This window comes from Rhinolophus hipposideros, assembly GCF_964194185.1.
Source record: "Rhinolophus hipposideros genome assembly, chromosome: 13".
NCBI lineage: Eukaryota > Metazoa > Chordata > Mammalia > Chiroptera > Rhinolophidae > Rhinolophus > Rhinolophus hipposideros.
Genome location: NC_138059.1, coordinates 36,632,692 through 36,704,780, shown reverse-complemented (window position 1 = coordinate 36,704,780; position 72,089 = coordinate 36,632,692).

The following is a 72,089-nucleotide window of genomic DNA, read 5'->3' as shown; positions in this document are numbered from 1 at the left end:
AGTTCGTCCTGCACCCAGGGCTCCCTCTCCTTCGCCAGAATTAGTTGGGCTGTGAGTCTGTAGCTGCAGGCCACAGTTTTCAGAACTGGAAATATTCTGTTGTCTTTATCTGACACTGCTACCGTTCTGCTTCTAGCACTGGGCAGATGTGGGTGGGGTGACCTCTGGCATGGTGGTGAGGGGTAGGTTAGGCTCTTTGCCTAAGCTTTCAGTTCTCTGCTTGGCAGTGAGGGCTTAAAACCCATTTTCATCCTTCTTCCCTCAGTCTTTGCTCTGACTGAGGGCCAAAAAGGGAGTACTAGCAGTCCAAATTCTTCCCTCTTTCACAGATGGGGTATCTCCTGAATACAGGGTGTTTGGAGCTCTGAGCTTCAGTCTGCCTCCTGCACCCATGCGGCCTACATCTCTGCACTTCCCACTTCCCTCCTCCCCCACTTGCCCAATTTGCCCACCTTTAGATGATTTCAGTTGCACATCTCTTTGTCTTGCCTGTCTGCTATGCAGGGAGTCCTTTGTGGAATTATAGTTGTTCAATTTGTTGTAAACTCCAGGAAAGATTTCAAGAGGCTCGCCTCACACTGCCATTTCTATGAAGTCATTCCCAGGGTATTATTTTGCATATACATATCATTATTGATTTCTAGAGTTGCAGTTTTCACTCACAAGCATAAATAAAACAAATTAAAAACATGTACATAGATGCGGAATTAGTACTAACCGTGAAGAATGGGCATCCTTATTTTTCCCTCACAAATTTGGGCAAAAAAGTGTGCATTATACACAGCAAAATACAGGAACACCAGTGGAGCCCTCAACCAATGACTCTCAGTTTGGTTTACTCCTCCTTCCCCTCCTTATGGAATGATTCTGTGGTTTGAGTTTTACACTAGTGCCCAATATTTCTCTGCAGGATTACATCCAAGCCATTTACTCTGGTATCAGCTTAACGTGCTACTTTTTATTGGCTTCACTTCCCTTTTTATATCATGTCCCTATTCTTCAATTTGTGTTAATTTCACCCTTTAAATAAACTGCTTGCACCTGAATCTCAGGGTCAGTTTCTGGAAAACCAAACCAAGGCACTGAGTCACTTCTGGAAGCAGTTCATTCAACTTTTGCTTCTAGCCTCTGTACCCACAGGGCTGATTAGAAAAACTTCCAATATGGTGTTTTCCACTGACCCTGTCTCCCAACCCATCTTTCCAGGATTAAATCACCTTTCTATGGACTCTTTCACCTACATAAATTGCAAGGAGGATGGTTGGTATAGACTCGCCAGACAAACTTGCCCAAGTTAATGCCTGGATGCAGCCATGTACAAAACTCTGGTTCAAATGGACAAATCCACCATTGCCCATTAACATTCATCACATTCTATATTTCTTGAATCACTTGTACGTGCCAAGAACTGTAATAGGTTTTAGGAACACCAAGTCATATAAAAAATAGTCTGTAACTGTAAAAAAAGTGTGATCTGATGGAAGAGTTCTTCTCAATGAGGCAAATGAACCACTCTGTGCACTTTCTTTTTACCCTTCCCTTGATATTTTGAGAAGAGAATATATTAAGTTCTGTAAGTAAAATAAAAAAAAACAAACTATTAAATTATGGTTAACTTAGTTGGTTGAGAAAATGCTTATAAGACAACGCAGGCCATAGAATAGTTGTTTCCCCCTATTTGCCTGGGACCAGAATTGGGACTTGCACAAGGTAGGCTCACCATGAATGTTCATTCCATAGATAACTGCTCACCCAGGACTCTGTGCAGCCCAGGACTCTGCTGGGAAGATCATTTCACTTCTTAGGGGCCACTGTGGCACTGCAAAATTAGAGCACTAATGTGATGAACTCTAAGATTCAAATATACCATATATTCAGACTATGCATTCTTAAAGAGAGGTTTTATGATACCACGTCTAGTATATTTTCTTGGGCCAAAGAGGGAAACTGCTAAATGGTGCTAACAGTGGAAAAGTCCCGTGGGACAAAGGTAGAACTTTGCTGTTAGATTTTTCTTACTAAATTTGTCTCAAACTCTGATCGTTGGTCAGAATGATGACGAGGAAGAAACCCATACTCATCTTACTGAATATTTATGCAGTGCCTATTATTAGCCTCAAGCTGTGACAGGCACTGAGGCTATCACATTAAACAAATAGACAAATTCTCTGACCTCATGGAGGTCACTATCCTCTTATCTCACAGTTTGCCTGAGCCAGGTTCACTTAGTCACACATCAATCCCAATTATGTCTTTCCCAAGTTGTTCGGAATAAATTTATTACATGCATACCTTTCTGTAATTTACCATTTTATCCAATGACCTGTTTGGGTTTTAATGCTAAGTTCTTAACATTGCCCAAACATTACCTGAGAACAAGAGAAGGAGAGGCACACCCACAAATTACATCCTGAAGGAGTTCATAGGCCTGTTCTGGTGTGAACAGCAGTTGTTCAAAGCAGATCATAGAAGTGTAGACACTGCAATGTCCATCTACCTGATTGGCAATTTCCTGTAAGGATGTAAAGAAATATTTAATAAGAAAAATGGATCTAGAGTCCTCACAGATGCTTGAAAAATTCTGAAGACAAGGCAAATCAGTGGGGAAGGGAATGAGGAGGAGATAGAAAAATCATTGCAATATCAAAACGCAAATCAGTTAATTTGAAACCCCAGACCTGGAAACAATCAGAGGTCAGATGGCAAATGTCAAGAATCAATATAAGAAAGATGTAATTTTTAATAACTTGGAAATAAAGTATGCAGTTAGCATGTTAGGAATTGGGGTAGGTGTGAAAAAGAAGTGAGAAATGTTGTCTGTTAGCAATTCTGCGGACACCAGGACCAGCATAGAAGACTCTTACCTTCTCAATGCACCGCTTTGTGTCTGAACCTTAGTGCAGTGACCAGTCTGGCAACACCAAGGCACAATCAGCGCTTCTACTGCTCAGCTAGTTCAAAATGCAAAGTACCCAGAATTAGTCTACATGTCATCAATTTAACAAAGAATGTTTCTGCCACCCACTTCTACAAAAAGTGTGGCTTATAGGACACTTATTGTTAAAGAGCCTTTTAAAATAAATATGTGTTTTTCTGTCTGCTTATTTTTGTGCTAAATTGATCCATTTAAATATTAAAATTTCCAAAGTAGTTTCAGCAAGGATTTCCACGTATGGCAAGTTTGATAGATCTCTCCAAGATAGTAATGTGTAGCCAAATTGGGAAACATCTTTTCTTAAGACTTGAGGATGAGCATAACTTGAAGATTACTTCAGAGATGAACACTCCTCCAAAGGAAGAAACAGCAGAAACTGCCTAAAGACCATGACACGTAAGCAGAAAGGAGGATCCCTGGAAAGTTTAGAAGGGCATTTTCCCAAATATGTTCTGTAGAATATTGGTTCTGAGTGATTTGAATAGGTATTGCACTAAGAAATAAAAAGAAAAGAAAAGAAAAAAATACAAGCAAACAAAATGGGTCCCAATATCAAATAAGTGTGCAAAATGCTGGCTTACACAAAGGTAACCAAATGCCTGCATTGTATGACTTTTGAGATCCTGGAGGAGATCTGAATGGGATTATGAATCTCAGAATTTGTGCATGGGTCAGGACTTACTATTGTAAAATTAAAAAGTTATTCCAGCACAGGACCATTTTCTTTTTGATCACATTGCCCAATTTGAGTATAAGTTGGGTTAAGTTTTTCTCTAACTCAGCAGGTGTCAATATCTTAAGTGCATTGAAATTCAAATGTATCCTTAAAAGGATAAGGATTACAGAGAACACCTCTAGCACCTTTTTCAAATGTTACCTCTTCTAATAAAGCTTCTGAGATAAAAGAGAACTCTCATGTTTCTTGCTTCTGAATTACTCTGGTCTTCAAAAGTGGATCAATTTCATTGTAGCCCTATTAGTTTGACCGAATTCAGGATCCTGACTGAGCATCAGGCCAGTTTTAATGCCAGTCCCATTTGACCTTGGAGTACAAGTAATTGTTCCCTGCTTTGTTTCCCTGTAATTGAAAGTTATTAGAGCTGAAAGGAATCTTAGAGATTGCCTCTCCCATCTACTTAACTTTACAGCTGAAGAAACTGAGGCCCAGAGATGGGGAAGAACTGTCTTTAAACCACACAGTCACTTTTTCTAGCACCGAAGCCTTGCAAAGCCCACCCAGATGACTAAGTCATGCTCCCCCTCCCTGCGCCTCTCTGGCCTAAAGAACCTCAAGTTTCCTTCAACTTTACATCCCATTTGACTCTTTAGGAGTCTGAAGTAATTCAAATGAGCCTCCCTGTGCCCTGTCACAGACTGGAGCACATTAAGGGCAGGAAATTAGGCAGGGCATGTTTGTAGATCCGGTGCCGATTACTCTTCCACTCAGATTGTACATCCACCAATACGGAATGGATTTATCTCTAATTTATTAAAGGTCAGTCAGCATGAATTGATAAAGGGGAGGCCATGTCTGATAAATTCACCTAAATTGAATTCTTGGGCCACATTACCAAATCAGCAGACATAATTTATCTGGGTTTCAGGAAAGCATTTAGTTCTGTACCATATAACAGATGCATTTATTAAGGCAAAGCATTGTGTGACGGTTAAGTGTCAGGTGGCAATTCTGGAAACAGGTTTAAAATGGCCCAGAACCCAACACTGGGTGAACTGACAGGAGACATTTAAGAGTACAGACAGAGAGGTCAGTCTGGGGGTCATTGTTTCAAAGTCCTTGACCCTAATTATAATTTAATTTCCATAATGGTCATATCTCTTGAGAGCAAAATTGGGATGAAGGGAAGTTTTAAAAAGAACAGACTGAAAACAAGTTCTGAATTTCTTTTTTCAATCAGACTGGCTCAGTAAGGGATGAATGAGTTATTCTTCCACCAAATGAACACAAATAAACACAAGAACAAAGGAAGCCACAGACCACTGTCCAACAAAGAAATAAAATGAAGAACTCTAACCAGGACAGTGATGGGAGGCAGTGGGTTTCACTAATTCTTCAAACTTGGAGTGTCTGAGTTGATAACATGAGAGCCTAAGAAATGGAATATAGGGCTCTTGAGATATAAATAGACAAATAATTATATAACTCTGAGTCACTAATATCCTTACTATGGGCTCAAAAGGCATGAGCTCCAAACTCTGGTTTGAATTTACCTCTTCTTAAAGTCAAGATTTATGCATCAGCTTCACATCTTTATCCAGGCAATGTGGAATGGATTTCTTTCTAATTCATTAAAGGGCAGTCAGCATGGATTGATAAAGGGAAATCCATGTCTGATACATTTGCTTAAATTGAATATTTCCTTTGGGCTACTGCAAAGGTGACCTGAGGTGATCGTCATCAAGAATTCACTCAGGCAATCTTAAACTGAAATCTCTGCCTAACATCATCACCAACTCCTTGGCAATCCAAGAAGAGAGCAGTAGCTGAATGCAGACTCATTCTGTTACTCAGGATCAAACTGTAATGTTTGAGCTTGGTCTCAGTAACTAGTTTCCAGGTCAGCCCCAAGGTTGAAGCTGAGGGTGTCCAAAATGCTGAGCACCTCATAGTGACATTGAGCATGTGCACAAATGCACACATTTGTCTCCCCACTTCCCTTTCCTACTTCACCTAAGGTACTTATCAAAGTCAACTGGGCACCAGAGACATCTCTAACTGACACTTACTGCTCTCTGGGGGCTTTATTCTTGTTTGGGACCATGTGGTGTTTGATGGTTAGTTGTATCTGTCAACTGGGTGGGTGTTTTGGGACAAGGTCAACATTTAAATTAGTGAGCTTTGAGTGAGCAGATTGCCCTCTATAATGTATATGAGGCTTATCCAATCAGTTGAAGGCCTCAATAGAACAAAATGTCTGGCCTCCCCTAGCAAGAGGACATTCTCCAGCAGACTCACTTAGGAGAACTTCATCTGCTCCTTTGTCTCTCCTAGATCTCCAGGCTGCTGACCCACATTGCAGATTTGGACTTGCCAGTCTCTACTCATGTGTGCCAATTGCTTATAATAAATCATATTTATACACACACACACACACACACACACACACACACACACACACTTCCTGTTAGTTCTGTTTCTCTGGAGAACCCTAATATACAGTGATATCAACAATTATACTTCCATCTAGATTTCTGGAGCCTCCAACTACAGGTACCATCTCAGTTTCCACTTGAATTCTCTGCTACTAGGAAACTCTATACGAAAAAAGAAATGAAGGCATGGAAGAATAATGACCCAGGCTTGCATAGATTATACATCTATTCCAAAAATTATGGGAAAATTTGGGATCTTGGAGCAGGAGATTTCATGAACTGTTATGAAAAAAACACTACAAAATCAAAAGGCAATTTAGAAAAAAGATACATACAATCATGATGCTGTTATTGTATCAGTTTTCACGGACTCTGCTATCATATCTTTATCTCATGGAATTTGGCAGTTGAAATGAGGCACAAGAAAGAATTAAGGTAATTAACTCCAACACATTTTTCTCTTTTTAATTTGAGCCCCTAAATGAGTCAGAATGGTACTGATACAAGTTTTCATGGCTTCTCAAAGAAAAAATCCATTGTGTTCAAAAGGAACTTTTAACCACAGGCTCACAAACATTATGTATGTGGTTCATTCTTTTACATATCTATGCAATAACTAGTATATATTAAATATCCAAAGCCGTATACTAGGTGATAGGGAAATTAGAGAATGCCTTACTTAGCTATGCTCAAGGCACTTTACAATCTAGTTGACTATACTGTAATCAAGATGTGTGAAAGTTTACAAAGTATTTTTCTCAATTTAGAAAAATACTTTAGAGTATCACAAAGTCCACAGAATAATATAACAGCACCCACCTATGCATCAAAAATCGATGACTTGCCTAGGTGCATGCAGTGTTGGCCAAGCCAGCCATAGTCCTCATCGAGCCTCTGAACTATGAAAATCAGTTGGGAGAAAAAAGACGGGTTGGCTTTTGGGGTGGTGCTAAGATGGAGCTGGGTTGAGCACACGGAGAGGAGAGTAACTGGGTCCATCAGTATTTATGACAACCCCACTACCAAATATAGTGGGTAGCCTTTAGTAGGTGCTCAATAGATACATATGGAATGAATGAATGAAATCATTGAGATGAGGAAGAACAAGTGCATGTGAGGTTTATTATAAACTAAAGGTAGAGTGAGGTACAGTCTTTAACGGGTGAGCAGCCCGGCAGTATGTAATTCCTTTCATCACACACCAGACTGTGGTATTGTTGAGGGTCCTCAAATAGAAGTAATAAATAGAATCAAAATTGTCAATTGCCATTAAGTATTGGGTTTAATCAAACAGTGAACCACAAACTGATCGATCTCCATTACGTGCAGGAAGTTCGTGCAGGAAGTTGGATGAGATTACTCTAGGTAAACTTCCTGAAGTAGATCAGTTTTGGACTGATTTTGTACTGTTTTACCCTGCTCTTTGGAATTTAAAAAAAAATAAATTTTACTAATAATGTTTGATATATTCATTTATATGAATATATGTAGTATATACATATACTATATGTATACAGATACACATATATGCAAATCTATAAATGTAGCACCTGAACGTCTCAAAGTGTCTTCTCAGATATTAAATCAAATAATTCTGTCTTTGTGTGATTCTTATTTTTCTGCCAGTCAACTTTGGGGGAAATCACAATAGAGTAGGATTCCAATTTGGATTTCCAAAATACTCAGTCCTGTTTCCTTCCTTGGGTACAAGGTGGCTCACATGCTTTTCTGCTTCTTGAAAGCTGCCTGCATTTTCCGTAGTTGCTTTTCCTAGTGAGCTTCTCCTGCTCTATTCAAGAGACCTCACCCTGTATCGTAGAATCAGAAACCATTGCTCTTCCAGCATTGAAATAACATAAACTTTTTACATGTTCTACCCAGCTTTTTAAAGATTAGCTTTTACTGGGAATCTGTGGAGTTTCCCAGAGAGTGGCCTAGAAGGATTTAAGTGCCAGCACCCTGAATTTTCCTCTTAACAATTTCCTCGGACATCACCATACCCTTTTTGGAGCACCATCACTCCATTCTGAGGGGTCTGAGGCAGTTCACATCTCCCTTCTTTGGCCAAAAGGCTTAATTCAATTGCCCCAGAGTCCTTCATCATTTCTCCCATGTCAAGGGTTGTCCTGGGGAGAAGGTCCTAAACCGAAGTCTAGGAGTGGACCAAATCAATCCAGTTCCAGGGAAGTCATTGAGAACCAAGGGGGACATCTAGATCAGTGAAGAGGAGATAGGATACAATTCTGAATGAACATATTGGAGTTGTTATCAGTGTCGGTTACCCTGCTGGTCCATTCCCAAAACAAGTCAAAGAAAAGAACAAGCTCAGTGAGGATAAAGACAAGAATGCATCCCTAATCTGCCCAGTGGCATAGAAACCACAGGGACCCCAAGAGACCCATATGGAAGCAGAGAAGGCAGAGTTAGTGCCCTATGTCAAGGATATGAACAGTGGGGAAATTGTGGCGTGTCTATCCTTAATGCTAAACTCCTATGGTGTGTGGGTTGAGGACTTATAAGGTATATCCTTTCATTGAGAAATAAAATGGACTGCCTCAGGAAAGTAGATGCTTTTTCCTGAAGATAAATGGAGTTACAATAGGACCAATTCATGGGCTTTGATGAAAGTGGGATTTCTGGGCATCTGTATTAATAATCTCCAAGTGATACGTTCAGAAAAAAAATTGATGAAGACTCTTCTTCCTGTCATATCTTCAAAGTTATAAGTAGATATTTTCTTTTATTTTTGGTTATGTTGTTTGTTTTATAAATCTGTGAGTAAAAGATATGGAGTTCTAAGTATAGACATAAATCTAAAGAATTTTTCAGTCAAATCATCCCTATTTCTTGCCTTTTAGTTTTTAAAAAATCACAGTAACATTGAGTAATAAAGTATTTGTACTTCCAATGGTACTCTGAAATTTTTCCAAGCTCTGAACTGTGATTTGAGAACTGCTTCCCTGACCCCACACACATCCCTTCAAGACTTAGACTGTACAGACAGAAAGAGCTTTGTCCATAAATGTGCTCTGGTCATTCCTTATTCCTTCTCCCATTCTAATGGCCTGCCTCTATCTTTTATACTCAATGTGATTGACTGTGATGAAGTCCAATTACAGTGTTTCCTTTCAAATGCATTTGGAGCACCGAGAAACAGGTCTCTTCAGTTTTCTAATAGAGATGTTACAAAAAGTGGGCTTGCCAGAATGTGTTTTGACAAAATACAGGACATAAAGACTGCAAACCATCTTGTGCTCTATTCATTCCCTCATCACAAATACATAAATTATCTCCAGGGGCTGGAAACACCCACATGTAGACAGATGAAGGAAATATTGTTAGGGAACTAGCCAGGAGAATCATCAATGCACATCGGTAGGGCTGTCCAGGGCCCCTGGCTCATGTAGATATACACTGGCACTGGCACTGCACTCACACATCTCAGTTAAATGGGCCATTGAATGCCCTGCTGCCTACTGCACTGTCTGTGAAACTGAGCGCCCAGAAGGTTAGTTCACTTATCTAACTTCATACAAGCTATTTAGAAATGAAGATGAGGGGACTAAGTCCTGGGCTATATCCTCATTAGCCAAGTAGACCTAGGATACGATCATTGCCTGGCTTTTCTCTAGAAGAATGTTACCACTAAGAAATATTCAACTTGATTTAGAATAGAGCCTCCCACACCCTATCAAGTCTACCACCCTGTACCTTATGCTGCTATTCTACTGTAGAAAAAAAAAAAGCAGGGAGAAAAGGAAAAATTTTATGTTCTCTTGTCTTCTGGTCATTCTTGATTTAGTCACACACAATCTTCAAGCTTTATATGTGATGCTTGTTTTGACCTGGTAGATGTATGACTTCTTTAGATGCTAATGCAATTATTATTGTTGTTGTTGTTGTTGTTGTTGTTGTTTTCATTTTGCATGGGATGCAAGGAAGAGAGAATATTTATTGTGATGATCCAATGAAGAAGTTTGGGGAAGACCACATCTGTAGTACCATAAACTATCTTCCCAGTGCCTTTGAAACACCACCAACTCACTTATCACTAAACATTTTCCTCAAGAACAGAGCTTCTCTTCTGTCCTTCTCCCATCATCTTGCCAAAAAGCATTATATTGCCACAGCTAGCTGTATATGGGATGGGATAGAAGTGTGCATTAATTATACTCTGAAGCCTGTCTTAAATTCACTGCAGTAAATCTGGATGGGGAGATTAAACAGTATTTAAGAACATTTTCCAAAAAAATAATAGCTAGAGTATAAAATAATGGTTTGTGTAGGACAGAAATAAGGCAATATAGATTGACTCTGATTTATATATGTTTCTTGTTGAGTCACCACTCCTCAAGGGAAGGAATGGATCTTCATTTATATAACTGTCCTCAGAAACTGCTCACAGTGTGTATCTGCTGAATAACACCATTGCCTGGTGGACCACATCATGAACTAGAATATTTTAGGGGTACCCTGGGAGAATAGCAATTATGAGAGTTTGAAGAAAGAAGTAACAAGTAGTTGACAAGGAAGAGACTGAGAATGTGAGAGAAAATTACAAATATTGGAGCCAAGAGTTGAACAAATTTTGGGTGACCATGCAATTTATTGTCAAAACGGAGATTCTTTTGACAGATGAAGGGGGCACTATAAATATTATGCCAGGATAGCAGGCATAAACTCGAACTATCCTGGTAAATTAGCACGTGTGGTCACCCTAAGTTCTTTGTCAAGGAAACTTAATATTATAAAGAAAGTATATCTATTAGTGTCATGAATTAATGACAAGGTCAGGAAGAGTTACTGCATTATTTTGCTAGGGCTGCTATAACAAAGTACAACAAACTGAGAAGCTTTAACAACAAAAACTTATTTTCTCACAGTTCTGGAGGTTAGAAGTATGAGATCAAGGTGTCAGCAGGGTTAGTTCCTTCTGTAGCCTCTTCCTTGAATTGTAGATGGCTGTCTTCTCTGTGTGTTTTTACATGGCCTTCCCTTTGTACATGTCTGTGTCTAAATTTCCTATTCCTACAGGGACACCAGTCTTATGGTCTAGGGCTTAACCTAATGAACTCATTTTAACTTAATTACCTCTTTAAAGACCCTACCCACAAATACATCACATTCTGACTATTTAGAGGTTAGGACTTCAACATATGAATTCTTGGGGTTGGAGGGGGGACACAATTCAGCCTATAACAGGTACTAATTCCTAAACAAAGACCAAAGTGTATAAAAGCATTTTGCGCTATCACAAATGGCAAGATTTTATTCTTTTGATGGCCAAGTAATATTCTATTGCACATCGTTTTTATCCAATCATCTACTGATGGGCACTTTCGTTGTTTCCATATTTTGGCTATTGTAAGTAGTGCTGCAATGAATATAGGGGTGCGTATATCTTTTTGAATTAGTATTTTGGATTTCTTGCAACAACACGGATGAGCCTAGAGGGTATTATACTAAGTGAAATAAATCAGACTGAGAAAGACAAATTCCATATGATCTCATTTATATGTGAAATCTAAAGAACAAAATAAACAAACAAACAAAACAGAAACACACTCATGAATACAGAGAGCAAACTGATGGTTGCCAAAGGGGAGGAGGGTTGGAAGGCTAGGTAAGAAAGGTGAAGGGATTAAGAAGTATAAATTGGTAGTAACAAAAGCGTCATGGGGATGAAAAGTACAGTATGGGAAATATTGTCAATAATATTGTAAAATATATGTATAGTGTCAAATGGGTACTAGACTTATCAGGTGAATCACTTCATAAGTTATACAAATGTCTAATCACTATGCTGTACACCTGAAACTTATATAAAATGATATTGAATGCTACAGCATAGGGAATATAGTCAACAATATTATAAAAATCACATACAGTGTCAGGTGGGCAATAGATTTATTGGGGTTATCACTATTTATTGGGTTATATAAATGTCTGATCACTGTGCTGTTTTGTATATCTGAAATAATTGTTTAAAAAAATACAAATTGGTAGTTACAAAAGAGTCATGGGGATGTAAAGTACAGCATAGAGAATATAGTCAATAATGTTGCAACAACTATATACAATGACAGGTGGGTCTTAGACTAATGAGGGGGCAGGCAGTGCAGAAATTATATAAATGTGATTATATAAGTAAGTTATATGTATTTCTAACCACTATGATGTACACCTGAAACTAATATAAAATCATATTGATTATCAACTGTAATAAATAAATAAATAAATAAATAAATAAATAAATAAATAAATAAATGTAGTTCATGCGTCTGGGTTCTTCAAAAGGTCAAGAATGCCAAGACCTCATAAAAATAGACACATAGATCAATGGAACAGAAGAGAGAGTCCAGAAATCAATCCAATGATTTTGCCAATGATATATCTGATAAAGGATTAATATCACAAATCTATACAAAAACTCACTCAACTCAACTCCAAAAAAACAAACAACCCAATTAAAAAATGGGCAGAGGACATGAAGAGACATTTTTCTAAAAAGAACATATAGATGGCAAACAGACATATGAAGAAATGCTCAACCTCACTAACCATCAGAGAAATGCAAATAAAAACCACAATGAGATACCACCTCAGCCCAGTCAAAATGGCTATCATCAATAAATGAACAAACAACAAGTGCTGGTGCAGATGTGGAGAAAAGGGAACGCTTGTGCACTGTTGGTGGGATTGCAGATTGGTGCAGCCTCTATGGAAAACAGTATGGAGGTATCTCAAAAATCTGAAAATGAAACTACCCTATGATACAGTAATTCTACTCCTAGGCATCTATCTGGAGAAATCCAAAACTCCAATTCAAAAATCAGTATGCACTCCTATGTTTATTGCAGCACTATACACAATAGCCAAGACATGGAAACAACCGAAATGGCCATCGGTAGATGACTGGATTAAGAAACTGTGGTACATTTATACAATGGAGTATTATGCAGCCATAAAGAAAAAAGAAATCTTACCATTTGCAACAACATGGATGGATCTAGAGAACATTATGTTAAGCGAAATAAGTCAGAAAGAGAAAGACAAGTACCATGTGATCTAACTTATATGCGGAATCTAAAGAAAAGAATAAGTGAATGAACTAATCAGAAACAGGTTTGGGGACAAAGAGGAAAAGCTGAGGGTTGTTAGATGGGTGGGGGGGGGTGGGGATAAGGGGAAGGTGAGGGGATTAGAAAACAGTCGGTAACCACAAAATGACCTCAGGGTTTTTGAAAAATAATTTGGGGAACATAATCAATAATGTTGTAAAGATTTTGTTGGGTATCTGATGGACACGTGTCCCATTTGGGAGACCACCTCAGGGAAGATGTAGATGCTTGATCAATGTACTGTACACCTGAAGCTGAACAATAAAGAATGCCAACTCTAATTTTATATATATAATGTGATGGCTCGGTGCAATGTTGGAGGGATAGTGGGGGGGGTCCACAGTGTGAGGGATATAAATGATGAACGTCTAAGTATTACCTTGTCTTGTGCACCTGAAACTAATAATAATAATAATAAAAAGAATGCCAAGACCTGAGATTCTTAGACTCACCAGCCTCCTGTGGTCACATGCCAGCATAGCAGATAAAGAAATGTTTCGTAATTAAGAGCAAGAATGATATTTAAAATATTTACCTGATATGCTACAGGCATTGATAAATCAGTCTGAAAATCAGCCACCACAAAGCTGCAGCAAGCAGCTGTGTCTGGGGCTAACATTTAGTTGAAGAATTATGAGGAAGGCTTGCTGACAGAGTTAGTCCCAGGGCAAAGGTTGGAGGCATTAGAGCAGCAGGAGTACTCTGGTGCTGAAGGAAACAGCTATTTACTAACTATATAAATATCCCCATATTTTAATAACCAGTGCCACTAGCTGTTAAAATATGAGTGGCTGTATATATCGGCTATTGTTAAGGGAAAGGAAATTTGAGTCTTACCACTCATGGGCTATATAATTTTGTCTAATTATGTCACCTCTCTAGGCTTTAGTTTACTAATCTCTGTGAAACTGCCTGTCCACTAGGCTAAGGTACTTGAAGGTTTCAGGCATTGTCATTATCATATTGGCTGTTTTTCTTTCAGTTTACTAGAACTAAAGTTTCACTTTCCAAGGATCAGAATGGTATCAATTTCTTTTCTTTTTTTTTTTTTTTCCTTTTCCCTTCCATTCTTGTTGCTCTGAAATTATCTGGGAGAGTAATGGAGGTCTCCCTCACATAATCAGAGTCATTTCCTTTAGCTTGACACTATGAATTTAGCTTTTGAAAGTTACCTGTTGATGCCTTGAAAATTTATTTGAGAATGAAAACTCAGAAAGATTTTAATGGACCAGGGGTTGGGGAAGTTAATCTCATTCAAGACCCAATTACATGGCCATTTAAAATCTCTTCAACAACAATTATGTACTAACAATTTTGCATATGTCTAGCTTGAACTGTGCTCACTTCCTTGGGTTCCTTCTTTTTGTGATCTGGGTATTAGATTTTCCAAATATGAAAAGAAGAAATAAGTGATAGGCAGCGTCAGGGGCATTGTATTAAAGGCTAGCTATATTGGCTGGGCTATGGTGAAATTCAGTAACTCCCCAGCTTGGAAGCAGCTCATCTAGAAAATATTTTCACCACTACAAGTTATGTCTCTCAGAAAATGATAATTTATTCACTAATTCTACCATAATCCAAAAAAGAAATATAAGGAAGTATTCCTGAAGTACCAGTGCTCCTGAGTGAAATAGCAGAATTTTGTGGTTTCACAGTGTTTAGAATCAAAGCTGAGTCTCTTCCCTGGAAACAGAAGAATGAACTGATAACTTTTAAAAGTTCCAGCTAGCTTTAGATGATGAAGATTAAAATGAATGAAGACAGTAAAAACCAAGAATTCTGTGTGAGCAAGGAATGAGTGTCAATCCTTAAAACAAAACAAAACAAGAAAACCCTCCTGTTTTCCTTCCTAGATTTATTGTAAAGCCATTTGCAGGAAATTTGGGGAAAACCCAAGAATGAGAGATCATTTATGTAGTAAATAACTCTAACCATAGGCCAGACATGTATCTCACCCCAGCCTGACAGAGGGATTGAGAAACCCAACAAGCAAAGAGGAGATTATGTTGTATTGGAGCTGAATCTCAGAATAAAATACGGCTGGGAGCATCTTCATATGTTGTCTCTAACATGGAGGGTGGAAAGTGGAAAAGATAATGACCACCAACAGTGTACAAGAAAAATGTAACTAAATATGGCAACTCCAAGAAGATAGATGGGATGTAGAGTCCCAAAGCACTCAGATTCACTTTAGAGTTTACAGGTGATGATTCCCTTTGATTCATAGCTGCAGTTCTTAAGTGCAAAAAAAGTTAGTTAGCTAGAGATGGGATGCAAACAGAAAGAAAGGCTTCTCCAGCTGGGAAAACAAAAGATGTTTGGGATGATGTTGATGAAAGCTTTTTTAAAGTGAGAGGTACAGAGAGAGTGTAAAGGGAAGGCAGCTGGAGCCTTTCCAGGTCGGTTAATGATGCATGGCGCTGCTGACACAGCAGTTTATCCAGCCAGTGAGAGAGAGAGAGCTGCCTTGGGAACCTGCCCTTTTTCTTAGGTTTGGACCCTAAGAGTCCAGGTCAGGGGAGGCTTTACCATTTTGTGTATAAGGCTTTCTTGCGCTCTAATTTAAATGCTTACTACTGAGACATACTTAACTAAAACTTAGCTTAGTTTTTTCCACTTTAGACTTCATCCCCCTCAGCAGGTTTTTGTTTCTAAGATCAGAAATCAACAGAGAAGAGGATGCTAGTCTGGGTTATAAAATGAAATTAAACACCTCCACTTTTTCATCCCCTTTCATGGGTGCTTTGCTCATGAGGCTGAGAAAAACCCAAACTGGATGTAAAATAATTACCCACTTGGTGATTATTTACCCATCTCAGGGAACTGTGGGTTTTGGTAATTATGTCTACCAGATTGTAAGGTTGTACCTGTGTGATGTGAAATGTAAAATATTGTGCCTGGTAACATACCTCATTTTAATCTCCCTTTTTTTTCATGTTTTTTTCTCCAACTGAGGCAAGATGACATGTATCACAAAGTCAGCATCTGTGATAATTTATAAATTCAAGTTGCAGACCCCATATCACCTTCTCTCTATTATTACTAAGTGATCTCTAACCCCTGATTACATAATTCTAGCTTGGGAAACTCACTATCTTAGGAAGTGGTTCATTCCATCATCAGATATTAGTATAAAATGGACCCCAGGGGCCGGCCCCGTGGCTCAGGCGGTTAGAGCTCCTTGCTCCTAACTCTGAAGGCTGCTGGTTCGATTCCCACATGGGCCAGTGGACTCTCAACGACAAGGTTGCCGGTTCAACTCCTCAAGTCCCGCAAGGGATGGTGGGCTCCGCCCTCTGCAACTAAGATTGAACACGGCACCTTGAGCTGAGCTGCCTCCCAGATGGCTCAGTTGGTTGGAGCACGGGTTCTCAACCACAAGTTTGCCAGTTCAATTCCTCGAGTCCCTCAAGGGATGATGGGCAGTGCTTCCTGCAACTAAGATTGAACACAGCACCTTGAGCTGAACTGCCGCTGAGCTCCCGGATGGCTCAGTTGGTTGGAGCGCATCATCTCAACCACAAGGTTGCCGGTTCGACTCCTGCAAGGGATGGTGGGCTGTGCCCCCTGCAACTAGAAACGGCAAATGGGCCTGGAACTGATCTGTACCCTCCACAACTAAGACTGAAAGGACAAACAATTGAAGCTGAACGGCACCCTCCACAACTAAGATCGAAAAGACAACAACTTGACTTAGAAAAAAGTACACACTGTCCAACAATAAAGTCCTGTTCCCCTTCCCCAATAAAATCTTTAAAAAAAAAAGATGGACCCTAAATTTGACTAAGGTTCTTTCTAGGTGACAACAATAAGGCTAATACGTTGATATCCAAAGGCTATGCTCATCTAAATCCACACTGCAGAAACTGCCCTCCTGTTTATGATCTATATCTACAGCTAAGTTCTCATGCCATTGAGTTACACGGAGAAACAATTCAGTGTTTGGAGTTGGTGAGAAAGCCTTACCTTAAGCACAATGGATTGAGTTTAGACATAGGGAAGAATTCCCTCATATGAACATTTTTAGACATTGGAACAGTTAGGAGCAGGAGCAGTAGAGTATGGAGAATGTCCTTTTCTAAATATTATTTACCAAGTCTAATACCTCTGTGAGAATGCTTCGTGTGGTCATACCTGAGAGAAAGAAATGGTCTAGTTTTCTCTCCTCCATTTGGTCAGGTACTTCCCAAACAATGGCAATATGGTTTTAGAGATTGGTCCATGTCAGAGGTCAGCGAACTACAGACCACAGATCAGATCTGTTCCATTGCCTATTTCTTTAAGGTTTGTGAGCTAAGAATGCTTTTTGTACATTTTTAATGGTGGAAACAAATCAAAAGATTGTTTTCTATTTTATTAAATTTATTGGGTTGACATAGTGTGGGGACAGAGCCCCAGAAAGCAGTTTCCAGGCTCTCGGCCTCACATGGAAAGGTGCTGGCTTGGGTAGTAGATGGCCATCAGCTATGACTAGTTGGCCATCAGCTGTTACTGGTTATCCATTAGCTACCGATATAACTGCCATGGCTAAGCTAGCAGGCAGCGGAGTGCAGGTTGAGGATTGCAGAGAAGTGGACGGCAGGTTGCTGATAGTGTGGCTTCTGCTTCCTGTGTCTCCAACCCAGCCACCAGCGAGAATATAGTGGTATGACTCCCCTATCTATGGCTCCGTGGGTGTTCCTTTTAGGCCTCACCATGTCCTTATGCAATCTTATGTGGGGAGCGGGAGCTGAGACCCTGCATGACACCCTGCATGACAAAAGTGAACCAAGAAATGTCTCATCTCCCAAATAGAAATATGCACCCCATAGCTTAGTGTTTTCAAGCACTCAGAATGAGAAAATTTGTGCAACCAAATATAAACGAGAACAATGCAACACCCATATGCTTATCCATTAAATCACTCACTCATTTTTTTCTGTCACCTTTTTGAAGCCTTCTTTAATTCATTGGGTTAGACAAAGTCACTGCCTCTTCATTATTCTCATGGTTTTTCACGTTTGGCTTCCTTTCAACGCCTATGCTTCATTATATAATATTTTTTTTTAATGACTTGCTCTTAAAATAGTGGCACACTTCAGCCTCTAGAGGGAGTTCAAGTCCCCACACCCTGAACTGGAAGAGTTTTGCTGTGATACTATGTGGGTCAAGAACGCAAATTAGACCAAAGTCTCTGGAGTGGAGCATTTGGTGGGATGAGTAATGAGATTCAAAGTTCTTACTCCTGCTCAGAGTGCCCATGAGGACCCCATCTCCTTATAGATCTCTCTTGTCCTCTTAGCTTTCTTAGAAAAGCCCTTTAAAAATTGTTTCACTTTTTTTTGTCTCCCTGCACATGTACCTGCTATTATAGTCTAGGCAAAAGGATTTCTCAGATCAAATGTATTCTAAACTAGCATATAAGGAAAAGGCACCAGAGAGGCATTTCATAAAAGGTTCCAATTAGTAATAAGTGACAAAATAAATATGGAGATTGCAGCACTCACAGACTGACCACCTAATCTCACCACAGAAAAACATCCATTTCTGTTCCCAATGCCTCCTCTCCATTCCTAAAGAAGGCAGCTCCTTTATTCTTGGGAGCAAGGCAAGTTGATTGACCTAATGAGGTATGGTGAGAGGAGACTGCAGGAATGGAGGAAGAGAAAAGCTTGTGGGCTGGAGGGGAGGCTCCAGACCAGCTAAATGAACAAGGGAAATGGCTGGTAGAGGAGAGGGTGTTTGAAGAAGCATTTCTATGGATCTGTTAAATGTTCTTTACAGTATGAACACTGAAACTGTTGTATGGACACTATTTTACTCCTGGCTTTGAATTTGTTACTGAGACACAAAAATGTTCTGAGACTGAACTACATGGGTCTCCAGGTTAACTTGAACTACACAGAAATGTTCATTTGTCTGTATAGTCCCTTTTGCACATTTCCTTTGAAACTCATAGAAGATTGTTGGCTTAGGTGCAGGTTTTGTAGGCTTGCTCCACTCATGAGGAATATCTGGCATAGTCCAGCAGATTCCCCACTATTTTCTTTGGGATGGCATTTTTGTAATTAGTCTGGAGTTTATTTGTGTTATAAGATATGAATCTAAAGGATTTACCTCAATTTGGTATCAACTTATTCTGATGGCATGTATTAAATAATCTTGAATTTCCACATATTCTAAGGGAAAACTAGTAGAAGGAGTGGCAAAACGTTATACTTCTATACCCAGCCTCTGACCCTAATGGACTATATGACTTTGGACAAGTCACTTTGCTTTGAAAGCCATCACTTTATGCTGTCTAAAATGAGTGGATTAGATTAAATTCTCTTCCAGAATTAACATTTGATGATTCCCTGAAAAAATTATGATACTGACTGGGATAAGATGGGAGCTCCGTGAACACTCATCTGGAATGCGGTGATTCACCACTTTGGCTGTTGCTGTTTGCATTTCTCACATAACTTACAAACATCTTTGGCCACACAACCATGCTGATCTAGCATATTTACTTCATTTAGAAAGGCTGCACAGGATATTCCTGGCTGACATGAATGGTGCCTAATGAGCTGTAAATAACTTTTGACCACTTGACCTCGGTCATGTTGATATGACCCCCATCAGTTCTCCTCAACTGTGGAATCAGGTGGATGCCCACAAACCACTTCATAAATGAAAAGGGTATCTCCCCTAATTGGGGAGAGGAAGTGTGGTAATGTGGAGCAGTGACAAGTCACGCATTTTGTGAATGCGTGACTTGATTGGTTGCCATAGTAAATCACCCACGGCCCAGCTCTGTCACTTTCTACCTTTGAGCTAAAAGACCCTAAGAGCCATAACTTTGAATTACTTGAATTACTTGCGCAAGCATAAATTTAGCCTCATTCTGTACCCCCCACACTCACCCTCACCCAGCAGCAATTTTTTTTTTAAATTAATTTTATTGGGGTGACAATTGTTAGTAAATTTACATAGATTTCAGGTGTACAATTCTGTATTACATCGTCTATAAATCCCATTGTGTGTTCACCACCCAGTCAGTTCTCCTTCCATCACCATATATTTGATCCCCCTTACCCTCATCACCCTCCCCCCACCCCCTTACCCTCTGGTAACCACTAAATTATTGTCTGTGTCTATGAGTTTTTGTTTCTCATTTGTTTGTCTTGTTCTTTTTGGTTTATATACCACATATCAGTGAAATCATAGGGTTCTCTGCTTTTTCTGTCTGACTTATTTCACTTAGCATTATTTTCTCGAGATCCATCCATGTTGTCACAAATGCTCCTATATCATCTTTCCTTAACGCCGAATAGTATTCCATTGTGTATATGTACCACAACTTCTTTATCCATTCATCTATCGAAGGACATTTTGGTTGTTTCCATGTCTTGGCCACCGTAAATAAAGCTGCAATGAACATTGGCGTACACGTGTCTCTATAGAGAAATGCTTTTATATTTTTGGGGTAGATACCCAGGAGAGCGATTGCTGGGTCATATGGTAATTCTATTCGTAATTTCTTGAGGAACCTCCACACTGCCTTCCATAGCGGCTGCACCAGTCTGCATTCCCACCAACAGTGTATGAGAGTTCCTTTTTCTCCACAGCCTCTCCAACACTTGTTACTATTTGTTTTGTTGATGAAAGCCATTCTGACTGGGGTGAGGTGATATCTCATTGTGGTTTTCATTTGCATTTCTCTGATGATTAGCGATGTTGAGCATTTTTTCATATGTCTATTTGCCATTTGTATATCCTCTTTGGAGAAATGTCTCTTCAGGTCCTCTGTCCATTTTTCAATTGGGTTGTTTGTTTTTTTGTTGTTGAGTTTCATGAGTTCCTTGTATATTTTGGATATTAGCCCCTTATCAGAGGAACTGTTTGCGAAAATCTTCTCCCATTCAGTTGGTTGCCTCATTATTTTGTCAATAGTTTCTTTTGCTGTGCAGAAGCTTTTCAGTTTCATATAATCCCATTTGTTTATTTTAGTTTTTACTTCCATTGCCTTTGGAGTCAAATTCATAAAATGCTCTTTGAACCCATGGTCCATAAGTTTAGTACCTATGTTTTCTTCAATGCAGTTTATTGTGTCAGGTCTTATGCTTAAGTCTTTGATCCATTTTGAATTAATTTTGGTACATGGTGACAGATAGCAGTCCAGTTTCATTCTTTTGCACGTAGCTATCCAATTCTGCCAGCACCATTTATTGAAGAGGCTGTCTTTCCTCCATTGTATGTTTTTAGTTTCTTTGTCAAAAATTATCTGTCCATATTTATGTGGTTTTATTTCTGGGTTCTCAATTCTATTCCATTGGTCTATGTGTCTGTTTTTCCGCCAATACCAAGCTGTTTTGATTATTGTAGCCCTGTAGTACAAGCAAAAATCAGGGAGTGTGATACCTCCAGTATTGTTCTTTTTTTTTAATATTGCTTTGGCTATTCGGGGTCTTTTGTGGTTCCAAACAAATCTGATGATTTTTTGTTCTATTTCTTTAAAAAATGCCATTGGGATTTTAATGGGGATTGCATTAAATCTGTATATGGCTTTGGGTAATATGGCCATTTTAACTATGTTGATTCTTCCAATCCATGAGCACGGAATGTCTTTCCATTTCTTTGTGTCTTCTTCAATTTCTTTCAAAAATGTCTTATAGTTTTCAGCATATAAATCCTTCACATCCTTGGTTAAGTTTATTCCTAGGTATTTGATTCTTTTTGCTGCAATTGCAAAAGGAATTGTTTTTTCTATCTCTTTTTCTGAGATTTCATTGTTGGTATATAGGAAAGCAATGGACTTTTGTACGTTGATTTTGTAGCCAGCAACTTTACTGTATTCATTGATTGTTTCTAATAGCTTTTTGGTGGAGTCTTTAGGGTTTTCTATATATAGCATCATGTCATCTGCAAAGAGTGACAATTTAACTTCTTCATTCCCAATTTGGATGCCTTTTATTTCTTTCTCTTGCCTGATAGCTCTGGCGAGGACTTCCAACACTATGTTGAAAAGCAGAGGTGATAGGGGACAAACTTGTCGTGTTCCTGAACGTAGAGCAAAGGGCTTCAGCTTTTCACCATTAATTATGAGATTAGCTGAGGGCTTGTCGTATATGGCCTTTATTATGTTGAGGTATTTTTCTTCTATACCAATTTTAGTAAGTGTTTTAATCATAAATGGATGTTGTATCTTATCAAATGCTTTTTCTGCATCAATTGATAGAATCATATGATTTTTGTCCTTTATTTTGTTTATGTGATGTATCACATTGATTGATTTGTGAATGTTGAACCATCCTTGTGCCCCGGGGATGAACCCCACTTGGTCGTGATGAATAATCTTTTTAATGCATTGTTGTATTCGATTTGCTAGAATTTTGTTTAGGATTTTAGCATCTGTATTCATCAGAGATATAGGTCTGTAGTTTTCTTTTTTTGTGTTGTCCTTACCAGGTTTTGGTATCAGGGTAATGTTGGCCTCATAAAATGAGTTAGGGAGTACTGACTGTTCTTCAATTTTTTGGAAGAGTTTGAGCAGGATTGGTATTAGATCCTCTTTGAAGGTTTGGTAGAATTCACTGGTGAAGCCATCTGGTCCAGGACTTTTGATTTTGGAAAGGTTTTTGATGACTGATTCAATTTCGTTACTGGTGATCGGCCTGTTAAGATTTTCCAGTTCTTCATGATTCAGCCTTGGAAGGCTATATGTTTCTAAGAACTTGACCATTTCTTCTAAGTTATTAAATTTGGTGGCATATAGTCCTTCATAGTATTCTTGGATAATCCTTTGTATTTCTGTGGTGTCCGTGATAACTTCCCCTTTTTCATTTCTGATTTTGTTAATTAGTGTCTTCTCTCTTTTTATCTTAGTGAGTCTAGCCAAGGGTTTGTCGATTTTGTTAATCTTTTCAAAGAACCAGCTTTTTGTCACATTAATTTTTTCTATTGTCTTTTTGTTCTCTAGTTCATTTAGTTCTGCTCTGATTTTTGTTATTTCCTTTCTTCTGCTGACCTTGGGTTTCGCTTGTTCTTCTTTTTCTAGTTTTTTAAGGTGTAACATGAGGTTATTTATTTGGGATTTTTCTTGTTTCTTGAGATAGGCCTGTAATGATATAAATTTCCCTCTTAAAACTGCTTTCGCAGCATCCCAAAAATTTTGGTAGGATGTATTTTCATTGTCATTTGTTTCTATGTATCTTTTGAGCTCTCCTCTAATTTCTTCTTTGACCCAGTCGTTCTTTAAAAGTATGTTGTTTAATCTCCATGTATTTGTGTTTTTTCCTGCTTTCTTTTTGCAGTTGATATCCAATTTCAAAGCTTTGTGATCAGAGAATATGCTTGGTATGATTTCAATCTTCTTAAATTTGCTGAGGCTGATTTTGTGTCCCAATATATGGTCTATCCTTGAGAATGTTCCATGTACACTAGAAAAGAATGTATAGTCTGATGTTTTAGGATGAAGTGCTCTATATATGTCAATTATGTCCAATTCATCTAATGTGTCATTTAGGGCTGCGATTTCATTATTTATCTTCTGTTTGGATGATCTATCCATAGCTGTCAATGATGTATTTAAGTCCCCTAGTATAATTGTGTTTTGGTCAATTTCTCCCTTTAGTTCTGTTAGTAGTTGCTTGGCATATTTCGGTGCTCCCTGATTGGGGGCATAAATATTGATGACTGTTATGTCTTCTTGTTGTATAGTCCCCTTTACCATTATGAAATGTCCATCTTTGTCTCTTGTTATCTTTTTCACCCTGAAGTCTGTTTTATCGGAAATCATTATGGCAACACCTGATTTTCTCTGGGTACCATTTGCTTGGAGTGTCAATTTCCACCCTTTCACTTTGAGTCTATGCTTGTCCTTGTAGCTGAGATGTGTCTCTTGTAGGCAGCATATGGTTGGGTTTAGTTTTTTGATCCAATCTGCTACTCTGTGTCTCTTTATTGGTGAGTTCAGTCCATTTACATTTAGGGTGATTATTGATATGTGAGGATTTCCTGTCATTCTGTCTTTAGTTTTCTGGTAAGGCTGTATCTCCATTGTTTCTTTGCCTTTTTGTTGTTGTCTGTTATTTCTGTGTGGTGGTATTCTATGATGTTTCCCTCTGTTTCTTCTTTTATTACAGTATATATTTCAGATTTGGATGTTTTTTGAGTGGTTACCCTTGAGTTTATGTAAAAGAAAGTTTGATATTTAGAGTATTCCAGTTTCTTCAGTACGCTTACTTTCTCCATTCCCATATTCTGGTTCAGGCCTTTACGCTCCCCCTTTTTATGTTTCGGTTGCCACAAGTTGTCCCTGTTGATGGTGGTCTAATAGCCTCCTTTAGTATTTCTTGTAGTGCAGGTCGTGTATTAGAAAATTCCCTCAGCTTCTGGATGTCTGGAAAGGTCTTTATTCCTCCTTCATATCTAAAGGAGATCTTTGCTGGATATATTATTCTTGGCTCATGATTTCTCTCTTTCAATAGTTTGAATATTTGGTTCCATTCCCTCCTAGCTTGTAGAGTTTCTGCTGAAAAATCTGATGATAATCTAATGGGCTTTCCTTTGTAAGTTACCGTCTTCTTTTCCCTGGCTGCCTTGAGGATTCTTTCTTTGTCATTGATTTTAGACAGCTTCAATACAATGTGCCTTGGTGAAGGCCTGTTGGGATTGAGGTAATTAGGTGTTCTATTTGCTTCTTGGATTCGAGGATCCAGTTCTGTCCACAAGTTTGGGAAGTTCTCATTGACGATTTGTTTGAATATATTCTCTGTTTCCTTCCCTCTTTCTTCTCCTTCTGGTATGCCCATTATTCTTATATTGCTCTTTCTGATGGAGTCAGAAAGTTCTTGTAGAGTTCTTTCATTTCTTTTAAGTCTCAAGTCTCTTTCTTCTTCCCTCTGTGTAAATTCCAGGTTCCTATCTTCGATGTCACTGATTCTTTCCTCCATCTGGTCAACTCTACTACCTAAGCTGGATATTTTATTGTTAATTTCTTCTATTGAGTTCTTAATCTCCAGAAATTCTATTTGGTTCTTTTTCAAGATTTCAATCTCTTTTGTAAAATGCTCATGGTGTTCTTTGATTGTGTTTCTGAGTTCATTAAACTGCCTTTCTGTGTTTTCTTGCATCTCGTTCAGTTTTTTCAGAATTGCGATCTTGAATTCTCTGTCATTTAAATCACAAAGGTCCATATCTCTAAGTTCCTTTTCTGGAGACTTTTCACTTTCTTTCTGAGCTATCTTGTTGCCTTGGTTATTCATGGCAATCACTGATTTACTATTTCTCTTCCTAGACATCTACAGGAGTGTCTTCTGCAACAGGTTGATAGGTATGCGAAGAGCTTTTGGAGTTCCAAAGCTCTTTCTGCACCAGATTCAGAGCCCGTTTGTTTCAGCAGTTCTGTTTACTCCTGCAGGGATCCGCCCAGATAGGTGGGGCCAGGGGCGGGGTGAGTTGTGAGAGGTGGCCCAGAGCAATGGCGGCGACCACCACCACAGCCAGTCCTGCTTCCACAGCTCCCTCCCCTTTGCCGGAACTAGTTGAGCTGCGAATCTGTGTCTGCGGTCCACAGTTCTCAGAGCAGCAAATATTCTGTCCTTTGATCCGACACTGCTACTTTATCGCTTCTAGCACCGGGCAGGTGGGGGCGGGGCGAGCTCTGGGAGGGTAGGGAGGGGGCGGCTAGTCTCCGTGCCTAAGGCTTCCGTTCTCCGCTCGGCAGTGAGGGCTTAAACCACCGATTTCAGCCCTCTTCCCTCAGTCTTTGCTCCGAGGTCTGCCGTGAGCGAGCGTTGGGTTCAGCCGTGCTATATGCTGCCCCCTCAGCCCTGTGGGCCGTAAGCGGAGCCCTAGCAGTCCGAGTCCTTCCCTCTCCCTCAGCGGCGGTAGTTCCCGGGCGCAGCGGGCTCCGAGCACTGAGCTAGGTCTGTGTCCTGCGCCCGCGCGGCTCCGTCTCCGCACTTCTCCTCTCCCTCCTCCCCCGCTCGCGCGATTCACCCACCTGGAGGTGAATTCAGTAGTCGGCCTCTTCGTCTTCCCTGTCTGCTGTGCAAGGAGTCCTTTGTGGGGTTATTGTTGTCCGTTTCGTTGTAAATTCCAGGGGAGCGTTACAGAGGCTCACCTCACGCCGCCATTTTTCTCCTTCTCCCTCCAGCAGCAATTTTTAATATGTCTGCATATTAAAATGTTACATCTTCTTCCTGCTTTCCAGTCAAAGCCATTTTTCCTATCACCCTAAACAACTCAATATTTTTCTTTCTTTGGAGTGTTTGCTTAGAACCCAGATTCCCTGAAAAATTTATTCTGCATTATGATAACAACCGCTATTACTACTACTGCTACAACTATTACTACTACTACTACAGTCACCACCACCATCATCGCCATGAGCTGAGTTCCTGCTATGTAACTGACACCACATTATATTCTCTATAAACCTCTTCTCATCATGCAGTCAGGCTCCCTGAGTCTGAATCTTATCTCTGTCACTTGCTATCAGCATGACTTTGTTTAAGCCACTTAACCTCTTAGTGTCTCAGTTACTTCATCTGGGAATTGGGAATATTAATAGCACATATTTCATCGGGTTTTTGTGAGGTTTAAACGTGAAATATATAGAACCATGCCTGGCACATAGTAAATTTCCCATAAATGTTAAACAAAAATTATACAAGCATACCTCAGAGATATTGTGGGTTCAGTTCCAGACTAGTATAATAAAGCAAATATCACCACAAAGCAAATCACATGAATTTTTTGGTTTCCCAGTCCATATAAAAGTTATGTTTACACTATGCAGGAGTCTATTAAGTATGCAATAGCATTATGTCCAAAAAAACAACATAAATACTTTAATTAAAAAAATACTTTATTGTTCTTAAATGTCAACTGTAATTGAAAAAAAACTTTATTGATTAAAAAATGCTAACCATCTTATAACCTTTCGGTGATTCATTACTTTTGCTGGCGGAAAATCTTGTCTCAATGTTGATATTGCTGACTGATCATAGTGGTGGTTGCTGAAGGTTAGGGTGGCTATGGTAATTTCTTAAAATAAGACAATAATGAAGTTGGCCACATCAATTGCTTCTTCCTTCTACAAACAATTTCTCTGTAGCATGCAATGCTGTTTGATAGCAGTTTATCCACAGTGGAACTTCCTCCAAAATTGTAGTCAATCTTCTCAAAACCTGCCACTATTTTATCAACTAAGCTTATATAATATTCTAAATCCTTTGCTGTCATTTCAACAATCTTCACATCATCTTCACCAGGAGTAGATTCCATCTCAAGAAACACTTTCTTTGCTCATCCATAAGAAGCAACTCTACACCCATTTAAGTTTGTCATGAGATTGCAGCCACATCTTCAGGCTCCACTTCTAGTTCTCTTGCTGTTTCTACCATATCTGCAATTACTTCCTCCATAAGTCTTGAACCTCTCAAAGTCATCCATGAGGGTTGAAATCAACTTCTTCCAAACTCCTGTTAATGTTGATATTTTGGGCTCTTTCCATGAATCACAAATATTCTTAATGACATCTAGAATGGTTAGTACTTTCGAGAAGGTTTTCAATTTAATTTGCCCAGGTATGTCACAGATATACACAGATAGGAATCACTATCTAAGGCAGCTATAGACTCACAAAATGTGTTTCTTAAATAATAAGCCTTGAAAGTTGAAATTACTCCTCGATTCATGGACTGCAGAATGGATGTTGTGTTAGCAGGCATGCAAACAACATTAATCTCATTGTATACATCTCCATCAGAGATCTTGGGTAACCAGATGCATTGTCAATGAGCAGTAATATTTTGAAGGGAATCTTTTTTTCTAAGCAATAGGTGTCAACAATGGGCTTAAAATATCCAGTATACCATGATTAAACAGATATAGTGCCATTCAGGTTTTGTTGTTTGCTTTATAGAACACAGGCAGAGTAGGTATTAAGAGCCCTAGGATTTTCAGAATGGTAACTGTGCGTTGGCTTCAACTTAAAGTCACCAGCTGCATTTGACCCTAACAAAAGAGGCAGCCAGTTCTTTGAAGCTTTGAAATCAGGTATTGACTTCTCTTTAGCTATGCAAGTTCTATATGGTATCTTCTTCCAGTATAAGGCTCTTCTTTCTACATTGAAAATCTGTTGTTTAGTGTAGCCACCTTCATTAATTATTTAGCTAGTTCTTCTGGAAAACTTACGGCAGTTTTTATATCAGCACTAGCTTCTTCACCTTGCACTTTTATGTGCTGGAGATGGCTTCTTTACTTAAACCTCATGAACCAACTTCTGGTAACTCTACTGTTTCCTTCAGCAGCTTTCTGACCTCTCTCAGCCTTCACAGAATTGAAGAGAGTTGGGGCTTTCCTCTGGTTTAGGCTTTGGTTTAAGGGAGTGTTGTGGCTGGTTTGATCTATCTAGGCCACTAAAATTTTCTCCATATCAGCAAGGTCTTTTTCACTTTCTTATCATTTGTGTGTTAATGGAAGGAACACCTTTCATTTCCTTCAGAACTTATCCTTTGTATTCACAACTTGGCTAATTATTTGGCACAAGAGGTGTAGCTTTTCAGCCTGTCTTAGCTTTGACAAGCCTTCCTCACTAAGATTAATCATTTCTAGTTTTTGATTTCAAGTGAGAGATGTGCAACTCTTCCTTTCACTTGAACACTTAAAGGCCACTGTATGGTTATCAGTTGGCCTAATTTCAATATTGCTGTGTCTTAAGGAATAAGGAGGCCCAAGGAGAGGGAGAGAGATCGTGGAAAGGCTCGTCAGTGGAGTAGCTAAAGACACATATTTATGGATTAAGTTGGACATCTTTATGTACAAAGTTCTTGGCACCCTAAAACAATTACAATAGTAACATCAAACATCACTAATCACAGATCAAGATGATGGAGTAAGTAAATGCTGTGCTTGCATCTTCTTATGATCACATCAAAATTACAACTAAACATTGAGAATCACCTGAAGTCTAACTGACCTCGGTTCTACAACTGAGGACATACAGAAGAAGCTACCTCAAGACTGGTAAGAGGGGCAGAGATGCAAAATGAGCTAGCGTCACACTCATGTGTGGTGTTTAAAAATCAGGAGAGATATTTCAGCTTCAGAGGTCCCTACAGAGGAGCAAGGGGTACCAGCTCCACAACAGTCTCTCCAACCCAGGGTTCCAGTATCGAGAAGAGAAGTCCCCACAACTTCTGGCTGTGAAAACCAGCAGAGATTGAGTTTGACCGAGCTGGAGTCCCAGGTGTTTCTCTTAAAAGGACACTACATGGACTTTCTCATTGATGGACTCACTTGCTCTCAGCTCCAGCACTGGGGCAGCAGCTCACAAGGTGCCAACAATGTATGGGAAGGAACTGAATTGTCTGGCTTCAGGGTGAAACCTGGAGAAGCAGCTTTTTCCCAGACAGAATTGCTGGTAGAATCCATTATTTCTTTATTGAGCAATCCCAGCTCCTTGCATGCAGATGGAAGTGACCACCATATCTGAGTCTCCATCAACCTGGTTGACACTGTTCCCCTTGTCATGGTGATTCCCTGAGATCCCCCCATACCCAACTTGCAGGGACACCCAAGCCAATTCTAGTGGCTATTCCATACAAATGGCCTCTCTTGGCTATAGACTTTACTAAAATCTCTCAAAGGTTCACAAAAAACAAACAAGAAGCATTTGGTCTTGGCATGGCCCATACCTTGTGCTGAGTAGCCCCAAGTCCTGCACTAGTAGCAGCATGCCTCAGTTCATGTCTTGGCCTCTCAAAGGCACCTCCAAGCCCAATGCAGGTGTCTGCTATCTGTGGATTGCTTTGTGGTTCATGCCAGGTGGCTCCATGCAGGGCAAAGTCTTAGGCTAAACTTGGCCTGCAGCAGGGCTCCACTCAGATGGTCCTGGGACCAGCATGCTGAATGTCTGGCTTCAGACCAAGCCAGAGAACCACTCAGCTGCCTTTGAGGGCAAACACACCCAAAGGGCAGATTGGGCAGACACTAGAGCCCTACTAAACCAAATTCTACTCAGTTGGGTCAGTTCCTGCACAACAACTCCTCCACTGTAGTCAGTCCTCAAAATTAATCAGCCTGAGGGTCAATCCCCCCCATTGGCATGTAAACAGCTTCATCTACAACAGGAAGGTACCTACAACCCACGTAAGGGACATACCTGGAGCACCCAGCTTAGGTCACCAGGGAGACTGTATCCCACAGACCACCTACTACATAAGGTCACTCTACCAAGACCAGGAGACATAGAGGCTCTACCTAATACATAAGAACAAACACAGGAAGGCACTCAAAAAAGGGAGACAAAGAAACATGTCCCTATAGAACAGAAGAAACTTCCAGAAAAAGAACTAAACAAAATGAATACATGTAATCTACCGGATGCAGAGTTCAAAACACTGGTTATAAGGATGCTCAGTGATCTCAGTGAGAACTTCAACAAAGAGATAGGAAACACTAAAATGGAGATAGAAAACATTGAAAAGAATCAGTCAGAAATGAAAACTACAAAAACTGTAATAAAGAATAGAGAGAATCAACAATAGATTAGATGAAGCAGAGGATCAAACCAACAATTTAAGTTAACAGAAAACAGCAAATCAGAACAGCAAAAAAAAAAAAAAAAAAAGATTTGTTTTTTTTTTTTTTTAAATAGGAAAGCTAGGCAGGGGATGAGGGAGAAGGTGAAGGGATTAGAAAGAGCAAATTAGTAGACACAATATAGTCATTGGGATATAAAATACAGAGTGTGGAATATAACCAACAGTGTTGTAAAGATTACATAAGGTGCCAGATGGGCACTGGACTTATCAAGGGGATCACTTCATAGACTGTGTAAATGCATGACCAATGCTCTGTACAACTGAAGTTGAATAATATCGTATGTCAACTATAACAAAATATGTATATATATAGTCACAGAAAATGGAGTATAGCATAAGGAAGATAGTCAATAGTATTGTAATAGTTATATAAGATGTCAGAGGGGTAGTAGCTGAGGGGAGGGGTGTAAATGTCTAACTATTATGTTGCTTTGTACACCTAAAACTAATAATAATAATAATAATAATAATAACCACTCAATTGAAATAAAGACGATAGTTTAAGAGACCTCTGAGACAACATCAAGCATATCAACATTCACATCATAGGGAGAAAAGACAGAACAAGGAATTGAAAACCTATTTGAAGAAATAATGTCAGAAAATTTCTCTAACCTACGAAGGAAATAGACATGTAAGCCCAAGAAGTGCAGATAGTCCCAACAAGATGAACCCAAAGAGGCCCACACTAAGACACAGCATAACTAAAATGTCAAAGGTTAAAGACAGAGAGGATCTTAAAAGCAGCAAAAGAAAAACAGTAAGTACAAGGGAACTCCCATAAGACTGTCAGCTGATTTCTCAACAGGAAATTTGCAGACCTGAAAGGATTGGCATAATTTATTCAAAGGGATGAAACGCAATGACCTACAACCAAGATTACTCTACCCAGCAAAGCTATCATTTAGAATCAAAGGACAGATAAAGAGTTTCCCAAACAAGAGAAACCTAAAGGAGTTTATCAACAGCAAGCCAGTACTACAAGAAATGTTAAGAGGACCTCTAGAAGAAGAAGGAAGAGAAGGAGAAGGAGGAGAAGGAGAAGGAGACGGAGAAAGAGAAGGAAAAGGAGGAGGAGGAGGAAGAGGAGGAGGGAAAAGATAAAAAAATATGAATAATAAAATGGTAATACCTACATATGTATCAATAATTACTTTAAATGCAAATGGATTGAGTGACGTCATAGGAATGGCGGCAGCGGGGCACATTTTCTGAGTTCTCCTCCGGATTTTATTACAAACGGATAATATAACCCATCAAACAACTCTTCGCTCATCACGCAGAACAGCTAAGAGACTCCTAAGAGACTCGTGTAAGGATTACTTGAAGCTGCGCAAATTGGGCGAGCAGGGGAAGAAAGAAGGGAGCGGAGAGGAAACGCGCGGTCGCGCGGTGGAATCAAGCCGGCGGCGGCGGCTGGCGGTAAACTGCAGCTCTAAAGACACAGGGAGATATAGAACACGCAGAACAGCGGGGAGACTCGTGGAGGAATTTGCCTGAAGGTGTGCGCGGATTACAAGCAGGGGAGGAGGCGGGACAGCGAAGTGGAAGCGCGCCCCCTCACCCCCACCCACGCGGAGCCGAGGCCGGCGGCGCCGGGACTACGGAACGCAGACTCCTGGAAGCAGAGCACAGGCCGTGCAGCGTTGCTGCGCGGCTCCCAGGTCGGACGGAGGCTCGTGGAAGGTTTGCTTTGAGGTGCACTAGGTGGGCGAGCGGGGGGGAGGAGCGTGCTCACAGAAAAAGTGGAGGGCAGCACCCGGGGCTCTAGAGTCCCACGGGAGCCCAGGGTGTGGCGGAGAGCGTAGGGTCCAGGAGGTGAGCTCTTTCCCTGCGTCCCACAGTTGATCGCTCCCGCCGGGGCGGGCAGCTCGTGGGCCCTAGGGCAGACAAAGAACTGAGACGCCACACCTGGGCCCCTCACCGCGCTTTTCGAATCCTCCCCCCGCCCTTCCAGAGACTCAAACTACCCCTAACTGAGAAACAGTGTCAGATTACAGAGGGGCGTCTGCGCTCAGGCGCTGGGAAGATTGGCAGCCGGCTCTGACCATCGGAAGAGGCTGGGAGGAGGGGATTTTCGCTGGACGAGGAGAGAGGAGACTCCCACACCCCCAGCCACCACCTTTTCAGGCCTGCGGGAGGAGTGTGAGTGGCTGGCCTGGGAGGGAGGAGACCCCTCCATCCCCAGGCCCCACCCTTTCTGGCTGGCCTGCGGCGGGGCAAGGGCAACCGCGGAAGCAATTCCTGAGTTCAGCAGTAAGCGGCAGTCGCAGCTCCCGGCTTTCAGCAGCTTAGAGATCTCCCGCCCGCCCCCTCCCACTCATCCTTGGAAGGAGGGCCCTAAGACTCAGGAGTACTGGGCACAGGGCTGTTGGAGCTACTCTCAGCGTGCATTTGTGCAGGAAAGGACAGAAACTGCATGGTCTCTCTGAAAACTGTCATCCAGACCCCTCAGCCCCTCGCATTTAAATCTACACTCCCAAATTCACTCTGGGCACCAGGTGACTAGCGCTGCCTGTGCACTAGGCAGGGAACTCTTTGGCACAGCGGAGGACAACCTGGAGATCACCTGGTGGGCTTAAGCCAAGACTGGTGCTGCTTTCTGTTTTGCTTTGCTTGGTGGTCTTTATTTTTATTTATTTTTTTATTTTTATTTTTTATTTTTTATTTTTTATTTTTTTATTTTATTTTATTTTATTTTTTTTTCTTTCTTTCTCTTCTTTTTTTTTTCTTTTTTCTGCTTGTTGTGATTTGCTTTGTTCTGTCTTTATTTCTTTGATATCTTTGCCTATGTAGAGTGGGGATTGTCGGTTGTATTTTATTTGTGAATGTACTTGATTTGTTTTCTTTGTTGTTGTTGTTGTTGTTGTACTTGATAACTTTATTTGTGCTGAAACTGCCCTACCAGGGCCCAGCTTAAGAGGCACAAGATTCAACATATCCAGAAGCCAACTCTGGACCAAACCAGAGTACTACCGGGTTTGACCTACAAGTCACCCACGGAAGGAGGGCCCTAAGACCCAGGAGTACTGTGCACAGGGCTGGTGGAGCTACTCTCAGTGTGCATTTGTGCAGGAAAGAACAGAAACTGCATGGTCTCTCTGAAAACTGTCATCCAGATCCCTCAGCCCCTCGCATTTAAATCTACACTCCCAAATTCACTCTGGGCACCAGGTGACTAGCGCTGCCTGTGCACTAGGCAGGGAACTCTTTGGCACAGCGGAGGACAACCTGGAGATTACCTGGTGGGCTTAAGCCAAGACTGGTGCTGCTTTCTGTTTTGCTTTGCTTGGTGATTTTTTTTTGTTTGTTTGTTTGTTTGTTTGTTTTGTTTTGCTCTTTTGTTTTTTTGCTTTTGTTTTTGTTTTGTTTTGTGTTGTTTTGCTTTGTTCTTCTCTTTTTTCCTTTCTTTTCTTTTTCTTTTTTTTCTTTCTTTCTCTTCTTTTTTTTTCTTTTCCTTGCTTGTTGTGATTTGCTTTGTTCTGTCTTTATTTCTTTGATATCTTTGCCTATGTTGAGTGGGGATTGTCGGTTGTATTTTACATGCGAATGTACTTGATTTGTTTTCCTTGTTGTTGTTGTTGTTGTTGTTGTACTTGGTAACTTTATTTGTGCTGAAACTGCCCTACCAGGGCCCAGATTAAGAGGCACAAGATTCAACATATCCAGAAGCCAACTCTGGACCAAACCAGAGTACTACCGGGTTTGACCTACAAGTCACCCATGGAAGGAGGGCCCTAAGACTCAGGAATACTGACCACAGGGCTGGTGGAGCTACTCTCAGCGTGCATTTGTGCAGGAAAGGACAGAAACTGCATGGTCTCTCTGAAAACTGTCATCCAGACCCCTCAGCCCCTCGCATTTAAATCTACACTCCCAAATTCACTCTGGGCACCAGGTGACCAGCGCTGCCTGCGCAATAGGCAGGGAACTCTTTGGCACAGCAGAGGACAACCTGGAGATTACCTGGTGGGCTTAAGCCAAGACTGGTTCTGCTTTCTGTTTTGCTTTGCTTGGTACTTCCTTTTTTTTTTTTTTCTGCTTGTAGTGATTTGCTTTGTTCTGTCATTATTGCTTTGATATCTTTGCCTATGTTGAGGGGGGATTGTCGGTTGTATTTTATTTGTGAATGTACTTGATTTGTTTTCTTTGTTGTTGTTGTTGTTGTACTTGGTAACTTGATTTGTGCTGAAACTGCCCTACCAGGGCCCAGCTTAAGAGGCACAAGATTCAACATTTTCCAGAAGCCAACTCTGGACCAAACCAGAGTACTACCGAGTTTGACCTACAAGTCACACACCCAGAGGGAATTCTCTGAAGGCACAAGAGCCCATAGAGGCCAAACCTCATTTAAGTGGCCAACCCTCACCCAGCAGAACACCCTGTGGTGAGCAGAGCCAAGTTTCACAACTAGACGGCCTAGGAGTTAAGCCCACCTACTCACAAGCAAAAAGCAATCAAAGTTCTTCTTGAACAGGACGATATACTAAACACACGAGCCTCCTGTGGAGCACATGCAGAGAAGAACGAAGTAGTCCAAGTCAAATATAAAAGACACATACTACATAAGATAACCCAGCAAGAACTAAGAGCTCTAGGGGATCTTCCTAATACATCAAAGCAAACACAGAGAGTCAGTCAGAATGGGGAGACAAAGAAACATGTCCCAAATAAAAGAACAGAAGAAACCTCCACAACTGGAACCAAATGAAGCAGAGGTAACCAACATGTCAGAGACAGAGTTCAGAACACTGGTGATAAGAATGTTTAAGGAGCTTAGAGAAGACATAAAGAAGGATATAGAAATCATAAAGAACAACCAGTTAGAGCTAAAAAAGGATGTAGAAATCTTAACGAACAACCAGCTAGAACTAAAAAACACAATTACCGAAATTAAGAACTCACTTGAAGGAATGACCAGCAGGTTAGATGAAGCAGAGGATCGAATCAGCGACTTAGAAGACAAGTTAGCAGAGATCACTCAAGCTGAACAACAGAAAGAAAAAAGAATAAAAAACAATGAAGATGGGTTAAGAGACCTCTGGGATAACATCAAGCGCAACAACATGCGCATCATAGGAATACCAGAAGGCGAAGAGAAGAAGCAAGGGATTGAGAACATATTTGAGGTAATAATGTCCGAAAACTTCCCTAACCTGATGAAAGAAACCAACATACAAGCCCAGGAAGTGCAGAGAGTTCCAACCAGGATAAACCCAAACAGGCCCACACCGAGACACATTATAGTTAAAATGGCAAAGCTTAAAGACAAAGAGAGAATATTAAAAGCAGCAAGAGAAAGGCAGAAGGTTACATACAAGGGAACTCCCATAAGACTATCAAATGACTTTTCTACAGAAACATTGAAGGCAAGGAGGGAGTGGCAGGAGATACTCAAAGTGATGGAACACAAAGGCCTACAACCTAGATTGCTTTATCCAGCAAGGCTATCATTTAAAGTTGATGGAGAGATAAAGAGCTTCCCAGAAAAGAACAAACTGAAAGAATTTATGACAACCAAGCCAGCATTGCAAGAAATACTAAAAGGACTTCTGTAAATAGAAGAAAGATGAAAACAATTTACTACAAATCTAAAAATGGCAATAACTATGTACCTATCAATAATCACTTTAAATGTAAACGGATTAAATGCTCCAATCAAGAGACATAGGGTGGCTGAGTGGATAAGGAAACAAGACCCTTGTATATGCTGTATACAAGAGACTCATTTCAGATCAAAAGACACACACAGGCTGAAAGTGAAGGGTTGGAGTAACATATTTCATGCAAATGGAAGCAAAAAAAAAGCTGGAGTTGCAATACTTATATCTGACAAAATAGACTTTAAAATGAAAAAAATATTAAAAGACAAAGATGGGCACTATATAATAATAAAGGGATCAATCCGACAAGAGGACATAACCCTAGTAAACATCTATGCACCTAACATAGGAGCACCTAAATATATAAAACAGGTACTGATGGACATAAAGACAGAGATCAACAGCAACACTATCATAGTAGGGGACTTCAACACACCTCTGACAACAAGGGACAGGTCCTCCAGACAGAAAATCAATATGGAAACAACAGCCTTAAATGATACTTTGGAGCAGTTGGACTTAATTGATATTTTCAGAGCATTTCACCCCAATGCTGCAGAATACACGTTCTTCTCAAGTGCTCATGGAACATTTTCTAAAATAGATCATATGTTAGGACACAAGACAAGCCTCGATAAATTTAAGAAAATTGAAATCATACCAATTGTCTTCTCTGACCACAGTGCTATGAAATTAGAAATGAACTACAGGGGAAAAAAACCAGGAAGATACACCAATTCATGGAGGCTGAATAACATGTTGCTAAATAATGAATGGGTCAAGCAGCAGATCAAAGAAGAAATCAAAAGATATCTTGAGACAAATGAGAATGAGAACACGACGACCCAAAATCTATTGGATGCTGTGAAAGCAGTCCTAAGAGGGAAGTTCATAGCACTGCAGGCCTACCTAAAGAAACAAGAAACATCACTAACTGACAGTTTATCTTCACACTTAAGGGATCTGGAAAAAGAACAGCAAAATAAACCCAAAGGGAGCACAAGGAAGGAGATAATAAGGATCAGAGCAGAAATAAATGAAATAGAAACCAGAAAAACAATACAAAAGATCAATGAATCCAAGAGTTGGTTCTTAGAGAAGGTAAACAAAATTGACAAACCTTTAGCCAGACTCATTAAAAAAAGGAGAGAGAGGACCCAAATTAATAAAATCAAAAATGAAAGAGAAGTGACAACAGACACCACAGAAATACAAAAAATTGTAAGAAATTACTATGAGCAACTATATGCCAACAAATTTGACAACCTTGAAGAAATGGACAATTTTCTAGAGGCGCACAACCTTCCAAAGCTAACTCAAGAAGAAACAGAAAGCCTGAACAGTCTGATTACCACCAGGGAAATTGAATCAGTAATCAATAATCTCCCAACAAACAAAAGCCCTGGACCAGATGGCTTTACAGGTGAATTTTTCAAAACGTTCAAAAAAGAATTATCACCTATTCTCCTCAAGCTCTTCCAAAAAATCCAGAAGGAAGGAAGACTCCCAAACACTTTTTACGAAGCCACTATCACCCTGATCCCAAAAGCAGACAAAGACACCACAAAGAAAGAAAACTACAGGCCGATATCTCTAATGAACATAGATGCAAAAATTCTCAACAAATTATTAGCAAACAGAATTCAGCAATACATTAAAAAGATCATACACCATGATCAAGTGGGATTCATCCCTGGTATGCAGGGGTGGTTCAACATCCGCAAATCAATTAATGTGATACACCACATTAACAAAATGAAAAATAAAAATCACATGATCATATCAATAGATGCAGAAAAAGCATTTGATAAAATACAGCAACCTTTTATGATAAAAACCCTTAAGAAAGTGGGAATAGAGGGATCATATCTTAACATAATAAAGGCCATATATGACAAACCCACAGCTAACATCATACTCAATGGGGAAAAGCTAAAACCATTCCCCCTAAGATCAGGAACAAGACAAGGTTGCCCACTTTCTCCACTTCTATTCAACATAGTGCTGGAAGTTGTAGCCACAGCAATCAGACAAGAGAAAGAAATAAAAGGCATCCAAATTGGTAAGGAGGAAGTAAAATTATCATTATATGCAGATGATATGATACTATATATAGAGAACCCTAAAGACTCCACCAAGAAACTATTAGAACTGATAGATGAATTTAGTAAAGTAGCAGGATATAAAATTAATATTCGGAAATCAGTTGCATTTGTATATACCAATGATAAAATAGCAGAAGGAGAAATTAAAAAAACAATTCCATTTACAATTGCTCCAAAGACTATAAAATATCTGGGAATAAATCTAACCAAAGATGTAAAGGATCTGTACTCAGAAAATTATACAACACTGAAGAAAGAAATGAAAGAAGACATAAATAGATGGAAACACATTCCATGTTCATGGATAGGAAGAATTAATATAATTAAAATGTCCATACTGCCTAAGGCAATATACATATTCAACGCAATTCCTATCAAACTACCAACGACGTTTTTCACAGAAATAGAACATATAATCCTAAAATTTATATGGGACCATAAAAGACCCCGGATAGCCTCAGCAATCTTGAGAAATAAGAACAAAGTGGGAGGTATAACGATACCTGATTTCAAACTATATTACAAGGCTACAGTAATCAAAACAACATGGTACTGGCATAAAAATAGATACATAGATCAATGGAACAGAATAGAGAGTCCAGACATAAATCCATGCCTATATGCCCATCTAATCTACGACAATGGAAGCAAGAATGTACGATGGGGTAAAGATAGTCTGTTCAATAAGTGGTGTTGGGAAACCTGGACGGACACATGCAAGAAAATGAAGCTGGACCACCTCCTTACACCATATACAAAAACAAATTCAAAATGGCTTAAAGACTTAAATGTAAGATCTGAAACCATAAAATATCTAGAAGAAAATATAGGAAGAAACTTCATGGACATTACCCGGAGTAAGATTTTCACTGATATATCCCCTCGCGCGAGCGAAGTAAGAGAAAAAATAAACATGTGGGATTACATCAAACTAAAAAGTTTTTTCACAGCAAAGGAAACCATCAATAAAACAAAAAGGGATCCTACTGTATGGGAAAAGATATTTGCCAATGATATATCTGATAAGGGATTAATATCACAAATCTATAAAAAACTTACTCAACTCAACTCCAAAAAAACAAACAACCCAATTAAAAAATGGGCAGAGGACTTGGGGAGACATTTCTCTAAGAAGGACATACAGAAGGCAAGAAGACATATGAAGAAATGCTCAACCTCACTAACCATCAGAGAAATGCAAATAAAAACCACAATGAGATACCACCTCACTCCAGTCAAAATGGCTATTATCAATAAATCAACAAACAACAAATGCTGGCGCGGATGTGGAGAAAAGGGAACGCTAGTGCACTGTTGGTGGGACTGCAGATTAGTGCAGCCACTATGGAAAACAGTATGGAGGTATCTCAGGAATCTGAAAATGGAACTACCCTATGATCCAGTAATTCCACTCCTAGGCATCTACCCGGAGAAATCCAAAACTCCAATTCAAAAATCTGTATGCACTCCTATGTTTATTGCAGCACTTTACACAATAGCCAAGATATGGAAACAACCAAAATGCCCATCGGTAGATGACTGGATTAAGAAGCTGTGGTACATTTATACAATGGAGTATTACGCAGCCATAAAGAAGAAAGAAATCTTATCATTTGCAGCAACATGGATGGATCTAGAGAACATTATGTTAAGTGAAATAAGTCAGAAAGAGAAAGACAAGTACCATATGATCTCACTTATATATGGAATCTAAAGAAAAGACTATGAATGAACTAATCAGAGTCAGTTTTGGGGACGCAGAGAAAAAACCGAGAGTGGTTAGATGGGTGTGTGGGAGGGGGTTGGGGATAAGGGGAAAGGTGAAGGGATTTGGAAGCAGCTGGTAACCACAAGATGGCCTCAGGGTTTTTCTTTTGAAAATTAATTTGGGGAAGGTATTCTATAATGTTGTAAAGATTTTGTTGGGTATCCGATGGACATGCGTCCTATTTGGGAGACCACCTCAGGGATACTGTGGATACCTGATCATGGCATTGTACATCAGAAGCTAAACATTAATGAATGCCAACTATAATTTTATATATATAATGTGATGGTTCAGTGTGAGGTCGGAGGGATAGTGGATGGGGGGAGGGGGGTTCACAGTATGAGGGATATAAATGATGAACGTCTAAGTATTACCTTGTTTTGTACACCTGAAACTAATAAATAAATTAATTAATAAAAAAATAAATAAATAAATGCAAATGGATTAAGTGCTGCAATCAAAAGATAGGGTAGTTAAATGGATCAGAAAACTAAACACTTATATATGCTGCCTACAAGAGACTCACTTCAGATCAAAAGATACATACAGATTAAAAGTAAAGAGATGATAAAAGATATTTCATGAAAATGAAAATGAAAACAAAAAAAAAAAGAAAAAGAAAAAACTGGAATAGTGATACTTACACCAGACAAAGTAGACTTCAAAACAAAGGCAAGAGACAAAGAAGGACCCAGTAATCTCACTTCTGGGTATTTATCTGAAGAAACTCAAAACACTGTTTTGAAGGCGCATGTGCATCCACATATTCATTGCAATGTTATTCACAATAGCCAAGATACAGAGGCAACTTGGGTGTCCATCAATTGATTAGTGGATAGAGAATAGGTGGTACATATACACAATGGAATATTACTCAGCCCTAAAAAAGAATGAATTTTTACTATCTGTAGCAGCATGGTGATCCTAGAGGATATTGTACTGAGTGGGGTCAGTCAGACAGAGAAAGAAAAACACCACATGATTTCACTTATATGTGGAATCTAAAGAACAAAATAATCAAATGAAATGGAAACAGACTCATAGATGCAGAGAACATTTTGATACTTGCCAGGTGGGAGGCGTGTTGGGATGATGGGTGAAAAGGGGGAAGGAATTAAGAAGTACAAATTGGTAGTTACAAAATAGTCATGGGGATATAAAATATAGCATTAGGAATATAGTCAATAATATTGTAATAACTATGTATGTCAGATGGGTGATCACTTCATAAGTTATGTAAATGTCTAATCACTATGTTGTATACCTGAAACTAATATAATATTGTATGTCAATTCTTATTGAAAAATAAATCAATTATTAAAAGTCAAATAACAATGAAACCTTAGGAATAAAAATAAAATAGTTCAAAAAATTTTTAAAAGATCATTAGTCACATTCACCATAAAAAATAAAAATGATAATAATAATAATAATAAATAATAACAATAAAGTTTGAAACATTGTGAGAATTACCTAAATGTGACACAGAAACATAAAATGAGCAAATGCTTTTGGAAAAATGGTGCCAACAGTCTTGCTGGACACAGGGTTACCACAAACCTTCAATTTGTTGAAAATGCAATATCTGTAAACAGTAATGAAGTGAAATGCAATAAAACATACAATTAAGTTTTCAAACTTGTTGCAATGATGTTGCTAACCTTTTTTGATATCAGAGGGGTTATTCATCATGAATTTGTACCAACTGAACAGTTAACCAAGTTTGCTATTTGGAATTGCTGAAAAGTCTGCATGAAAAAGTTAGACGATCTGAACTTTTAGCCAACAATTCATGGCTCTTGCATCACGACAATGCACCAGCTCACACAGCACTGCCTGTGAGGGAGATTTTAGCCAGTAAACAAATAACTATATTGGAACACCCTCCCCCAGTGACTTCTTTCTTTACTGGAAGATAAAGGAAATAGTATTTTGATGACAGTCAGGACATCAAGGGTAATACAATGACAGCTCTGATGGCCATTCCAGAAAAAGAGTTCCAAAGTTGCTTTGAAGGGTGAACTAGGTGCTGGCATTGGTGCACAGCTTCTCAAGGGGAGTACTTCGAAGGTGACCATAGAGATATTCAGCAATGAGGTATGTAGCACTTTTTCTAGGATGAGTTCGCAAACTTAATTGTCCAACCTCATATGCCTCTATTAATGAAGACAGTGGTGTCTCCATTATACATATGAGGAAACTGAACTTCAGAGAAGTTAAATTATTTACTCAAGCATTCAAGTTATTTACTGCTGCATACTTACATACTCAAAATTTTAGTTGCTTTAAATAACAACAATTTTATCTACGTAGCTCATAATTTTGTGTGTCAGGGGTTAGGGACAGGCTTCATTAAATGTTTCTTCTGTTCCACTTGGCACTGACTGGGTTTATGGGTGGTGGCTGGGCTGGGCAGGAAGGTTCAATATGGCTTTACTCACAGATCTGGCACCTTATTAGGGGTGTCTGGAGGCTGGGATCATCTGGGCCCCTATCTATCTCCTCAGAGCTTCAGGTCCTTTCCACATGGTCCCCCAATTAGGCTACTCAGACTTTTTATAGGGCAACTCAGAGCTCAAAGAGACCAACTTGGAAGCTGCCAGTCCTTTTAAAAGCTAGGCCTGAAATGGGATAGAGTTACTTCTATATTTTGTTGGTCAAAACAAAATCTAGACTACATTTAAAAGTAGGGAATATAGATTCTATCTCTTGTTCATAGGAGCATTAAAAAATGTGTGGCCATCTTTAATCTGATACACCATAATTCCATTCTAGTAAGTGACGTTTAGATCAGATATTACTTTTAAATTATAAAGCATAATATCTAACACCTGTTGATCATTCCAAAACTGATGGCTATTATTAATGGAAATCTTTATCTGTGTCCAAACACTATACACTCAGCCATATATTTTTCCCATGACATAAAAATAATTTCCCTAATTAATGCACACCCTGAATTTCAGCAGGCTCATGGATGTGTCTTATTTTCTTACTCAAGCCTAAACTTCCCAGAGAGAAGTCCTTCATTTTATTTTTATTTGAATTCCTCACTGTGTCTAAAATCAGGCAGTGCATTGAATAATAATCCAACAAGAGCATTAAAAAAATGTTTACTAGTCACAAAACACTAAAAATAAATGACTTTAATAAGTATGTTGTTTTAAAGCACATTGTTCATTCATTCATTCCAATGAATGTTTAAATGCATATTCTATGTAGAAAGTCTGAGTACATAGATGCAGAGAATGATAGAGTTGGGAGGTAGTATAGTAGTCATCATGTTTGACCTACACAATTTGCACAGAGATAAATCAAAGTCCAAAGAGTTTAACTTACTATCTTAGCTGAAATTTTGCTAAATTAGAGCAGAAAGTCAGGTCTCATGATTCTTAGGTCACTAATTTTTTCCACTATGTAACCTGACTCATCCCAACACATAGTAGTTATTCTAATCCTGTTCTATATGTGAACTGTCTAGGTTAATGATATAGGGATTGTGATCTTAAATTTGAATTGGAAACATTAAAATGATGGCATAATTTTGATTCTGTTTAAAAAATATGCATATTTCTTAGTGCTGTCCCCTGAAAAGACTCAGACACAGTGACAATCCATTAGCAATGAGCATCCTTAATATCCAGATTAAATGGCTTATAATTCCATTTCCAATCAAAAGAGACAAAGGTCTTTGAAGAAATGAATGATTCCTGGTTTGGAGAATTGTTCTGTGCCAGAAAGCAACAAAATTATCAGATAGGAATGGCGGAAGCGGGGTGCACTTTCTGAGTTCTCCTCAGGATGTTATTACAAACGGGATATATAACCCATCAAAGAACTCTTTGCTCATCATGCAGAACAGCTAAGAGACTCGTGGAAGAATTACTTGAAGGTGCGCAAATTGGGTGAGCAGGGGAAGAAGGAAGGGAGTGGAGTGGAAACGTTCGGTCCCGTGGTGGAATTGTGGCCAGCACCGGCGGCGATGGCAGTGGTGGCAACGGAGGCAGCGGCAGCAGTAATGCGGCAGGCACCCACAGCTCTAAAGATGCATGGGTCCCCAGGGAGGAACAGAGAACACAAAACCCAGGAGGTGGGCTCTTTTCCTGATTCCTACAACTGATCGCTCCCGCTGGGGGTGAGGGGAAGGCAGCTTGGCAGGCCCTAGGGCGGACAAAGAACACAGACTCCATACTTGGGCCCCTTCTCCCGCTCCTCCAATCCTACCCCTGCCCTTCCAGAGACTTAAACTGGCCCCTGAACTGAGGAGTAGTGTCAGATTACAGAGGGGCTGTAGTGCTTAGGCTCTGGGAAGACTGACAGGCACCTCTGATCCAGGGAAGAGGCTGGGAAGAGTGTGATTTTGGCTGGGCTAGGAGAGAAGAGACTCCTCCACCCCCCCAGCCACCACCTTTTCTGGCCTGCCTAGGGCGGGGCAAGTGCAACTGCAGATGCACTCCCAGAGATCAACAGTAAGTGGCAGACACAGCTCTCTGCTTTCAGCAGCTTAGAAATTTCCCACCTGCCCCACCCACACACACACACACACGGAAGAAGTGCCCTAAGACTCAGGAGTACTGAACACAGGGCTGGTGTTGCTACACTCAGTGTGCATATGTGCAGGCAAGGGCAGAAACTGCACTGACTTTGTAAAAACTATCATCCAGACCCCCCAGCACCATTCATTTAAATCTACAGTCCCAAAGTCACTCTGGGCACCAGGTGACCTGTTCTGCCTATGTAATAGTCAGGGGTCTCTTTGGAACAGCAGAGGACAACCTGGAGATTACTTGGTGGGCTTAAGCCAAGACTAGCGCTGCTTTTTGTTTGCTTTGATTTGTTTTGTTTTGTTTTGTCTTTATATCTTTGATATCTTTGCCTGTGTTGAGTGGGGGTTATTGGGTGTTTTTACATGTGAATGTATTTGATTTTTTTCTTTGTTGTTGTTGTTGAGCATGGCTTAAAGACTTAAATGTAAGATCTGAAACTATAAAATACCTAGAAGAAAATATAGGAAGAAACTTTACAGACATTACCCGGAGTAGGATTTTTATTGATATATCCCCTCACACGAGGGAAGTAAGAGAAAAAATAAACATGTGGGATTACATCAAACTAAAAAGTTTTTTCACAGCAAAGGAAACCATCAATAAAACAAAAAGGGATCCTACTGAATGAGAAAAGATATTAGCCAATGATATATCTGATAAGCAGTTAATATCACAAATCTATAAAAAACTCACTCAACTCAACTCCAAAAAAACCAAACAACCCAATTAAAAAATGGGCAGAGGACTTGAGGAGACATTTTTCTAAAAAAGACATACAGATGGCAAACAGACATATAAAGAAACGCTCAACCTCACTAACCATCAAAGAAATGTAAATAAAAACCACAATGAGATACCACCTCAGCCCAGTCAAAATGGCTATCATAAATAAATCAACAAACAACAAGTGCTGGTGCAGATGTGGAGAAAAGAGAACGCTTGTGCACTGTTGGTGGGATTGCAGATTGGTGCAGCCACTACGGAAAACAGTATGGAGGTATCTCAAAAAATCTGAAAATAGAACTACCCTATGATCCAGTAATTCTACTCCTAGGTATCTATCCGGAGAAACCTAAAACTCCAATTCAAAAATCTTTATGCACTCTTATGTTATTGCAACACTATACACAATAGCCAAGACATGGAAACAACCGAAATGCCCATCAATAGATGACTGGATTAAGAAACTGTGGCACATTTATACAATGGAGTATTATGCAGCCATAAAGAAGAAAGAAATCTTACCATTTGCAACAACATGCATGGACCTAGAGAACATTATGTTAAGTGAAATAAGTCAGACAGAGAAAGACAAGTACCATATGATCTCACTTATATGCAGAATATAAAGAGTATAAGTGAATGAACTAATCAGAAACAGTTCTGGAGACAAAGAGGAAAAACTGAGGGTTGTTAGATGGGCGGGTAGTTGGGGATAAGGGGGAAGGTGAGGGGATTAGAAAACAGTTGGTAACCACAAGATGGCCATGGGGTTTTTAAAATTAATTTGGGGAATGTAATCAATGATGTTGTAAAGATTTTGTAGGGTATCTGTCCCATTTGGGTGACCACCTCAGGGATAGATGTAGATGCCTGATCACTGCAATGTACATCTGAAGCTGAACAATAATGAATGCCAATATATACATATATGTATGTATATATGTATATATGTATATATATTTATGTATATACTTACAAGAGGTGGAATACAGCATTGGGAGTGGAGACAGTGGAAATGTGATGTCTCGGTGCAATGTCAGAGAGATAGTGGATGGAGGGAGGGGGGTCTACAGTGTGAGGGATATAAATGATAAACGTCTAAGTATTACTTTGTCTTGTGAACCTGAAACTAATAAAAAAATAATAAAATTATCAGAGACTAACTGGATCATGTCAAAGGACAATTTAAAGGGTTTCTCACTGACAAAGGAATTCATAAAGAATAATGAGTACAGTGATTTTTAATACATCAAACATGTACAGTTCCATGAGTTTATAATGCTATTTTACAAAGAAACAACCCTAATCAATCATCACTTAGATTGCTAGAACATTAACAATTTTCTGTAAAACTTTATAAGGGAAAATAATCAACATTTATTTTGCCTTTTCCACACAGGCTGCATTTCACAGTAACCAATCAGATGTCCAGGTAATATTCATCTTTACACTGTAATTCCAGCCAATAAATAAAGAATAATGGAATCACAGAATCACCACTGTGTCATTCCTATTGAAATAATGGCTCCAGGTAATGATCCCCATTGGTTGCTAAAACCATTAGGTGAAACTTGATCATGGAGGATCTGACTGATTTGGCATCACTAAAAATTACACATATCATAATGTGATGCACTAGCAGCATTATCTATGTGAAATTATTGCCAAAAACATTAAAACTGAATTTCATAAGATCCCTAAATCTAACTACAAATTTACAGGAACTACAGGGGATAGGGGAAGCAAGTTAACCACTACCACAAGGAATTAATCAGCCAAATCCAGGCTAGTGTTAGAATCAACAGGACAATGACCTGGTTTCTCTAACAAATCAACAACTTGAAAAAAGGGTGAAAAAGAATCTGATCAAGGAAAAGAGCATTGCACATAATGTGTGAACTCTGAATCTTGATTTAAAACAAATTAGCTGGCAAAAGAATAATCTTTGAAGCAATTGCAGAAATTTGAGTATGGAATAACTATTATGTGATTTTGATGAATCATTGTTAATTTTGCTATGGCATAGTGGTTAAAAGGGAAAACTATGTTTCTTCTCTACAACTCTCATGACATATCTGACACCAAATGTGTGTATTTTCCCACACCAAGCTATTTTCCAGTTCTTGGTGGACACTGACTGAATATCTTGCAATTTTACTCAATTCTAACACTAACTGCCTGGAGTTAGCACAGATCCCACAGGTTAAGGCTCAGTCCCACAAGACAGCCCCTCCATTTCAGACACCAATTGCAAATCTCAGGTTGTCATCTGTACTTTTGACCAACTAATTAAACCGAGGGTTCTCATGACCTCCTCCTTGAGCTTGATAAAACAGTTCAAAGAACTCAGGAAAGTGCTTTACTTACTATTACCCATTTATTATAAAGGATACTACACAGAAACAGACATATGGGAGAGATTCCTAGAGCAAGATTATGTGAAGGAACACAAAGCTTCCATGCCTCTCTGAGCATGCCACCCTCCCAGCACTTCAATGTGTTCACCAACCAGAAAGCTCTCCCAACCCCTCCTGTTAGAATTTTTGATGGAGGTGTCATCATGAAGGGATAAATTAGTCATTGGCCATTAGTGATTAACTCAACCTCCAGCTCCTCTCCCTTCCCTGGAGGTCAGGGAGTGGGGCTGAAATTTCCAGCCCTCTAATCTCTTGGTGGGTTCCCCTGGCAACCAGCCCCTAATCCTTAGAGGCTTTCTGGAAAGTTATCTCATTAATATTAACTCAGGTGTAGTTGAAAATAGCTTGTTATGAACCACTAAAAAATGCTCCATTCATCTTTATCACTCGAGCACTTTCAGGAGTTGGGAATAATAAGTAGAGTCTTCCCTTATCCACAGAGATATAGTTCAAGACCCCCAGTGGATGCCTGAAACCACAGATAGCAACAAACCCTATATATGAGGATGGACAATTAAGTTTGCGACTCATCCTAGAAAAAATGCTACATACCTCATTGCTGAAGATCACTATGGTCACCTTCGAAGTATTCCCCTTGGGAAGCTATGCACCGATGCCAGCACCTAGTTCACCCTTCTAAGCAACTTTGGAACTTTTTCTGTAATGGCCATCAGAGCAGTCATTGTATTACCCTTGATGTCCTGAATGTCATCAAAATGTCTTTCTTTCAATTATTTCCTTTATCTTCAGGTATAGAAAGAAGTCATTGGGGGCCAGATCATATGAGTAGGGAGGGTGTTCCAATACAGTTTTTTGTTTACTGGTTAAAAACTCCCTCACAGACAGTGCTGTGTGAGCTGGTGCATTGTCGTGATGCAAGAGCCATGAATTGTTGGTGAAAAGTTCAGGTCTTTTTCATACAGAGTTTTTAGCAATTCCAAATAGTAAACTTGGTTAGCTGTTTGTCCAGTTGGTACAAATTCATGATGAATAATCTCTTTGACATCTAAAAAGGTTAGCAACATTATTGCAACAAGTTCACAAACTTAATTGTTGCACCTTGTATATTGTGTTTTTCCCCATACATATGAGTGTACATACCTTTTCACTTAAAGGAAGCACTTTATGGCTTCTCTTTGGCATGTCAGAATTGCCAGCATCACTACTTTTGTGTTTTGGGACCATTATTAAGTAAAATAAGGGTTACTTGAACACAAGCTCTGTGATACTGCAACATTTGATATGATAACCCAGATGGCTACTAAGTGACTAATGGGCAGGTAGCGTATACAACCTGGATGGTCTGCACAAAAGGATGATTCAGATCCAGGCAGGGCAGAGCAGGACAGTGTGAAATTTCATCCTTTTACCTAGAATGGCATGAAACGTGAAACTTATGAATTATTTATTTCTGGAATTTTCTATTTAATATTTTTGGGCCATGGTTAACCAGAAGTAACTGAAACCACAGAAAGAGAAACCGTGGATAAGGAGGTCCTAATGTGTTATAACAAATGATACTCCTATTGTTCTTATCACTTAAGAACTTACAAGGATTTTAGCACCTCAGGCCAGGAGCTGAGGATGAGGACTAAAATATATATTTCTTATTCTATTACACTATCACAGTAGTGATAAAAAAAATTAGGTAAAATATCAGTTATAGTTTTAAATGAACTTACACCAGATCTCTGAATACTTCCTTTCAATTTTTCTCTCACATCCATCAATTCCTTTCTCTACCTTTCCAGCACCATAATCTTAACTCCAATAGCCCTGTAAATAATGCCTTCATTGACTCCTTTTTAACTCATCTTCTAACCAAACTAATTTTTAAGAATAAATTTTGCTTCAAATTGATGATAGAGATTTGAATGCGTGGAGGTTTATTTTTCTTACATAAGGAATTCACAGGTAGGAAATTGCTAGTTTTGGTTTAACAGAGAACAATGTTTAAGCTGATATCTATGTTTTTTTTTTTTCTCTTGGATATTTCTATATGAGAGCAAAATGGCTACTAAAGTTACATCCATCACATCCATAAACAAGACAGGAAGAATGAGTAGGGATATAGACAGCTGCAACTTTTACCAAAACAAAAACATTCTCGGGAATTTCCCAAGTAAATTGCCCCTTATTTTTCCTTGGCCAGATCTGGAGGAAGGCTGGGAATGTGGATCAGGATTGTGTTGACTGACTTAGACAATCATGATCCAACTCCTGAATATGGGCATGGAGCAGCTCTGAACAAAATGGGGATTTTTAGTTATAGTTTAGTTATAAAGAAGAGAGACATTGATATTTAAGTAAATAATTAACAAATGCACCAACTACCCAGATTAATCTTCCTAAAACATCAATTTTATCAGTTCCTCTTTTTCACTCTTGCTCAAAACACTCAGTAGTCCTTGCCTAGAGCAACCTTCCTAGGAGGGTTCTCTGGAATGCTAGTCTTGGAAGTTGTTCCTCTCACCGACACTGATATAATTACTGCCATAGCTGAATGTTAAACATGCCAAGAATAGAAATTATTGCTAACCCTCAATAAGGCACCATCCCTTGAGGAGATAAATAATCACTTGGGGAGGTGACGTCATAGGAATGGTGGCAGCGGGGCACATTTTCTGAGTTCTCCGGATCTTATTACAAACGGGACATATAATCCATCAAACAACTCTTTGCTCATCACAAGAACAGCTAAGAGACTCCTAAGAGACTCGTGGAAGGATTACTTGGAGGTGCGCAAATTGGGTGAACAGAAAAAGAAGGAAAGGAGCTGAGTGGAAATGCGCAGTTTCGTGGTGGAATCAGGCCGGCGACGGCTGCGGCAGCGGCGGTAAACCGCAGCTCTAAAGACACAGGGAGATATAGAACACGCAGAACAGCGGGGAGACTCGTGGAGGAATTACCTGAAGGTGAGCGCAGATTGCGAGCAGGGGAGGAGGCAGGACAGCGAAGTGGAAGCACGCTCCCCCGCCCCCCACGGCCTGCCGTCACGGCGCCCAGGACGGAGCACAGACTCGTGGAAGAGCCCAGGCCAGACGGCGACCTCTGCGCGAATCTCAGGACAGAGCGGAGACTCGTGGAAGGTTTGCTTTGGGGTGCGCTAGTTGGGCAAGCAGGGGAAGAGCAAGGAGGGCAAGAGGAAACGCGCCGCGCTCTCCCCACCCCCACGGTAGAGCCGCGGCCCTGTAGCGTGCCCACAGCAGCAGCGGCAGGTAGAACCCAGGGCTCTAGAGTCCCACGGGAGCCCAGGGTGCAGCGGAGAGCGCAGGGTCCAGGAGGTGGGCTCTTTCCCTGCATCCCACAGCTGATTGCTTCCCCCGGGTCCGGCAGCTCATGGACTCTAGGGCAGACAAAAAACTCAGACGCCACACCTGGGCCCCTCACCCCACTTTTCGAATACTCCCCCTGCCCTTCCAGAGACTTAAACTGACCCCTGAACTGAGGAGTAGTGTCAGATTACAGAGGGGCGTCTATGCTCAGGCGCTGGGAAGATTGGCAACCAGCTCTGACCTTTGGTAGAGGCTGGGAGGAGGGGATTTTCGTTGGATGAGGAGAGAGGAGACTCCCATATCCCCACCCACCACCTTGTCGGGCCTGGGGAGGAGTGTGACGTGGCTGGCCTGGGACAGAAAAGACCCCTCCATCCCCTGGCCCACCCTCTATGGCTAGCCTGGGGCAGGGCAAGGGCAACTTCGGAAGCACTCCCTGAGTTCAGCAGTAAGTGGCAGATGCAGCTCCCGGCTTTCAGCAGCTTAGAGATCTCCCGCCCATCCCCTCCCACACACCCACGGAAGGAGGGCCCTAAGACTCAGGGGTACCAGGCACAGGGCTGGTGGAGCTACTGTCAGTGTGCATTTGTGCAGGAAAGGACAGAAACTGCACAGTCTCTCTGAAAGCTGTCATCCAGACCCCTCAACCACTCGCATTTAAATCTACACTCCCAAATTCACTCTGGGCACCAGGTGACCAGAGCTGCCTGCGCAATAGTCAGGGATCTCTTTGACACAGCGGAGGACAACCTGGAGATTACTTGGTGGGCTTAAACCAAGCCAAGACTGGTGCTGCTTTCTGTTTTGCTTTGTGGGTGTTTTTTTTTTTTTTTTTCTGCTTGTTGTGATTTGTTTTGTTCTGTCTTTATTTCTTTCATATCTTTGCCTATGATGAGTGGGGATTGTCGGTTGTATTTTACATGTGAATGTACTTGATTTGTTTACTTTGTTGTTGTTGTTGTTGTTGTACTTGATTTGTACAACAAATTTGAATTGTGCTGAAACTGCCCTAACAGGGCCCATCTTAAGAGGCACAAGATTCAACATATCCAGAAGCCAACTCTGGACCAAACCAGAGTACTACTGGGTTTGACCTACAAGTCACACACCCAGAGGGAATCCTCTGAAAGCACAAGAGCCCATAGAGGCCAAACCTCATTTAAGTGGCCAACCCTCACCCAGCAGAACACCCTGCTGTGGGCAGAGCCAAGTCTCACAACTAGACGGCCTAGGAGTTAAACCTACCTACTCACAAGCAAAAAGCAATTAAAGTTCTTCTTGAACAGGACAATATAGTAAACACACGAACCACCTGTGGAGCATATGCAGAGGACAACAACGAAGTAGTCCAAGTCAAATATAAAGGACACATACTACATAAGATAACCCAGCAAGAACTAAGAGCTCTAGGGGATCTTCCTAATATATCAAAGCAAACACAGAGAGTCAGTCAGAATGGGGAGACAAAGAAACATGTCCCAAATAAAAGAACAGAAGAAACCTCCACAACTGGAACCAAATGAAGCAGAGGTAACCAACCTGTCAGAGACAGAGTTCAGAACACTGATGATAAGAATGTTTAAGGAGCTTAGAGAAGACATAAAGAAGGATATAGAAATCATAAAGAACAACCAGTTAGAACTAAAAAAGGATGTAGAAATCTTCACGAACAACCAGCTAGAACTAAAGAACACAATTACCGAAATTAAGAACTCACTTGAAGGAATGACCAGCAGGTTAGATGAAGCAGAGGATCGAATCAGCGACTTAGAAAATAAGTTAGCAGAGAAAACTCAAACTGAACAACAGAAAGAAAAAAGAATAAAAAACATGAAGATGGGTTAAGAGACCTCTGGGATAACATCAAGTGCAACAACATGCGCATCATAGGAATACCAGAAGGCGAAGAGAAGAAGCTAGGGATTGAGAACATATTTGAGGTAATAATGTCTGAAAACTTCCCTAACCTGATGAAGGAAACCAACATACAAGCCCAGGAAGTGCAGAGAGTTCCAACCAGGATAAACCCAAACAGGCCCACACCAAGACACATTATAGTTAAAATGGCAAAGCTTAAAGACAAAGAGAGAATATTAAAAGCAGCAAGAGAAAGGCAGAAGGTTACGTACAAGGGAACTCCCATAAGGCTATCAAATGACTTTTCTACAGAAACATTGAAGGCCAGGAGGGAGTGGCAGGAGATACTCAAAGTGATGGAACACAAAGGCCTACAACCTAGATTGCTTTATCCAGCTAGGCTATCATTTAAAGTTGATGGAGAGATAAAGAGCTTCCCAGAAAAGAACAAACTGAAAGAATTTATTACAACCAAGCCAGCATTGCTAGAAATACTAAAAGGCCTTCTGTAAATAGAAAAAAGATGAAAACAATTTACAACAAATTTAAAAAAGGCAATAACTATGTACCTATCAATAATCACTTTAAATGTAAACGGATTAAATGCTCCAATCAAGAAACATAGGGTGGCTGAGTGGATAAGGAAGCCAGACCCTTGCATATGCTGTATACAAGAGATTCATCTCAGATCAAAAGACACACACAGGCTGAAAGTGAAGGGTTGGAGTAACATATTTCATGCAAATGGAAGTGAGAAAAAAGCTGGAGTTGCAATACTTATATCTGACAAAATAGACTTTAAAATGAAGAACGTATTAAAAGACAAAGATGGGTACTATATAATAATAAAAGGATCAATCCAACAAGAGGATATAACCCTAGTAAACATCTATGCACCTAACATAGGCGCACCTAAATATATAAAACAGGTACTGATGGACATAAAGACAGAGATCAACAGCAACACTATCATAGTAGGGGACTTCAACACCTCTGACAACAAGGGACAGGTCCTCCAGACAGAAAACCAATATGGAAACAACAGCCTTAAATGATACTTTGGAGCAGTTGGATTTAATTGATATTTTCAGAGCATTTCACCCCAATGCTGCAGAATACACGTTCTTCTCTGGTGCACATGGAACATTTTCCAAGATAGATCATATGTTAGGACACAAAACAAGCCTTGATAAATTTAAGAAAATTGAAATCATACCAATTGTCTTCTCTGACCACAGTGCTATGAAATTAGAAATGAACTACAGAGAAAAAAAACAGGAAGACACACCAATTCATGGAAGCTGAATAATATGTTACTAAATAATGAATGGGTCAAGCAGCAGATCAAAGAAGAAATCAAAAGATATCTCGAGACAAATGAGAATGAGAACACGACGACCCAAAATTTATGGGATGCTGCAAAAGCAGTCCTAAGAGGGAAGTTCATAGCACTGCAGGCCTACCTAAAAAAACAAGAAACATCACTAATTGACAGTTTATCTTCACACTTAAGGGATCTGGAAAAAGAACAGCAAAATAAGCCCAAAGGGAGCACAAGGAAGGAGATAATAAGGATCAGAGCAGCAATAAATGAAATAGAAACAAAAAAAAAAACAATACAAAAGATCAATAAATCCAAGAGCTGGTTCTTTGAGAAGATAAACAAAATTGACAAACCTTTAGCCAGACTCATTAAAAAAAGGAGAGAGAGGACCCAAATTAATAAAATCAAAAATGAAAGAGGAGAAGTGACAACAGACACCACAGAAATACAACAAATTTTAAGAAATTACTATGAGCAACTATATGCCAACAAATTTGACAATCTGGAAGAAATGGACAATTTCCTAGAGGCGCACAACCTTCCAAGGCTAACTCAAGAAGAAACAGAAAGCCTGAACAGTCTGATTACCACCAGGGAAATTGAATCAGTAATCAATAATCTCCCAACAAACAAAAGCCCTGGACCAGATGGCTTTACAAGTGAATTTTTCAAAAGGTTCAAAAAAGAATTATCACCTATTCTCCTCAAGCTCTTCCAAAAAATCCAGAAGGAAGGAAGACTTCCAAACACTTTTTACGAAGCCACTATCACCCTGATCCCAAAAGCAGACAAAGACACCACAAAGAAAGAAAACTACAGGCCGATAACTCTAATGAACATAGATGGAAAAATTCTCAACAAAATATTAGCAAACAGAATTCAGCAATACATTAAAAAGATCATACACCATGATCAAGTGGGATTCATCCCTGATATGCAGGGGTGGTTCAACATCCGCAAATCAATTAATGTGATACACCACATTAACAACATGAAAAATAAAAATCACATGATCATATCAATAGATACAGAAAAAGCATTTGATAAAATACAGCAACCTTTTATGATAAAAACCCTTAAGAAAGTGGGAATGGAGGGATCATGTCTTAACATAATAAAGGCCATATATGACAAACCCACAACTAACATCATTCTCAATGGGGAAAAGCTAAAACCATTCCCCCTAAGATCAGGAACAAGACAAGTTTGCCCACTTTCTCCACTTCTATTCAACCTAATGCTGGAAGTTCTAGCCACAGCAATCAGACAAGAGAAAAAAATAAAAGGCATCCAAATTGGTAAGGAGGAAGTAAAATTATCACTATATGCAGATGATATGATACTATATAGAAGGAACCCTAAAGACTCCACCAAGAAACTATTAGAACTGATAGATGAATTTAGTAAAGTAGCAGGATATAAAATAAATATTCGGAAATCAGTTGCATTTGTATACACCAATGATAAAATATCAGAAGGAGAAATTAAAAAAAACAATTCCATTTACAATTGCTCCAAAGACTATAAAATATCTGGGAATAAATCTAACCAAAGATGTAAAAGATCTGTACTCAGAAAATCATACAACACTGAAGAAAGAAATGAAAGAAGACATAAATAGATGGAAACACATTCCATGTTCATGGATAGTAAGAATTAATATAGTTAAAATGTCCATACTTCCTTAAGGCAATATACATATTCAACGCAATTCCTATCAAACTACCAATGACGTTTTTCACAGAAATAGAACATATAATCCTAAAATTTATAGGGACCATAAAAGACCCCGGATAGCCTCAGCAATCTTGAGAAATAAGAACAAAGTGGGAGGTATAACGATACCTGATTTCAAACTATCCTACAAGGCTACAGTAATCAAAACAGCATGGTACTGGCATAAAAATAGACACATAGATCAATGGAACAGAATAGAGAGTCCAGAAATAAATCCATGCCTATATGCCCATCTAATCTACGGCAATGGAAGCCTATGTTTATTGCAGCACTTTACACAATAGCCAAGATATGGAAACAACCGACATGCCCATCGGTAGATGACTGGATTAAGAAGCTGTGGTACATTTATACAATGGAGTATTACGCAGCCATAAAGAAGAAGGAAATCTTACCATTTGCAACAACATGGATGGATCTAGAGAACATTATGTTAAGTGAAATAAGTCAGAAAGAGAAAGACAAGTACTATATGATCTCACTTATATGCGGAATCTAAAGAAAAGAATAAGTGAATGAACTAATCAGAAACAGTTTTGGGGACACAAAGAAAAAACCGAGAGTTGTTAGATGGGCGGGGGGGGGGGGTTGGGAATAAGGGGAAAGGTGAAGGGATTAGGAAGCAGCTGGTAACCACAAGATGGCCTCAGGGTTTTTTGAAAATTAAGTTGGGGATCTTATTCAATAATGTTGTAAAGATTTTGTTGGGTATCCGATGAACTTGTGTCCTATTTGGGAGACCACCTCAGAGATACTGTGGTTGCCTGATTATGGCATTGTACACCAGAAGCTAAACATTAATGAATGCCAACTATAATTTTATATATATAACGTGATGGCTCGGTGTGTGGTCAGAGGGATAGTGGATGGGGGGAGGGGGGTTCACAGTGCGAGGGATATAAATGATGAACTTCTAAGTATTACCTTGTCTTGTACACCTGAAACTAATAAAAAAATTAAAAAAATAAATAAAATAATAATAATCACTTGGTGTCAAGTTGATTACATCATACCTCCTTTCACTTTTGTGATGGAAGAAAAATATTTTATTCCGATAGAGATGGACACATATTTTGGGTCTGGGTTTGCCTTTACTGTCTGCCTTGCTTCAGCGAGCACCACTCTCCAAGAGCTCAGAGTGACATGGGATTCTTCATAAATTGCCTGAGATTAAGGTGCCTACTCTATTACAGAATAGAGATGGTAGTGGGCACATGACAGTGGCATCTCTGGCCCCACCATATATGGCACCATCCACAAGCTACTAGCATTGGAATGGCTTCTTAAACGGGCATGAAAGCTTCTGCTTGGAGATGACCCTACAATGATGGGATGCCATCCTAATGGATGTGGTACATATCTTAAATCAATTACCATCATATGGTGTTATGTCCCCAATAAGAATAATACATAGGTCTGAGAACCAAGGCATGGAAGTAAGGAGTCACCCAGCAAACATCACTTGCATTGACTTACTTGGGGAATTTGTGTTTCCCATCTCCCAACTTTTGGTTATATTAATCTAGAAATCCAGAGCCCTGGAGTAGAGATGATTCTATCAGGGGATAGAGTAAAAGTTTCACTAAACCTAAAGATAAGGCTTCTGCCTGATCCCTTTCAGTTACTTGTGGCAGTCGACCATCAGGTATAGAAAGAAATCACCCCATGAGCAGGAGTAATTAATCCTGATCATCATGAGGAGGTATGACTGCTTCTACCAAATGGAGGCAGGGCACTCATGATCTAGTGGGTCAGTCCTAATACTCCCATGCCAGACTTTCATTCTAAATGGTCAAATAGAGCAACTGAGGCATGATAAGGGAATGGTAACCCATCCACCCCACCACACCCCATGCCCCATCGAGCCAATTAGGTTAGCAGAAGCTCTAGTCAAGGGGTAAGGGGAATATAGAGGGAGGGTGTTTGTGAGAATCCGCTACAGATTTAGGACCAACTACAGCAGCCAGTAAACACTGCTTTTTTTAAGCTTTATCATAAAATACAACCAGAATCTGGAGGAAATTGTGCCTGGATGGAGGGACCTTAATGTGAAAGGCAAACAGATATGAGAAGAATCAGGGGTGGAATGAGGCGAATGCTGATGGAGGCCCACTAGATCTCTTTCAGCAGGTTGATGTTCCCAGTCTCCAGTTGTTGCATTTTGGCTGCTAACTGCCCCCTTTCCCCAAAGAATTGCCTTGGGCCAAATAAGAGCCACCTTACCAGGAAGTTATGTCCACTTTTACTGGTTTCCAGCCCCTGCTCTAGCCTGCTTACCTCGCTTGTCATATTTTGAGAACACGATCTCCAAATCTCATCTGCTCATGATTCCCCATTTCAGATTCTGCTTCTAGGAAATGTGATCAAATATGCTCTTTGATTTGGGTTAAATTGTGTCCCCAAAAAAGACATGTTCAAGTTCTAACTCTTGATACCAGTGAATGTTACCCTACTTGAAAATAAGGTCTTTGTAGATGTATTGAAGTTAAGATGAGGTCATACTAGATGAAAATGGGCTCTAATCCAATGATCTGTGTCCTTGTAAGAGAACATAGGCACACACAAAGGGAAGACTACCATGTCACGATGGCAGCAGAAATTGGACTTAGGCTACCACAAGTAACCACCAAGGAATGTCTGCAACCACCAGGGAAGCTGGAAGAGGTAATGGAGTATTCTCCCTTAGAGTCTTCACAGATAGCAGTCTTGAACCACCCACTTTGTAGTATTTTGTTACAGCAATCACGGAGGAAAAAATATGATCATTGAAAGTCCAAATTAAATTTCAACTCTTCTGTGAAATTTTCACTGGTCAGTCCTATTCTACTGACACCTGTCTCCTTGGATGATCCATAACACACATTTTCCCCTCCATTCACTGCCCCTGGCCAATGAACAGCCTAGCGTACATTTTCACTTTTCCTGGGTGCTAGCCTATAAGTTCCTGGAGAACAGACCAGGGATGACACTTATGCTAATTTCTCAATTTAAGGAGTCTCTTTTGTTAGTATTAGTATTATCTTTTCAACAGAAAACTTGGAAGCATGTTTTATTGTAGATTCTTATTTTAGCTAATACTCCCTATACATAAGTGATAGGGGGAAAAAGTTGAAAATCACTAAAAATAACTGGGGTTTGTTTGTTTTGGTTTGGTTTTTGTGTTACAAAAGGTTTTGTTTTATTAATGAGTTAGACAAATTTGTCTCAGGGAGGAAAATTTATTTAGAGTAATGACATAGCTAGGGTGATAGACTGAAAAAAAATATCTTGGGCTAGTGAAAACACTGATAGATAAATAGAATATTTGAAAAAGTTGGCATTTGCTTACCTCCTTGCTGAAAAAGACCCTGAGACTATTTGATCCTCTGATTTCATCTCATTTTCAAGATCAATGCTCTTATATTCTTCTGGAATCTAAAACATATATAAAACAAATATAGATGAAGGAAAAAGGGTTATTTGTGAATTTAAGAGGAATATAGAAACATGGTAGTCTCAATTTCAAGCTCTTTGATTTCAGCATTCAAGAACATTAGCTAAGGAGACATTCACATTCTGACCTACCCATTGCTTGTTAGTGTTTTTAATTCACATCTGGAAAGTTTCCATTGAGAACATATGTCCTATAGAATGCCAGCGATCTATCAGGACCATATTTCTGGAATTATCTTTTCTGATTAGACTGTTCTAGGAAGGTAGTAGAAGGGAACTGACAAGGAAAGTACTGCTACTCCATAGAGCAAGAGATCAATAATATAAATAAAAAGATCTCATTTTGGGGAGCTGTGTTGGATGGGAATTAATGCCTTATCATACATTCTTCAAAAACAAAATTTGTAGGATTGAACTTCCCTAATTGATGTGGATAACTACAAATCTTTTAAATTTAACATTTTACATTTTAGCATAGTCAACTAAAAAACATCAGATTTAATCTTTTTTTTTTCCTTTCTTCTAAGTCTCCAAAGAAAAAGTCGAGATGATTCAACTGTAAACCACTTGGATAACTTTAAATAGAGTAAGATAAGTGATTGTCATAGCTACTCATTGATCTAAAATAATGCAAGTGATGAGCAGGATAAAAGCAAGAGCACTTACTGACACATCCAATTTTATATACATAAAAGAATTAAAAATAAGAAATCCCTTACTGAGAATTCTGGAAGAATTTTTTTTTCCATTAAGCCTTTCTTTTTTCCATTCTTTTTCCTAAAATATGTCAAAATGTTAGCAAAATGAGGACACTGTTCTTCTGCCCTAAATGTCTTATAGTCAAAATATTCAAATGTAAAATAGGATCAAAAAAGAGCTCCAGTTTTGGAAGGCAAAGAACACGAGAACGTTTAGTGTATCCAGTGTCATTCTACAAAAACCTTTTCTTTCCTCATGAGGGACTTTGATACTCTACCCTGGAAAACTAATACACAGTATTGTACAATTTGATAATGTGTGCATACTGTTCTGTGAGAAGTTGGCAGAAAAAGTAAAAAAAAAAAAAAAAAGTAAAGGGAAGAAATAATGCTTGTCGTTTTAAAGGCCACTACAAGTAGAATTTTTCCTTTTGTCGTTTCAGTACCCATCTTTTTCCTGAGATTGGATTTCATTTGTACTTCCATACTGGATGTGAAAATTTCATCATGTTAGTTCTATCAGCTCACCAGCCTGTGACAGTCTCAAGATCCTAATAGCAAACCACCAAACAGGAAAAGTTCTGCAGATCAAGTCTTAAAAGCTATCAGTCCACAAACCTTGCTTGCCAGGAATATTTTCAAGAGTCTATCTAACATTCACCATTATTACATATAAATTCAAGACATAAGTATTTTGTTTATGTCTTTTGATATAGGACAGATAATGAGATACGTCATAGGGAAATCACTTCATTTGCATTTATCTACTTATTTATTTATTTGCATTTGTTTATTCATTAATTGTCATTCATTCCTTCAACTAACACAAGTCAGGAACTCTGCTAAGTGATGAAAATATAAAGAAAATAAGACTTTGTATTTCCTTTTGAAGAGCTCTTAGGGAGGTAGGTGGGCAAACACTAAGTTAAGATAGGTGATTTATAGAGATGCAGCCACTTCCAAATAGGTCAAAACAGCTCCACCCAAGTGGAAAGAAACATTTAGGGCCCTTTAGAACCACTGGGACAGTTAGCTCTGATCTCAGATTAGTTAATAAAATAAATCCCCACTCAGCTGGGAATTGTTCTTCTGTGTAACTTTCTAAATCCTTGAAAGCCAAGTTCTTCATTTTCTTCTTTATTCTCATTCCAAGAGCAGGTAACTCTGAGTTTGCTCCACCCAAAACCCCTCTTCCAAACCTGTTGGTATTTCAATTAGCTTCAAGTGGCTCTTCATGGTCTTTGTTTTTTGTTTTTGTTGTTTTCCTTTCTCTTGTTTCAATGCTAAACATAAGTTGGGGGAGGGCAGGACTGCCTCTCTTTATGAAATTTTACCTGCTAGTGAGTAGGGCCACTCATAGTTTCAGGTCTTTTATAGGACAAGAGGATAAAAAGGCTCTAGCTAGCCTCATCTCCTCTCTGTTGTTCCTGTTCCATTCTCCTCACACTCATTGACCGTCGGTTCCTAGCCTGAGTTCTTTTGCTCACAGAATATGTCAATTACTCTGCTTGTTTCTACCTCTTCATCCTGACTGTGGATGACTACATATCAGTCAGCATTATTCTGACATTCATAACCCTATGACATTTATATTTTCCTGTCATTTTCTTTGCACTAGATAACTGCCTTGCTCTCAGGAAGACTGGATAGTATGGTGGAAAGAACAAGGCTTCGGAGACAGTCAGAACTGCGTTTACCTCTTTGCTATGGCATTTATTTGTTGTATAACTTTGAGCAAGACCAAACTTCTATAAACTTCAGATTCAGATATTATCACCTTATAGGTTTTTTGTAAGGATTAAACGGTATGACAATTATAAAACATCTAGCATATAGTACAACCAATAAACAGGAGTCATTTTTATGATTATTTGTATGCACTTCTTGCTTATAACCAGGGCTGGACATGCCCACTTACTGTGAAGTATATCCATCCATTTGTAGTGTGTTAAGAACCACACAAAATTCTGAGGTTACAATGTGAGGTACATAAAGTCCCTGTCTTAATTGAGTTCACAGACCTTGCAAAAAGAAAAGTACATAAATTATAATGGTGCTAACTAATGGTGCTAACTAATCATATCATAGTAGAAATAAAGACACAGTGCTCTGGGAATACAGAGGATAAATAGACTGTAGCATGCAGCTCACCAGAGAGGAAAAAACTCTGCTAAGACAGAATTCCAAAAAGAGAATTATACACATAATTTTGCTGACTTTAGGCACTAGAATCTTGACTGGAGAAGTCCAATTACCATTCTTATCAACAATGAACTATAAAAGGTACACAATAATGTCACATCTTTCTGAATGGATTTAGTCAGAAAAATATAAATCACTCTAGGTATTTCAAACATGAAGATTTTGATGCAGGGAATTTAGTATTTATGAAACCACTTGAAGGATGGCGGAAAGAAGGTCAGAGAAGGCCACTGCTACATCTCAGGGGTGCTGACAGCTTTCAGGGAGTTAAGAAATTGCAGGAACTCCAAGAATCTACAGGCAATGATCATTACACCAAGATGGGTATTTGGCAGGAAATGTCTCTGTGGTTACCACAAAATTTCACTTCTGCCAAAGCCTATGCATCTGCCTACTGCTACTGGAAGAAAAATATGTGATTCTGCTCCTGTTCAGCCTTCCAAATCTTATATAAGTTCCTATATTTCTTGATGCTTTGACATCTTGAGCTTTGCTAAGAAGAGACTGCCCCTCTGAGGCTTAGCTAATTCCTAGATAGCAAATAAAACCAGTGACCGCCCCTTTCAGATGTGACAACTAATCCGGAGCCCATACCCCCAATCACCGCTTTTTGTCAGGGGCTGTAACACTCTGGGCCACTATCTACCTGACCCAATTTCCCCAGGACCAGGTACCAGAAAACTAGGGACAGCCTCTATGCCCCAGAGTCCACTGAAATTACTCAAATTAGGCAATCCTAAACCTGTTTGTCATGCCTCTCCTGTTCCTTCCCATGGAAACCACAATAAAGGCTTTTACTCACATTTTCCCCCTCATCCTCTGCCTCCTGACTCACCCAGCGCTTCCCTGTGTGGCTCACTGTGGCACTGCATGCCCCCTTCTGTTGGGATCTACCATGTTTCCCCGAAAATAAGACCTAGCCTGACAATCAGCTCTAACGCGTCTTTTGGAGCAAAGATTAATGTAAGACCTGGTATCATATCATATCAATCATATAATATCAAATCATATCATATTATACCTGGTCTTACATTATAGTAAAATAAGACCGGGTCTTATATTAATTTTTGCTCCAAAAGAGGCATTAGAGCTGATTGTCCTGCTAGATCTTATTATCAGGGAAAGACGGAATGAGTACAGCAAATTATCTTTTTAATGGTGGTCATTTCCTGATCTGTTGTCCTTACCATACTTGAAAAAAAATTTTAAATCCTACATTTTAATATAGTGTCTCTCATTGAAGAAATCTAATTGATAATTTGTTGGTAGGGATTTTAGAATGTTGTTTCTAGGCTGCTGACTACTATACCAGTGGGGAAAACTTGGAAAGAGAATAGCGCTGAGTTCCTGAGAGATAATCCAGCATACTGAGTAATAAACGGGTGATAACTCTTACCTAGTGTGGCTAAAGGAATAGTTCTGGTATGGTCTGGTTTACTTGATCTGAGCAGGGTTCACTACATTTTACTTTATTACCCTTGCTACTAATTTTTTAAAAATTTTTAAACTTTTATTACTAATTGTTCAAAGTCAGCCTTTAAATACTCATTTGTGGTCTCCTTGGAGGCTTTGTTGGCCTATTTTGTGTCCTGCACACTGCTTGCTACACATTTCAATTGCTAACCAAAATGGCTGTGTAGTGACTCAGGCCCTTAATGACCATTATATATTCTCTCCCTCTTACCTCATTTGTGTCATGTGTGCTGTAGGAATGAAAGAAAAATTTAAAAATATTTTTTGGCAGAAAAGTCACTTTCTGCTTAGAGCTGTATCCCCAGTAACACCACTGACACTTCCTGTACAATATCTTTAAACTTGCATCCCAGTAGAGGAACCCAGGGCTTTAGTGTTTAATCACCTCCTAGAGCCTAGAGAGTCTGATCCTGGGAATAGAAAACTCAGCAGTTGGAGTTATTTTAGACTCAAACACATAGATTAACCACCAGTTTACTGAGACCTGAAATTATGGGAAGTATCTTAAAGCCTCTTTTGACTTCCAGCTTGGATTTCAGATAAAATGTGATTCCCCTACTCCTGGACACCATAACAATCCCTGTGCAACACTATTAAGCACCCTGCAGGGAGCAGTAGTTCAGAAGAAGCTCAAGACATTTTTAAATTAATTCATTCAAGAAATACTTATTGCTTTCTCTTCCTCTTCTTTTCCCTTCCAGAATAATTCAGTCTTAAAGACATTTTTACGGGATGAGACATATTGGCATCCTCACCAGGGTGGAGAGTGTAGGGACACAGACCCTGACCAATGAGGAGGGTGACCATACTGGGAGTGGGTGGGGAGGTGGCTGCAGTGGAGGATGTTGGAGTCCATGTGGGGTGAGGAGAGTGTCAGCTACGGAGACCATTCTACATAGGGTTCTAGACTCTGAGCAGGTGAAGAAGATGTCCCTACAGAGGAGAGACCTGCATACTGTGTGGGAGCCCCAAAGGGGTAAGGGCAGCACAAATGTTGGGAGACTCAGCCTGGGATGGCATGTCAGAGCCTGATTGGGATAAGGATGGCATCTGCCACACTGATGTGGAGTACCCAAACCCAAGTCGGGTAAAGAGGGTTTCTATCAGGATAGGGAGGAAGTGGTGATGGGAGATATCTCACTTGAAATGCATTGAACAAATTAGCAAATATATTAGGGATAATAGGTGTTAGGGTTGTCACTGTTGACAAAGGAATTACATATATGGAAAGGGAGAAAACTAGATGAAAAGCTTTGAATTGTGGATTAGAACTGCAAAGCTCGTAAGAATCCATGGTCTTCAGTATATATATATATATATATATATATATATATATATATATATATATATATATATATATATATATGGGACAGAGCCCCAGAGAGCAGTTTCCAGGCTCTCGAGTCACATAGAAAAGTGCTGGCTCAGGTAGTAAATGGCCATCAACTGTGATTGGCTGGCCATCAACTGTGGCTAGTTGGCTGTCAGCGGTAACCAGTGAGCCATTGGCCACTAATATAACTGCTGTGGCTATGCTAGCAGAAAAAGGGAGCTAGCAAGAAGGTGGTGGCTGGCAAGTGCGGATTGCAGTTAGGATGGCGGGTTGTGGACAGTGTGGCTCCTGCTTCCTGTGTCTCCAACACAGCCACCAGCGAGAATATAGTGGTATGACTTCTGTATCTATGGCTCCGTGGGTGTTCCTGTTTGGCCTCACCATGTCCTACATTCTTATGTGGGGAGCAGGACCAGAAAACTCGCCTGACACATGGCGCAGAGAGCAGGGTATGGTGCCAGCCAAAGCTCTCCAAAGGGTGGTGGAGCAATTTGTGCATCAGTCTTAGGAAGACCAGGAGGAGCAGCTGCCGGAGAGTTCGATCCCAGTGGAGGGATGGAAAGACATGGACGGTTCTCTGACCAGCATAGGCCAGAGAAAGCGAAGGTCGTTGCAGCCCTGTGGGCTGAGAAGTGCTTGCTGAGGCAGCCCGGATGCTGGACTTGCAGTCCCAGGAGGAAACGCTTGCTGAGTCCTCCATGGCAGATGATGATGAGGTCAAGGTTGTCCCTCACCCCCAGGACAGCCCTGGCGAATGACAGTGGACTATGGGGAATTGGCTTTGTCGTGCGGGGTGTCAGAGGGGTCTCTTCTCCCGCTCCCCACATAAGAACGCAGGACACGGTGAGGCCAAAAAGGAACACCCACGGAACCATAAGTAGGGGAGTCATATCAATATATTCTCACCGGGGGCATCCGCCTCTCTGCAATCTGCTCTTGCTAGCCCCTATTTTTCTGCTAGCGTAGCCACGGCAGTTATATTAGTGGCCAATAGCTCACTAGTTACAGCTGAGAGCCAACTAGCCACAGCTGATGGCCATCCAATCACAGTTGATGGCCATTTACTACCTGAGCCAGCACCTTTCTATGTGAGGCTGAGAACCTGGAAACTGCTTTCTGGGGCTCTGTCCCCACACTCCAACCCTACGGCATCTCGCCTCACAATCTACATGACAAGCGTCTTCCATGAGGGGCCCTATGCGAGAAGCCTGGAGGTGAATGCAATATCCTGGACACAGCCAGGCCTCTCAGGGCACTGCCACCCTCTCTGGGCACAGCCAGACTTCCTGGACTCAGCCAGGGCTTCTCAGGGCACTGCCACTCTCTCTGGGCCTCTCAGGGTACCATGCTGGAACAACAGCAGCACACAGTCAAGGTGCTTACCTATTCTCAATGGTGGCCGGTCAAGACACAAAAGCAAACATCTGCCAGTCCCACTATATGCACTATATGTTCCCAAATAGTCAAGCGTCCATTAGATCAGGGATAGAAGGCAATTCCCCATAGTCATTTGCCAGGGCTGTCCTGGGGGTGAGGGACGACCTTGACCTCACCCTCATCTCCCATGGAGGACTCAGCAATTGTTTCCTCCCTGGACAAGTTATCCAGGCTGCATCAGCAAGCACTTCCCAGCCCACATGGCCGCAATGTCCTTCGCTTTCTCTGGCCTGTGCTGGTCAGAGAACTGTCCATGTCTTTCCATCCCTCCACGGGGATCGAGCTCTCCAGCAGCTGCTCCTCCGGGTCTTCCGCAGACTGAGCTTTCATAGGCACAAACTGCTCCACTGCCCTTCAGAAAGCTTTGGCCAGCACCGTATCCTGCAGACTACACCATGTGTCGTGCGGGTCGGCAGGCGGGGTCTCTGGTCCTGCTCCCCACATAAGAATGCAGGGCATGGTGAGGCCAGAAAGGAAAACCCATGGAGCCATAGGTAGGGGAGTCATACTACTATATTCTCACTGGCGGCATCCGCCTCTCGGCAATCCGCTCTTGCTAGCCCCCATTTATTGCTAGCGTAGCCATGGCAGTTATATTAGTGACCAATGGCTCACTGGTTACACCTGATGGCCAACTAGCCAAAGCTGATGGCCATCCAATCACAGTTGATGGCCATTTACTATTTGAGGCAGCACCTTTCTATGTGAGGCCGAGAGCCTGGAAACTGCTTTCTAGGGCAGAAAATGGGGGCTAGCAAGAAGATGGTGACTGAGCCAGCAAGCGGCAGAGTGAGGGTTGCCGATTGTGTGGCTCCTGTTTCCTGTTTCTCCAACCCAGCCACCAGCCAGAATATAGTGGTATGACTCCCCCATCTATGGCTCCATGGGTGTTCCTTTTTGGCCTCACCATATCCTGCATTCTTATGTGGGGAGCGGGACCAGAGACCCAGCAGGCCGCCCTGCATGACATATATATATATCTATATAGATATCTCTACATATATCTATATCTATATATCTATAAATATCTATATCTATATAGATATATATCTGTCTGTCTATCTGTCTATATAGATAGATATAGATAGATATAGATATAGATATAGATATAGATATAGATAGATATAGATAGATATAGATAGATAGATATAGATATATAGATATATATAGATAGATAGATATAGATAGATAGATATATAGATATATATTTAGACAGATAGACACTGAGCACTCCTAGTACCAAATTTTAGTTTCCAAATATAATTTTCCACTGAGAGAAATATGACTCTGTGGAAAAACTGCTGATTCGAGGGCCAGGGCGAGGAAAGGCTAGATGAGTCTGACATCATTTGTGTCAGAAAGTAAAAATAATAATGAGACATCAAAAGGATGACAGAAGATAAAAAAATGATACAAAAGTCGTTTAAATGACAGCAGTGGATTGAATACAATCCATTGAATACAATAGGAAACCAAGAAGCCAAACTGCTATAGAGAAATAAATGAACAAATTAAAAGATTGATAGGAACAAGGATATTTACATTATCCTAAAGTATATTCCCCAAATAATTATTACCATAAAAGGACAAAGAATAACTTTACAGTAGAGGAGACTGGCAGACACCATCTAAGTTAATGATCAAAATTAACATCATCATTATAGAGACAAATTCTCACCTGTCATCATGCAATATGAACACCCTCATTTCTGTGATGTTTTTGCCAAAGATTCACAACTAGACTCCAGTCACAAGAAAACATTATACAAACTCAAGTTGAGGCACATTCTATAAATTGGTCTCTAATCTTCAGAAAAATCAAGGTCATGAAAATCAGTAAAATATTGAGAAAATATTGCAAATTAAAAGAGATTAAAGAGACTTGACAACTAAATGTAGTATGATTCTGGACTAGCTTTTGTGATTAGAATAATTATTATAATAATTGATGAAATTTGAATGGATTCTGTGGACTACATGCTGGTGATACAGCAATGTTAATTTCCTGATCCTGGTGGTTGTATTGTGGGTATGTAGAAGAATGTTCCTCTGTGTAGAAATTACACTCAAGTTTCTGGGGGTGATGGGGCATTTGGGGCATCACCTCAAATGGTTTAGGAAATAAAAGAGTTCTTTGTACTAGCAAATATCTGTAAATTTGAAATTGCTTTAGAGCTTTTAAAAAGTATACTTTTAAGTTTAGTTTTAAACTTACTGAAAAATTATAAAGCTAGTACAGGGCATTTCCATATACTCCATACTTAGATCCCCTATTATTAGCATCTTTCATTAGTATGGTGCATTTCTCACATTAATGGACCAACATTGATACATTATTGTTAACTAAAGTTCACAGTTTATTCGGATTTGCTTAGTTTTTGCTTTTTTTTTTTTTTTCTGTTCCAGGATCTCATGCAGTATATCCTGTTACAGTCATCATGTCTCTTAGGCTTCTCTTGGCTGTAACAGTTTCTCAAACTTTCGTTGTTTTTCATGCCCTTGAAAGTTTTGAGGAGCACTGGTAAGGTATTTTATAGAATGTCCCTTAATTGTTATTTTCCTGATGTTTTTCCCAAGATTAGACTGGGTTTATGAGATTTTAATAGGAAGACCACCGAGGTAAACTGTCATTCTCATCACTTTTCCAGTTTGTAGTGGTTATAGATAAAACTGCTATAAACATTTCTGTGCAAGTTTTTACATAGACATAAGTCTTTAAAATAAGTTGGGTAAATCTCTAGGAACATAACTGCTGCTTCAGACCATGTTTAGCTTTGTAAGAAACTATCAAACTGTCTTCCAAAGTTGCTGTACCATTTTGCACCCCCATCAGCAATAAGCAAGAATTCCCATTGCTTCATATCTTTGCCAGCAATTGGTATTATCAGCTTTTGGATTTTTGCTCTTCTAATAGGAATATAGTAGTATTTTGTTGTTCTTTTAATTTATATTTCCCTAATGACAAATGATTTAGGGCATATTTTCATATGCTTATTTTTTATCTGTATATCTTTATTGGTTAGATGTCTGTTCATTGCTCTTTTTAATTGGATTGTTTGTTGTTTTAAATTGTCTGTAAATTTAAGAAAGAAAGAGAGAGAGAGCGAGAGCGAGAGCGAGAGCGAGAGAGAGAGAGAGAGAGAGAGAGAGAGAGAGAGAGCAAGAGAAGGAAAGAAAGAAACAAACAAAGAAAGAAAGAGAGAAAAAAAGGATTCACTGTGCATGTACTATACATAGGTACAATCCTGGGAACTTGAACTACATTAGGAAACAAAATGAACAATAAGCCGGTCATATGGTGATTTTATTTTAGTTATGACAGAAGAAGAAAAGCATAAAAATATAAATAAACAAATTAAAAGGAAACATACCAAAGAGCAGAAAAGAATTAAAGGAATGCTGAGGGTGAGTGCAAGTAACACTACAAACATTTGTTTGTAGTCAGGGAAGGCTTATTGAAAAGACAATATATAAGGCAATATTTAAATAAAGACTTTCAGTGAGGCAAAGATTATCTAAGCAAGAGCTCTGGAGGCAGAGGAAAGCTTGAACAAAGATCCTAAGGCAGGAATATGCCTAGAGCTTTTGAGGAAGAGGAACGTTGCTGGAGTACAGTGAGGGAGGGAGAGGGGAGTGGAAGAGGAGGTCAAAGTGGTCTAAAGTTTGCAGATCATGACAGGTTTTTTTGGCCATAGTAAGGTCGTTGGCTTTTACCTGAGTAAATTAATAGAGGGGTGTCTTAATCTGGCTTAAATTTTAAGATGACTATGGGTAATATGTTGAAAACAGATTGTAGTGGGGCAAGGTTAGAGCAAAGAGACTTGTTAGGAGGCTATGGTGATAGTCCAGATGACAGAGGGCAGTGGCTCTAGAACATGTGGTAGAAGTGGATGTATTTTGAAGTACTTCCAGCATGATTTCCTAATGGATTAGATATGGGATATGAGAGAAAGAGAGGAATCAAGAATTCAAGATTTAAGCCTGAACAACTAGCAAGATACACTTGCCATCAATGAGATGGAGCCAGTTGTGCGGGGAGCAGAATATGGAAAGAAGATCAGGGGTTTTCTTCTGGAGTATTAGTTTGAGATGCCTATTGGTCATTCCACTGGAGTTGTCATGCAAACAGGTGGAGTGGGGTCTAGAAATTTGGGTAGGAGTTTCGGACAGATATTTGGGCTAGAGATACAAAATTAGTAGTCATCAGCATATTGATGACCTTTAAAGCCATTGGGACTGATGAATCACCAAGAGAATGAGTGTAGGCAGAGAAGAGGACTGACTTATGTTACATCGTTAGTGACCTTGACAATACCAGCTTTGGGAGAGTCATGGAAGAAAATCTAGATTGGAATTGGTTTTAGACAAAATGGGAGAAAAGAAATATGGAAGAGTGAATATAGAAAACTATTTGATGAGTATTGCTGAAGGAATGAAAGAAATTAGCTGGCAGCTCATAAGGAAAGTGAGGTCAAAGAAGTTTATCTTTTAGGATAGGAGAATTAATAGCAGGTTTGATTGCTGACAGGAGTGATCCAGTAGAGAGTGAAAAAAATTAAAGGTGCAAGTGAGAAGCAAAGAATTGCTGGAGTGCTAACTCCAGGAGGTAATGTGGGGTGAGATCAAAGATACAAATAGAGAAACTGGCTTTATACAAGGGCATAGAATGCTGATCTACAGATGCAGAAGGAAGACAAAATATGTTAACTGTATGAATGCAGACAGTGTTGGTAGGATGGTAAGTATTGTGGTAGGATTCTGGGGAAGTTTTACCATGATTACTCTAATTTTCTCAGTGGTATTGGAGGCAAAGTATACACAATCAAACACAAACACACAAACACACAAGCACACAAACACACACACACACACACACACACACAAAGAGGGTGCCAAAAAATGTATACGTATTTTATGAAAGGAAAAAACTGTATTAATTGTAATAGTATATACTGATAACAAAAGATGAATACAAGTCACATTTGACTTCTGCAATTACAAGAGGTGCTCAATGTGGGTACCATCAGCATCCAGATACTTTTTTTTCAGATACTTTTAATTATGGCAAACTACTGCCTGAGCATAAATAACATCTTTTAAAACGTGTATACATTTTTGTGGCACCCCTGGCATATATACTTTTAATTATGTCATACCCACTCTCATGTGGACTACAACTTTGAGACTTGAGAAGCAAGAATGCCTTCTCACAAAGGATGATATATAGCTGAACTACGGTGATGGAGTGGGAATGAGAGGGGTGCAAGAACACTGCAAAAAAAGAAAGCCTAATAGAATAATAAAATAATTTTATGCAATTAGAGTATAAAGTGCATGTTTGGACACAGGTGGGAGAGGAGGCTCGAATTGTATTTAGGGCTAGATCTTGTAGCAGTTTGTATATATTTCAGTACT